This window comes from Carassius auratus, chromosome 29 (genome assembly GCF_003368295.1).
Source record: "Carassius auratus strain Wakin chromosome 29, ASM336829v1, whole genome shotgun sequence".
Lineage (NCBI taxonomy): Eukaryota > Metazoa > Chordata > Actinopteri > Cypriniformes > Cyprinidae > Carassius > Carassius auratus.
The window spans coordinates 22,520,062-22,592,150 of NC_039271.1; the positions used below are offsets into that span (position 1 = coordinate 22,520,062).

The 72,089-nt window shown below is 38.4% G+C and overlaps 4 protein-coding genes across 4 annotated transcripts in view; 2 read left to right on the plus strand and 2 right to left on the minus strand.

The window, feature by feature from the left end:
- Nucleotides 1-3,063: 3,063 nt before the first annotated feature.
- Nucleotides 3,064-14,448, plus strand: LOC113048412 (gastrula zinc finger protein XlCGF8.2DB-like). Its single transcript, XM_026210207.1, has 3 exons — nt 3,064-3,113; nt 4,631-4,872; nt 13,121-14,448. The coding sequence occupies exons 2-3, from the start codon at nt 4,701-4,703 to the stop codon at nt 14,062-14,064; spliced, it is 1,116 nt and encodes a 371-aa protein (XP_026065992.1). The 5' UTR covers nt 3,064-3,113; nt 4,631-4,700; the 3' UTR covers nt 14,065-14,448.
- Nucleotides 14,449-26,893: 12,445 nt separating this feature from the next.
- Nucleotides 26,894-37,428, plus strand: LOC113048410 (gastrula zinc finger protein XlCGF8.2DB-like). The gene is made up of 3 exons (XM_026210203.1): nt 26,894-26,928; nt 32,775-33,016; nt 36,209-37,428. The coding sequence occupies exons 2-3, from the start codon at nt 32,845-32,847 to the stop codon at nt 37,180-37,182; spliced, it is 1,146 nt and encodes a 381-aa protein (XP_026065988.1). The 5' UTR covers nt 26,894-26,928; nt 32,775-32,844; the 3' UTR covers nt 37,183-37,428.
- An 11,281-nt stretch (nt 37,429-48,709) lies between these two features.
- LOC113048445 (ICOS ligand-like) lies at nt 48,710-52,099 on the minus strand (the record flags this gene model as incomplete). Its single annotated transcript, XM_026210240.1, has 5 exons — nt 48,710-49,331; nt 49,507-49,698; nt 49,833-50,159; nt 50,233-50,273; nt 52,005-52,099. Coding segments are annotated over 4 exons (633 nt in total), but the record flags the coding sequence as incomplete, so codon positions are not given.
- Nucleotides 52,100-65,038: 12,939 nt separating this feature from the next.
- The window catches only part of LOC113048404 (gastrula zinc finger protein XlCGF57.1-like), a 12,304-nt gene continuing 5,253 nt past the window's right edge, over nt 65,039-72,089 (minus strand). The window contains exons 2-3 of the mRNA XM_026210195.1: nt 69,828-70,240; nt 65,039-66,561 (exon numbers count right to left, since the gene is read on the minus strand). Of these exons, the coding sequence (XP_026065980.1) occupies nt 65,549-66,561; nt 69,828-70,173 (1,359 nt within the window). The 5' untranslated portion in view covers nt 70,174-70,240 and the 3' untranslated portion in view covers nt 65,039-65,548. The remainder of the gene's footprint in view (nt 66,562-69,827; nt 70,241-72,089) is intronic.

Consider the following 72,089-nt stretch of genomic DNA (forward strand, 5'->3'; position numbering starts at 1 on the left):
CCCCGATTGTGCCGGTGTTAAAAGCTGATAATTCGGTGCGCATTTGTGGAGACTACAAACTCACTGTCAACCAGGTGTCGAAGCTCGAACAGTATCCAATACCGAGATTGGAGGACTTGTTTGAGAAGATGTCAGGCGGTGAAAAATTCAGTAAACTGGATCTGAGCCATGCGTATCAGCAAGTACTACTGGATGAGACATTCAAGCCATATGTCACCATTAATACGCATCAGAAGTGAAGTGAAGTGACATTCAGCCAAGTATGGTGACCCATACTCAGAATTTGTGCTCTGCATTTAACCCATCCGAAATGCACACACACAGAGCAGTGAACACACACACACACACACACACTGTGAGCACACACCCAGAGCAGTGGGCAGCCATTTATGCTGCGGCGCCCGGGGAGCAGTTGGGGGTTCGATGCCTTGCTCAAGGGCACCTAAGTCGTGGTATTGAAGGTGGAGAGAGAACTGTACATGCACTCCCCCCACCCACCATTCCTGCCGGCCCGGGACTAGAACCCACAACCCTTCGATTGGGAGTCCAACCCTCTAACCCAGTGGTTTTCAACCTGTGGTCCGCGGTGGTATTGCAGGTGGGCCGCCAATTATTTTCTGTTCATTTCCAGTCCATTCTAGGGCTGTGCGATTAAAGAAAACGTCCTAAAATCACGATTTGAGTGTGCGCATATGCCTAACTCCAGGTTCACACACTGTCTGTGATGCGCCTTTTTTCTGAGCCAATGTTGACGGATCAGAGCGTTCTCACTGCGGTTCAAATAATTAATGTCTAACACATGAGCATAGAGTGAATTTGTTAGTGAACAGGATGCAGTTTAAGTGAGAGGAGACACGTTTTAAGTGTGCACACTCTCTCCTCGCAAAGCAGCGTGTATCTGAGCAAGCACGACCGGTTTTGTGACAGAGCAAAGGAAATCTGCTGCGAACAGAGAGATTCGCACTCGTGCATTATTTTAATGTGCTGTCGCGTTATATTTATGCGCTCTCACTGCTGAGCGCATACACATACTGTATACACACTGCAAACACCTGAGGCACCGCTACAATTAATGAGCTCTATGAACAATGCATGGCAAAAAAGAAAAAAAAAGTCCCTGTATACAGGTTTTTTTTTTTTTTTATTTTTTTTGCCACAAGTCTATAAATTTTTTTTTTTTACATCTTCACTATAGTGATAATTTTGACTTATGTCTGTTCTAGAGATGTTACAACTTTTTGATAAAGCTCTGATTGGTTTTCTTTTGGAAATATGTTTCAAATTAATCCTGAATGCATTTATGACTGTAAAAGCACAATTGCAAAATTGATCAAAAAAATCGCGATAGTTTTTTTTTTTTTTTGTCCATATCGCACAGCCCTAGTTTATTCAATAAATATAGTTTAAAATCTAGCTTCTGAGTACTAAGTTATTAACCCAACAATAGCGGGGTCAGTTAATTTTTTTGAAGTGGGCCGCGCAAACATATGTGTTTGGTTGTGTGGGCCACGAGTTGAAAAAGGTTGGGAACCACTGCTCTAACCATTAGGCCACGACTTCCCCATCAGGGTTTGTTCCAGGTGAACCGGTTGCCATTTGGGGTTTCCTCCAGTCCAGCCATATTCCAACGATTGATGGAGAGTCTGGTGGGCGGCATCCCGAACGTGGCTGTCTATTTAGACGACATTTTGCTGACGGCCCAGAGTGACCAATGTCACTTTACAACACTGAACCAGGTGTTAATGGATGCTTCTGGACTTCATCCTTTGCCACATAAGGTCCGGGCTATACAAGAAGCACCAGCACCCACCAATGTCACAGAACTGAGAGCGTACTTGGGTCTGCTGAACTATTACAACAGGTTCCTGCCCCACCTGTCAACCTTGTTGGCACCTTTACATGAACTGTTAAGGAAGGGAACCACTTGGAAATGGGAGGCAGAGAAAGAGAACGCTTTTGAGGAGTCTAAGCGACTCATGCAGTCATCGGATGTGTTAGTGCATTATGACAGTCAAAAAGATCTGATCCTGTCCTGTGATGCGTCTCCTTATGGAGTGGGCGTGGTGTTGTCGCATCGCATGCCCAATGGCCAGGAGAGACCGATCAGTTTAATGTCGAGGACACTAACGTCAGCTGAAGCAAATTACTCCCAACTGGACAAAGAAGGTCTGGCGGTTATATTTGGCATTCAACGTTTTCATAAATATTTATATGGACGAAGGTTTGTTATTTGCACTGATCATAAACCGTTACTGTCTCTCTTCAATGAGATGAAGGCTGTGCCTCAAATGGCTTCCCCTCGTATACAGAGGTGGGCAGTAACCTTGAGAGCATATGAGTATGAGATTGTTTACAAACCGGGGAAACATCATAGCAATGCGGATGCGTTGAGTCGACTCCTTTTACCTCAACAGGCTGTCAAGAGAGGACAGGAGGAACGAGTGTTGATGATGGAGAATACAACACACTCTGGAGGTGGTGTGATGTGTACGTGCGGTCAATAAACCCACAGATTATAAAGCAGTGCTCTTTGCCAGTTCATTTATAACACACGAGTCAACATCTACCTATTGAGCTACAGGAACACCAAGAAATAGATACAAGTGGAAATAAATTATGTAAATAAATGGCCACAGAAATATTTGAGTAAATAAATAAATGTGGAAATAAATAAACATGGAAAAAAAAATGAATGTATAAATTAATTCAGTTAGAAAAATATATATTACATTAAAAAACGAAAAGTATGAAAACGTATTTATTTATTTAATTTCTTTTTGTTTAGTCAGCTTCCATATCAAAGATTCCTGTTTCCAGACACAATCTCGCATATTAAATGCTATGCACATTCTTCCGTTGGTAGTTATTACCAGAACACCATTAGACATCATATATTAATATATGTAGTTCACTAAGACTAAAACTCTGAAAACCTCTGTCATATGTTTTATTATTCGTATGTTTTCTTTATGTAAATACCATAGACTGTATGGTAAATATGCACTTTAGTGACTGTAGACGTACAAACGTGAACAGGACTTTTATTCTGATCTAGTAGTGTGACGTCATAAGGCTGCGCCGCGCTCCCGCATCTGAGTCTCAGCTGAAGAAAGGTTTGTGTTTTTAATCATCTAAAGCGTTTAAATCGGTAAATCCATTCAGTACTTTTTCAATACGTTTTTTTTACAAGCGATGTAAAGATAATTAACCATTAATGAATGTTACGTTTTAATTTATTTTCGAACATATATAATGAATGTTACTTTGTGTAAATATATAATACCGCATTTATACTTTAGTAACAGAAACGGTGCGTCCCATTTCGCTCCCTATGTAGGGAAATCAGTTCATCCTAAACACGAATTAATTCACTGTTAAGTGTTGATGGAGAAACGGAGCTGTTTCGAATCTTCGAGTCAATTGAATCAAATGCTTCACAAAAGATTCACTGTTTTCAATCGCTGTACGAGACCTGTTGCTCAAAACAACAAACACAAATATAAGTAATGACGGCTTTTACAAACTATATAGTTAAAAAAATGTAATACTAATCATTAAATATCTAATAATCTGTAAATACCTAAATAGTAAATGTTTTATTCATGTGTATTATCATAATGTAGTTTTGAGTGTTTTTAGCTAACTTAACTGGTTCAACCAACTCTGAGTTAAAACTTGAACTCTGAGTTGACTTACAGCTGAATTGTGTAAGAGTTTAGTGCTGCACCATGAATATGAAAATCCATGATCAATGAAGCTCCGAAATTATGATTCCCCAACAAACAGCAGCAACTAAAAGATGTCTGCATACATTGAGTCAAAACATAAGTTTAATTTTTAGTCACTGCTATAATAGCAGAAGTGAAAACTGTCAGTAAGTTATTAAACTAATATTAATTTTCATGGTATCCTAAGAAAGAAAGACGTGACAGCAGCTAAAAATGAAGTGTTAAACACAATTAAATCAGATAAATCTTTAAGCATAAAATGTTCATAGGTGTAGGGTACAAACAAGACTTTACAAACATTTGACATTAAATACATTTCATTCAGTGTATTTCAACGTGCCGCAGCTTTCCACGTAGTCTAATCTTTTCACATAATTAAGGATTCTCTAGTCCAACCTGTTACATTTCTAAAGTAAATAAACATTTGACTTCTACTCTGTCAACAGTAAAGAAAATAAAACCAAACTACTCAGTAATATATATATATATATATATATATATATATATTGCAGAATGAATGAATGAATGAATATGGTATTTAAACATAGCTTAGACTTTAAAAACGGGGAGTAGACTGAAAGAAACTGGGATTACCAGAGAAAACTGGTTAGGTTCAGAGTAAATTACCATGGTACAAGTTACCTCTCTTTCAGAAACAGTCTTGACGTACCCTGCTTTCTCGGGTTTGACAAACCTACCGTTCTGATACAGAAAACCCAGTTTCCCTTATTTCAGGGTCTACACAAGTTTCACTTAACCTCCTTTCTGAAACGGGCCCCAGGTCATTTATGTACATTAACTCTCACCCTGACTGACTACTGAACTAGGATCTGATTGAGACACTCCCAGAGATTAAGTTTGCATTTATCTTTCTTACTGTTAATTATTCTGATCTTAAACAGGACAAAGTGCCCAAACACACAGAAAAACTCCAGCTGAAGCGACTGAGATCCAAGTGACACTATTATAAAGATGGAGTTTATTAAAGAGGAGAGTAAAGACGTGAAGATTGAAGAAACATTCAGAGTCAAACAAGAAGACACTGAGGAACAAACAAATAAGATGTTTATTAAAGAGGAGAGTAAAGATATGAAGACTGAAGAAACATTCAGAGTCAAACAAGAAGACACTGAGGAACAAACAGGTTGGTTTTCATTCTCAAAGCTGAACTATTTTGTTCTTTACATATGCTTTAGATATTTATTTGCCATATGTTTTTGTACACTTGTCTGTAGGACTGTCACGATAACAAATTTTGCTGATAAATTGTCCAAGAAATTATCACGATAAACGGTAATATTGTCGTTCTAAGACCAGTTTCAACTAATATAATGATAATGGCATAATAACGCAGGTACACCTTTTCAAAGATCAATAAACTTTTATTGTATTTTGTGGCAGAATCAGAGCAAGAAATACCAACATGTTGACTTTGTGTGGCTTAAAATTAATTAATTTTGAATGTTATGTTATGTTTATATGCCAGTTAGGAGCCGTTCACATATCGCGTTTTTTTGGCGCTCAAGTTATTTAAAATGCGGTATATTGTCTGTGAACTCACTGGGTGCATTGACACGCAACCACACGCCTAAGACATATTTAGCTGAGCAAGCCAAATGAAGCGAGCTAAATGTAGGCCCATTTCCAGAGAGAGTATTGCCGGCCCGAGACTCGAACCCACAACTCTAGGGTTAGGAGTCAAACTCTCTGTCCCCTTGGCCAGGCATTGAATCGATTGTAAAATCGATTTTGCATGTCTAAATGCATTTTATAAAGGAAATAATACCAAATATAGGTAAATCCACGGACAACAGGCAGGACGAATGTAAAGATTAAATATATTGGTAAATACCAATATTTCGGATGATTTATTGGCGTGAAGTTACGTGCACAATGACAAACAGGAGTGCAACATTCTCGAAAAACAATAAGCAGAGTGGACTGTGTGTCCGAAGCTGCAGCTGCTGTGTGACGCGTTCTCCAAAAAAAGAAAAAAAACCTGGACGTGCTCCAAGAGAAGGTCGTTAAAATCAATTTCCTTTTTTCGTTTTCGAAAGTTGTGTTGGTTGGTCCAATCGATTTGTTCAATAGATTCTCGAACATAAAGTGACAGTCGACAGGGAAACGGTTTTAGACTAGACGAGAGAAGGGATAGGAAAAGATCTGTTAAATCGGTGTCGAGCTGTTTTAACCGAACCCGTATGACTTTGAACAGTGACCGCAAACATTTTGTTTACTGCAACCGCAGCCATCATTACCAAAACGCGAACCGTTGACTCTTACAGTGAATGAGACGAAGCAAATGCACAGGCCATAGTGTGACATCTGTGTAGACATAGATGACACAGTGTTTTTTTTTTTTTGTTTTGTTTTTTAAAAGAAAGAATGTAGTCTTCGTTTGTATGTAGGCCTAGGCAATTTATATATTTACAGTACTTACTAAAATAGAATTAATACTATTTTATTGCTTTTGTATTAGTTGTTTGAAGAGTATATATAAAAAAAAATTGGTCTGTCTTAATGCAAATGTACAACTGGCAAGTCGGGCGGACTAAAAGCAAAAAATAATTTTTTTTTTAATTAAATAAAGTCATTCCTAAATTGACAGGGTCAGTCGGGTTTATTATTTTTAAGGATGGCCTGAGAGTATAGTTCCCAGCCATATCAGTCTTAGTACACTATGTAACTACAGAAGAGTCACGTTTTAAATAGAAAATTTCATTTTTGAGGCAGATGCTAATAGTCTAATCAGATTCAATGATCTATGCTAAGCTAAAAGTGCTTTTGGCCAGACCGGAGATCGGCTGAATGGATAATACTCTGTTTATCTCTAGGGGAGTTGGAAAATGAGCCTATTTTCAAAAATAGTTTAGTGTTCCTTTAAATGTGCATTTCAGATGTGCTAAATCTAGACTCAAAACTCATCTGATGTGCATGTATTGAATGTCCAAACTGATTGCACTATATTCTCAATTTTTAATAATTGAATATAATAATACTATTTTTTTTAATAATTGTAATTAAATAGTTTTTTTTTTTAACTTTATTTTATGTTAAGCACTTTGAATTACCATTGTGTATGAAATGTGCTATATAAATACCTGCATTGTCACTGTACTGCAGAGATGGTGAGGCAGCATCTTTGTCTTCAACTTTGTGACCGACACTGACTCAGAAAACACAATTTTTATAATAAATAATTAAAAAACTTTTCTCTTTTTACAACACATTCATTATTTTTTCCATTGTTTTCACTAACAAGCTTTGTGTGTGCTTGAGTGCAGAATAGAATATACATTAAAGGTCCCCCAAATATGTAAGTAAATGTATTAATATAAACATGCAATTAGTGGACTAATTGCTTAAAGGCACAATATGTAATACTTCGCCGCTGGAGGGCATGTATGCAAAATAAAGAGTGTAGAATTATGGGAGTTGTGGTTTTCATCCCCACAGCTGACGCAATCCAATGGGACTCGGGCAAAAATTATGTTCATGGATGAGCTAATGATTTATTAACGTAGTAGAGTGAAGCCAGGTTGAAAGCTGTCGCAGTGAAATGAGGCCACTGAACGAGTGACACACGGCTTGAAAGCAACAGAGCTTTTATTGTGCCACAATTGACCAATTTTGCTCCTTCCGGTCGTGTATGTGGGGAAAAAGCAGTGCTGTTTCATTCTAGATTCATTTTAAAGTTCAGTTACAATCAGGGATGTCCAGATCCGATCACGTGATCGGAAATCGGGCCCGATCACGTTGTTTCAGACCTGATCGGAATCAGACGTAACCTCCCAATCAGGACTTGGATATACATATATCATGATTTTTTTAACACCTCCACACAGAAACAGCAACCATGCGGCATGACATCATTTGACTGCCTCATTTAGTTCAGCAATCGCACTTCGGTGCGGACCAAACAAGCGTACTGAGACCTGCTTGAAGAGGTGGTCTCAGTACGCTTTCATACAAACTGGAGAGATTCGTTTGTGGTAAGAACGTGATCCGACCTTGAAAAGTATTGATAATTTTTGGACTAAACCAGCTGCTGTTGTCAGCTGTGCTGTGCATTATGGGATGAGGAAGTGTTTGTTGACAGTTTGCACTTTAGCATGGCAGCTCGCGGACAAACTTGGAGTAGGAGAATTTGGTCTGATGACCATGAGCATGTCAGAGTTAGGAAGAATTAATGCATGCCTCCGCTTAAAGTTACGAGCGATGCCTCCTCGCCGTTTGCAGTGAATTAGAATGTTGTTTTCAAGCCGCATCCGCGCTTCATTATAGAAATGAATTGTTTGCATATTGTGGTGTATACAATGTAAAAGATTATGAGGCTTTTTCTCTTATGTTGGAATTTTCTCACACATAAATTCTGACCAATCGAAAAGCAGTTTAGGAAATACGTCATGGCCAATGAGTGATGTGGATGTTGTCATGTGACTGCATTTTGGTTAGTTTCAACTGGTTCGGACCAAAGCAATCAGTGTGGTGTGAAAAGGAACCAAAAAAGCTGAAAAATGCTACAATGTATAATTGTTTGCCGTTGGTTGGGACCAAATGAACCGAACTAGAGATGTCTGTCTGCTTTGTAACAAACAACATCATTATACATTAAAGAAACCTAAATGGTGTTACCTATGTTGATATTTGTATCATTGCTTTCCTCTCTTGCTTCTGACGTTTGAACCACCATGATAGGTAATTTCAAAGTTATAACAAACATCCACTGCTTCCTCCCTAGCTAAATGAATTTGTTAACTTAAGGTCTAAAGGTGCGGTCACACTATCTTTTGAACGTGCAAAATTTTTTCGGACACCGCTGCGAATATGGGCGGGAGCAAGATATAACGGTTTCCCCTCAGTTATCACAACATGGATTAATCTGTGCTCGTACTGTCTTTTGTGACGGCGTCGAACGCGTCTTATTATATTGTACTCTCTGTCTCTATCTCTATATAAATATATACGCACTAAACAATAAAAAATTATAGAACATGTCCTCATTCAAATGTATAATCTGTTCCTGTTTCCATTGACACTGCGAACCACGCGGCTTCTTTTTATTATCTTTTAAATATGTATTAACGTTATATAAAATAGGATGCTGCGCTACGACTAAAATTAGCACTTCCTTCATTTTTTAATTTCTGTACAGAGAGGTCACGCAGTATCGATCATCGACTGGTCTCACGACTTCACGTGATGCGAATTCGCAGGTCAGAGTTCACCAAACTTGAACTTTCAAACGCAGCAAAATGCGAAATTTTTCACATGAGCCTGCGTTTCTGGTAGGGCTGTATTACTCGTGTCCGGTCTTGGACTCAAGTCCGGACTCGAGAGATTTTTCTGTCGTCTCGGACTTGTCTCAGACTCTTTGCATTTGCACTCGGACTTGGCCATTGGACTCGCCAAGTCTTCTAGTTGGTCTCGACCGAGTCCAGCAAAAAAAAAAAAAAAAATTCTCCTTCAAAACAAAACCACATTTGCATGATGTTGCGACTGAAAATGTGTGGAAAACGCTAGGCGTGCCGCTCTCCTTATTTCCAAAGCACTCTGTAATCTGCGCTTGCGCTCCAGTGGCGTCTGCTGTTGCTGGGCAACCATCCCTTGTAGTAGCTCTGCTAATAAGATTAATTAAAAAAAATGGCTATCCTTGTACAGCTATGATCATTTGTTTCTCCATCTTAGCTTTCAGTATTGTTCCGGGAACGGATGTGCATGACCAGCGGTGCACTTACTGCGACCTGAAAAGTTTACATGTTTCTAATTAAATTTTCTACCTGTTAGATTGTGTTTAATTTACGTCTACACCTAGATAGCATTAAAAGTACCCTTTACAATAATGAAATACTAATTATTGTTGTACAGTAAAGGGGTTGCAAGACTACTGATTTCCAATAGTCGATTTTTTTAAATAAAATATGCTTGAGTTAGGCTACTCGACTACTCGTGGTTCATGCTGTTGTAAATGAAAACACATTAAATGTTTGTTTTTTTTATCAATAAATGCGTATTAATGTTTAGCCTTATGCAACAATTACATATGTAAGTTTTAAAAACTTTATAATTATGACATTACATATTTACATTTTCATGTAACAGCCAGTATTTGTATCTGTAACAATCACACATTTTTTTGTATCTGCATTCGGATGCAACATCGTACAGTTACTTGATAAGACCGCTATGACTTTTTATATATTTTTTCGAAGTTATCAATGAAAAAGTATGTCGTGTTAAACTAAAATAATTATTAATTTCTAAAATAATATTTATCATGCAAGCAGAGAGATGTCATGACAAACGTTTAGTGATCATTTGAACACGGCAGAATCCATTCAATGCGCACATTTTCATTATTTTCATTTCATTACGAGTCTTAATGTTAATGAACTTCACTAAACAGATGTTTGTGTGCCGCGCAAACCAGCAAAAGGTAAAGATGCAAACATGTAGGACAAGTAAACACTGTATCCGTATCTAAGCTGATTATTAGCCTACTCTTGAGAGAGAACTGATTTGGTTTTAGAGACTGAGACGCGCAGCGCGGCTGTCTGATTGGCGAGCGCGCTGTGCTTATTCCATTCATTCATATCATATCGTAGCCTAAGCTTTAAATATTTGCATTTTAAATATATACAAATAATATAACGTGTATGATGTATTATTGTAGGTAAAATTACTCTTGCAATGCTCTGATTTCTGATTTCTCTTTTCACTCATAAAGTTTACATTAATTCACTTCTGGCGCTGATCCCTTGGCTCAGCTGTTATGTGTCAGCTTCAGCCGAGTATTCAGCCAGAAGTATTCCTTGTCCGTTATTAGTTTTTTAAGCCATTATCCGTGCCATTCCGAATAAGGTATTCGGCTTCAGGCACAACCCTAATTATTAAATTACATATTTTATTTTTACATGCAACTTAGATAAGGTCATATAGTAACAGCTCCACGCAATATTGTAATTCTAAAATTCACGTCGTACTTGCAAACACTTTGTATGCATTATGGTTAATGCATGCTGGAGTAGTCGATTGTTTCCTACAGCGCTCGACTAGTCTATGCAAGCACTAGTACAGTATGACAAAAATTTCGCTGTATTTATGTGCGAGCCAAAGGTATCCCTTCTAGCCTTGCTGCGCGCATTTGTCATACCCTGAGCTTTGCATGTGTCTGTGCGCTGTGACCACAGACATAATTTTAGCAAAAGCAGCATTATTAAGTAAATAAAATGAAAAAAAGTACATACAAATTATTTGACCTTACAGTTCCAAACTCTGTTCTAGAGGGCCAGTGTCCTTTATAGTTTAGCTCCCAGGGTCAGACTGGGGGTAAAACCAGTACTCATTACCAGGGCCCCAAAGGAAGAGAGGGCCCTTGAAAAGTATGAATCTGAAATATATTTTATTTTACCTGGATATTTTCATGGGTGGGAGCATGGGGGCTCATCAGGACTGCCTATGCATAGGGCCCAGGATCTTGTCTAACGCTCCTGTTAGCTTTAACCCTAATTATACACACTTGAACCAGCTAATCAAGCTCTTACTAGACACACTAATCTTCCAGGTGTGTTAAGGCCAGTTGGAGCTAAGCTTTTCAGGACGTTGGCCATCCAGGATGTAGTTTGGAGACCCCTGTCCTACAGAGTTGTTACTTTGCACATGCTTTTTGATCATTACAAATAATAATGTAAAATTATATTCTTAGAATAGGAGATATGCTGTCTCTCGCATCACAAACATTATCAGTAGTTAAGTATGTGGTCTTGAAGAGGACCCTTTTTTTCTCTCATTTGGACTCGGTCTTGACTTGGACTCGAAATTTATGGACTTGGACTTGACTTGGACTCGGTCTCGACTAGTCCTGGACTTGGACTTCACTTGGACTCGACAAAGCTGGACTTGACTACACCTCTAGTTTCTGGTCTGATGCATTCGCATGTGTATGAATGGAAGTCAGTGGAACGAAAAGTGCAGTGTGACCGCCCCTTAATACCTTACCTTTCAATCTGGTTTTAAATCGCTGCACAGTACGGAAACCGCACTGTTGAAAGTCAGTAATGATCTGCTGCAACTTTTAGATTCTGGCTCATGTGTGATACTAGTCCTATTGGACTTAAGTGCTGCATTTGATACAATCGACCATAGCATTTTGTTACACAGGTTGGAAAAGGTGGTGGGTATACAGGGGGTTGCGTTGTAGTGATTGTCCTCTTATTTTGAAGGATAGAACCTTTTCAGTGAGCATTGGAAGTATCTCTTCTCGGCCAGTTCCCTTGTCTTGTGGTATTCACCAGGGGTCCATTTTAGGCCCTTTACTAATCTCGCTGTATATGCCGCCCCTGGGTTCCATCTTTAAGAAATATAAGATCTCGTACCACTGCTATGCGGATGATACACCGTTTTATTTTCCAGCTAAGATCGAAAATAGTGATTCATGGGACACGTTTTCTTACTGTTTTGAAGAGAAAATGTTGGATGGCTAGTAATTTTTTGCAATTAAATAAGGGCAAAAGTGAAATTATGATTTTAGGTCAGCCTAGTCCAGTAGCCATCTCTCATTTGGGTCCTCTTTATGCTTGTGTTCAAGCTGATGTAAGAAATCTTGGAGTTGTATTTGATTAATTTTTAAACTTTGAGAAACAAATTGGCAACGTAGTTTTTATCACTTGAGAATGATTGCAAAAATAAAACTTTTCTTGTTTTATATAGATTTGGAAACCGTAATCCATGCCTTTATAATTTCGAGCTTGGACTATTGCAACTCTTTTTATAGCGGCTTGCCTAAAGCCGCGATCTCCTGTTTACAAATTATGCAAAACGCTGCACCGAGGCTTTTCACCGGTACTAAAAAGAGGGATCACATCACTCCTATTTTAGCATCCCTTCACTGGCTTCCAGTACAGCTCAGAATAGATTTTAAAATTGTTGTTCTTGTATACAAGGCTTTGTCTGGCTTAGCACCAAAATACATCTGCAATCTGTTGATTCCATACTCTCCTCAAAGGGCTCTGAGATCAGTTAGTCAGTTTCTTTTAGCCGTGCCTCGTTGTTGCTACAAAACAAGATGGGCAGACATTCGCTGCCACAGCTCTAACACTCTGGAATAGCCTGCTTATTAATGTGAGGCTTGCTCCTTTGCTGACAAGTTTTAAATCTGCTTTTCTTAAGAGTTGTTGTCTTGTAGTAACTGTGTTATCTGCCTTGTTTTAAATTTATAGCATTTTGGTGCAATGCCGTTGCTGTTAAATGTGCTTTAAAAATAAAAATGACTTGACTCCCTTACAAAAACGGTTATTATTATTTATTTTCCTTATCATCACATGGGATTACTATTTGAAGAATATTTTGTTTGATTGTAGAGTTACAAATTTGTATTTGTCTTTTTGCCTTAGATCTGATGGTGCTGAAAGAGGACAGTCAAGAACTGAATGATATGGAAGAGAAAGATCATTATTTCATAAGTGGAGAAAAGTCTTCCTCAAGAAAAAAGGCAAAAAATACAAGAAGACACTTCTGCCAACAGTGTGGAAAGCGTTTCGTTCAAAAAGCAAGTATTAAAAAACACATGAGAGTTCACACAGGAGAGAAGCCTTATGGCTGCCAACAGTGTGGAAAACATTTCAGTCAAAAAGATTATCTTAAAATACATGTTAGAATTCACACTGGAGAGAAGCCTTACACATGTCCTCATTGTGGAAAGAGTTTTACTCAACTTGGAAACTTTAGACTCCACATGAGTGTTCACACCAGAAAGAAGCCTTACAAATGCCAACACTGTGGAAGACGTTTCAGTCAGAAAAGAAACCTTAATTACCACATGACAATTCACACTGAAGAGAGTCTTTTCACCTGCCAACAGTGTGGAACAACTTTCACTCACAAAGGAAGCTTTAACAGACACCTTAGTATTCACAATGTAGTGCAGCGTTACACCTGCCAACAGTGTGGAAAGAGTTTTGATCAAGATCAAGACCTTAAAGTCCATATGAAATCTCATAAAGAGAAAACCTACACATGTTCTGAGTGTGGAAAGAGTCTCAGTCAAAAACGGACCTATAGAGACCACATGAGAATTCATTCTGGAGAGCATCCCTACAGATGCACTTCGTGTGGAAAGGGTTTCAATAACAAACATAACCTTGAAGAGCACATAAGAATTCACACTGGAGAGAAGCCTTTCACCTGCCAGCAATGTGGAAGAAGTTTTACCCGAAAGGGAACCCTTAACAAGCACATGAGAACTCATACAGCAGAAAATCCGTTTACATGTGGTCACTGTGGAAAGGGTTTCAAAAATAAAGCAGCACTTATGTACCACATGAATTTTCACATATGAAAGAACTGTAATTTATGTCATCAATGTGTAATTGTGGAAAGGTTCACAGTCTGGAAACATCTCAAGAATCATTGCAGAAACAAGGCAATCTTGTTCAAAATACCTGATTGTTGGATTTAGGCCTTGCTTATCACCTACAATCACCTAAAGGATTATTAGGAATACCATACTAATACTGTGTTTGACAGTTCCTTCAGAACTGCCTTAATTTACGTGGCATTGGTTCAACAAGGTGCTGCAAGCATTCTTTTGAAATGTTGGCCTATATTGATAGGATCGCATCTTGCAGTTGATGGAGATTTGTGGGATGCACATCCAGGGCATGAAGCTCCTGTTCCACCACATCCCAAAGATGCTCTATTGGGTTGAGATCTGGTGACTGTGGGGGCCGTTTTAGTACAGTGAACTCATTGTCATGTTCAAGAAACCAATCTGAAATGATTCGAGCTTTGTGACATGGTGCATTATCCTGCTGGAAGTAACCATCAGAGGATGGGTACATGGTGGTCATAAAGGGATGGACGTGGTCAGAAACAATGCTCAGGTAGGCCATGGCATTTAAACGATGCCCAATTGGCACTAAGGGGTTCTAAAGTGTGCCAAGAAAACATCCCCCACACCATTAAACCACCACCAGCAGCCTGCACAGTGGTAACAAGGCATGATGGATCCATGTTCTCATTCTGTTTACGCCAAATTCTGACTCTACCATCTGAATATCTCAACAGAAATCGAGACTCATCAGACGAGGCAACATTTTTTCCAGTCTTCAACTGTCCAATTTTGGTGACCTCTTTTTCCTATTTGTAGTGGAGATGAGTGGTACCCGGTGGGGTCTTCTGCTGTTGTAGCCCATCCGCCTCAAGGTTGTGCGTGTTGTGGCTTCACAAATGCTTTGCTGCATACCTCGGTTGTAACGAGTGGTTATTTCAGTCAAAGTTGCTTTTCTATCAGCTTGAATCAGTTGATCCATTCTCCTCTGACATCTAGCATCAACAAGGCCTTTTCGCCCACAGGACTGCCGCATACTAGATGTTTTTTCCTTTTCACGCCATTCTTTGTAAACCCTAGAAATGGTTGTGCATGAAAATCCCAATAACTGAGCAGATTGTGAAATACTCAGACCGGCCCGTCTGGCACCAACAACCATGCCACACTCAAAATTGCTTAAATCACCTTTCTTTCCCATTCTGACATTCAGATTGGAGTTCAGGCGATTGTCTTCACCAGAAAAAACAAAAAAAAACAATGACAAGATAGCGTAGTTGTACAAGCCTATGACCATGAAGCCCTACAGAACGGGCAGGACCATCTAGTTATATATATTTATATATATATATCAATGATGATGCAGTGAATAGTGACAATTCTCTCTGGCCAATCAGCAGTCTGCCGTGTTTTCACATCACATTTCAGTATCGCCTCAGCTCGCTCAGAACCTAGTCGGAGGTGATACGAAGGAGGCTGATTTAAGGCCCGATGTTCTGTCGATTTGTCCTACCCTGTCAGAATTTCCTACTTCCCACAAAAACAGCTTTCAAAAGGTGCATGACTTTTGACTTTTTTGACACGCAGTACCACTTCAGTCTAATCATTCACCTTGTGCGTGCGCTCATCAAAACTGAAACCAAGCCGTTCACACAGAACGTTTCACGCATTTTCTAAAGGCACATCTTCTATCACTGTTGGACTAAGAGCACAAGAGAGCTTTTCTTCACCTTAAATATGAATAAAATTCACGTTTTGATAATATAAGTACAAAATGTTCAGCCATTTTGACACCCCTATTCTCCATCATTGCATACTCATTGATGAGATATGCAGATAGTGATGATAATTGGTTTATTAAAAAAAGCAACAAAAAAAAAAAAAAAATGCAGGAAGTCAACAGCACATAAATGTCAGAATGTAAAATAAGTTATTATGCATTTAAAGGGAAATTAAATAAATTTAGATTAGTTGATTTAAGTTCTTAAATTTTCAACGCTATTGATGTGTCCCACAGCTTAATCCTTAAATATATATTTTTTTATTATTGTTATGAAAACCCTGTATTTTTTAATCTCTTTAATTATGTACAAAATGTTTCATGATTAAACATCTGTTCACACTATTTCAATTGGCAGTGGATCGAGGGTACTATATCAACCAAGATATGCTTGTTGAAAACCTTAAAGGTCCCATAGAATGCAAAAATCATAAGGTGTTTGAACACAGTTGTGTGGCCGCAGTGTGAAAACAACTAGCCTATAATGGTAAAGATCCACACACTCATTGATTTATCATTAAATGAGTCAGTGAAAGTCCCGCCCATTTGTGATGCTCCCTGTCCTATTAGCATATACATAACCCTGAGTGAGACGCTGCAGGCTGCCATTACTGTTCTCTTGCTGTAGCTGCTGGAGGTACAATGTCAGAGCCAAAGAGCCATTAAAAGTGTTGTGTGTTGGGATGCACTAATTCAACTGCCGGAACACCGCTGACTTTGCAAAACTGGAAGAGAGGCAGGAGCACCAGCTTATTTTCATTTAAAGGGGACATAGGCATAAACAGAGTGTTTAACTCGTACCCTAAAAGTGGCAATTTCAAGAAGCCATAAGAAATTATCCATGGGGTATTTTGAGATAAAACTTTACATACACACTCTGGGGACGTCAGAGAACAATTTAAAATATTGTTTCAATGCATTCTATGACACCTTTAAATAGCGCTGTCTGGTAATACTGCACATGCTCCAGGATGCACTGGCTGAACACTCACTGGATGAGGTCCTGCTAAGAGGTCTCATAACTACACTGTAAAGGATGAAGAGGAAAAGTACACACGGCCAATGAAAGGAAAAGACTTGCACCAAGAAATTGCGAAAAAGAAAGCATGACTTCACCTTACTGTCAAATGCCTATTGAAAAAGTGTTTGGGAGAAAAGAGAGGAGCTAGCAGCTCTACAACAGTCTCTCCTGAGGTCTTTATAAGAAGATTATACTACTGAGTCTGTGATCCATGTCTTTTATTCCCATCGTAATGAAATTTGAATTGTCCTGAAAAATTAACTCTGAAATAGACTGGGAACCCTGACATATAAATTCAATCATTATTTACTTACCTTCACGCTGTTCAGGCCTTGTGTGTGCGTGTTTTTTTTTAAATGAACACAAAAGGTGATGTTGGTAAATTTTGTCCTGCTGGTTTCTATTCATACAATATTAGTCAAAATGCCATTATTTGATGAGGCTCTTGAAGCTTCTGAATGTTGGGCTACATTGTAACAATTTTAAGAGCACAATATTATTTGATTTCTGTATTAGAAGTAACAAAATCATATATATATATATATATATATATCTAGATATAGATATATATATCTATATATATATATATAGATATAGATATATATAATCTTTTTTTTATTTGATCTTTTTTTTCACAAACGTCACCTTTACTTGCGGGTCCTGCTCTACCACAAAAGATCTGCAGCAAATGTACAGGAATCAAAAATCAGAAAAGTGCTGTGATAAATCTGTTTGAAATTACAATAATTAAAATAAACTACAGCTTAAGATTCAAAATATGTTTTATTCATTTCTGTGGTGTACTCAAAGTCTTTGATGACAGTATTCCTTCATCAGTCACTCTGCACCAGATAAACATGTCTCTTCTGTCCCTGTAACATCCAGACAAGAGTCAAGTTTCCTCTGTGATTTATCTGCTCAATACAGCATTTAAATGTTGTTAACTCACTTTTTATCCAACACAAAGGCTCATCAGTTTATCAGCAGTACTAATGGACAAATAAAAAGGATTAACATTATGTAAATTTGTTTATTTACATTACATGCATTCATGCATAAAGTAAGCAATGTTGAGAAAAGTGAGTATTCTACATGACAGCACACATACATCATTCACTCCAGTGTAGTTTCATGTTGTTATGGGCTCATCTGCAATACTTATCAAAGCTTTTCCTTTCAGTTATCAAATAGACATTTAGTAATTGGTCTTTAAGATGTTTATGGTTTATGTAAATCCACTTTGAAGATGTACGCCGTCCCACAAGCTTCACTGGGTCACTCTGACCATGTCATGGTCCATCTGATTCCTGCACACAGGCAGAAATTAAAGTTTCCAGAACTGTATTAGGGATTTCAAAGCAGTGGAGGAGAGAAGCTGTGGGGAATCTTTAAAGGGGGGGTGAAATGCTCGTTTTCACTCAATATCCTGTTAATCATGAGTACCTATAGAGTAGTACTGCATCCTTCATAACTCCAAAAAGTCTTTAGTTTTATCATATTCATAAGAGAAAGATAGTCTGTACCGATTTTTCCCGGAAAAACATTACTGGCTGGAGGTGTGACGTGTGGGCGGAGCTAAAGAATCACGAGCGCGAGTAGGCTTTTTGTGACATTACCGTGAGGAAAAAACCATCATCCAAAACAAACAGTCAGATTCAGCCGTTTATTTATGATCCAGAATCAGATCCAGAGGCTGAAACTGAACGAGAGCAGCAGCAGCAACGACTCGCTCCGAGCGGGGCTCAAACCCGGGTCTCCGATGGGAGGGGACGCACTAACAAGGAGGCAGAGATACTTTTACTCACCGCCTGCGGTTCCAACACACGATCGTGACCCTTTTTTGTTGGGACTGCATTATCCTTAAGAAATAAACGATTTGCAAATCCGTCGTCAAACTGGGCCTTGTTTGTAAAACAAGCATCTTCGAAATGCAGGGAACAAACACAAACACTTGCACAACTCCGTTGATGCTCTGTAAAAATAAACTCCATCCACTGGTGCCTTAATGCTGTTTCTCTTTTGGTAATCTGTGCAGGGTTGTCTTGCCCTGGCAACCAAAAACACACTTCTTTTGTGACATTTCGTGACGCTCTCGCTCTGATCAGTGAAGTCTGTTGTGCTCTCAGTGCTCTGCTATACGGGAGCGCGCGCTCTTCCGCTCTTAGGACCCATATAAGGAAATTCTGCTCCATCTAACGTCACACAGACCCATACTCGAAAAAAACTTTCTGAAACTTGTGACAAACCGCAAGGAGTATTTTGGGAACAAAAATACTCCTTCAAACGTACAACTTAATTTTTGAAACTTTGTTCATGTTTAGCATGGGAATCCAACTCTTTAACAGTGTAAAAAAACTCCGCATGCATGAAATAGCATTTCACCCCCCCCCTTTAAAACTACAAAGTAATTCAATCAAGAGCAGTGAGTGATTTACTTTCATTTTCATACATTAAAGACACTGACAGTAGAGCTAGTAAATTAGGCGCGGTCACTTTAAGAGACAACGCATCCAGTATAATGATACAACACATACGATTTCTTTCTCAGCTCTTTACTTTCACTTAAGACATGTATTTGTTGTCGGCACAAAAGCAAGAAGACTTTGAGATGCGTCTCTGCTTGCGCCCTGAACATCAGAACACTGTGGTGCTGAATTGAGCTCTTTCGCTTTTTGATCTTTTTTTTTCTGTTTGTTTAAACTGCGATTTGTAGCCTATTTGTTCGTTCAGGTGCAGGAGGACGCAAACGTCCTGAAGGAGAGCTCGGTTCAGTGTTGCTGTTCGTGAGATGCGGCACTCTCTCTCGTGCACACCGAACACAGCGCGCGAGTATCCAGCTACTCAGTTCAGCTTTCCCGCATTTTGTGTTTGAATGCTTTAAACTCTTTTGAATGTTTAAACTGGCAAGCCAACTTTACGTATTGAATGCTCGGAGCACGTTATAAAACGTATTCTTAAAATACACATTTCTGTTTTAATAAATAATCATATTAAATCATAGCATAAAACATAAGTAGGTACAAAAACAATCAGTGATACATTTGCGACCCCATAAAAATTATGGTCGCAATGGCACTTCAAAAGATCGCATATGCGACCATTTTGGTCGCAGTGTAGTTCCCTGACAAGCCTCCCGGTTTTCATCCAAAATATATTAAATTGTGTTCCAAAGATGAACAAAGGTTTTACGGGTTTATAATATGAATAAGAAATGATTGACACTAACAATTCTGTAATAATAGTAAGTATTAAATAAATAATTGCGAATGTAAATAAATGTGGAAATGAATATTGTCAAAAAAATTAATAAATAAATATCAAATTAAATAAGTGTAGAAATAAATACAAGTGGAAATAAATAATTCTGTAAATAAATGGTGACAGAAATATTTGAGTAAATAAATAAATGTGAAAAAAAATTGTGTATAAATTATTTCAGGTAAAAAAAATATATATTACATTAAAAAACGAAAAGTATGAAAACTTATTTATTTATTTTCTTTTTTGTTTAGTCAGCTTCCATATCAAAGACTACTGTTTCCAGACAGAACCTCTCATATTAAATGCTCTACACATTCTTCCGTTGGTAGTTATTTATATAAAAATAAATAATACTGGTCTTTTATTTAGACCAGTTTCCCTTCTTCCTTTCATTGCAAAAACACTTGAACAATCTGTGTTCAAACAAGTCTCTATATTTCTCACACACAACAATCTCCTTGACCGCAACCAATATGGCTTCTTCAGACGTGGACATTCAATTACTACAAGATTACAATTACTACTAGATTACTAGATAACAAACAAGAAGAAAAAGATTATTTTTAAATAAATAAATAATAATAATAAAAAAATATATATATATATATATATATATATATATATATATATATTAGGGGTGTAACGGTTCACAAAATTCACGGTTCGGTTCGATACGATACACTGATGTCACGGTTCGGTTCGGTTCGGTTCGATACGTTTTAGATACAGCAAAATGTAAAAACATCTCAACTTTTCAGAATGCCGCAAGCGCACCGCGGGTCATGTGACAAGAACCAACCAATCAGCTTCATCCTTTCCCGTAACAAGGTTGAGAGCTCAGCCAAGATGAAGGAACAGCTGATCATAGTTGTATATGGATTGCAATTTTGAAATAAATTTAGTAGCAGAGCTACTGCAAGCGATTTTTAGAGCTGCAAATCCATTTATCCTTCGCTGAAATTTCCGCGTCTCATGGAGAGAGCACGTCATTGTTGCTTAGCAAAGACAGACGCCTCATGAGCGCTTCTGCCCGAGCGCTTTGGAAAGGAGGAGAAAGACGTGCTTAGCGTGTTCCACGCGTTTTTAGGAGCGATATGTGAACGGCCCCTAAGGCGCTCGCTCACTCAGCACGCGCTGAAGGCTCGTTGCAAAATGTCTAATGCATTTAACAGACCAGAAATATAAGATCCTAAAATAACCAACAGGTCTGGTGTTTGGGTTGGATTCCCTGTAAGCTATAGTGTCTAAATGCTGCAGGGATAGTTTGCTGCGTGCATGTTTCTCCTTTTTTTCGTCTTTTCCCAGATAGTACTGACGCATATATCCCAGATATTCCCGCTGGTGTTTTTTTTTTTTTTTTTTTTTTTGTATTCCCGCTGGTGTACCCTGTCATGTTGCAGATGCGACATACCGTTGTTTTTTTATCCACCACTCTCTTGCCATCACCATTATAGCTTAAAGGGAATCCAAAGTGCACCCAAACACCAGACCTGTTGGTTATTGGAGGATCTTCTCATTTCTAGTCTGTTAAACGCATTGGCTATTTTGCAACGAGCCTTCAGCGCGTACTGAGTGAGCGAGCGCCTGCTGAGTAGCCTAACATAAACATATAAGATGGTGTTTTTTTCTTCTTCGGGAGTGTCAGGGGCGTTGCCTGTTACGTTGTTTGGGTTATTGGGCTACCTTGTTGAACGCATATCATTATATTTCTATCTCTCTCTTTTTTTTTTTTTTTTTCCAAATATAATTAATTACTCCAACGAACCGTTCGGTATACATAATGCGTACCGCGTACCAAACCGAAAGCGTCGTACCGAACGGTTCAATACGAATACGCGTATCGTTACACCCCTAATATATATATATATATATATATATATATATATATATATATATATATATATATATATATATATATATATATATAATAAAACAAAATAAAACAAATTAAAAATAACAAGTAGCATTGTTGTTAGTTACACTGTATGTCCAAAGGACATAAACATTTCACTCATCAGGAATGATATTTAGAGAATCTATGATGGAAAGCAACGGGTTCCGAGTTTTGTCAAATCTCCTCAAGGAGCCTCTAAGGGAGAACCTTAACCTCTCAAGTTTTAAGTTATGTAAAACTTCCTTAATCCATCTATCATATGATGGAGGTATGGCTTGCTTCCAGTTAAGTAAGATCAATCGCCTAGCAAGCAGAGTACAGAAGGCCAAAGAATGTTGTGCTTCAGCTGTTAGAGTGCTGCCAAGTGAAATACCAAAAAGGCCAGACAAAGGATTTGGGTTTGATATACAATGGTAGGCTGTGTGAAGAGTGTTGAAAATGTTAAACCAAAAGTCTGTTAGATTTGAACATGACCAAAACATGTGAATGAAATCTGCAGGAGATTGGTTGCACCTATTACAGACATCTATAACATTGGGGTAGAACTTAGACAATATATGGTTAGTGTAGTAAGTCCTATGTATTAGTTTACATTGAATCAGTCCGTGCCGTGCACAGATGGAAGAGTTATGGACTAGCTCTAGAATCTGGTCCCATTGGTCTTCCTCAATATGCCCCAAGTCCTGTTACCATAGATCTCTGGGGGTTTTTTTCTTTGTCCAAAATCCCTAATTTGAAAGAAGTGAAAAAGGTGAGAGGCAGGGAGTTGAAATTTGTCTGATAGGTCGGCGAAAGGCATGAAGATACCATTGTCATAGAGGACTTTGATAGCTGTGATACCTCTGTCGCTCCAGAGTTGAAAGGCAGAGTCCATAATAGAAGGTTTGAAACTGTGATTGTGAGTTACAGGGGCAAGGATAGAGGGATGCTTCAGGCCAAAATGCTTTCTAAATTGCATCCATATTTTAAGCGATTGAGTGACTACAGGATTAGCACTAATGTCAGTAGTTGACATTGGGAGTTGGGAGTATAATCATGATTGTAATGGGGTTTTAGAGGAAGAAAGTTCTACTTGGACCCAGGCTGGCTGAATGGCTGCGGGGTCGACTGTCCAGTATAGGAGTTTTTGAATGTTAGCAGCCCAGTAATAATGTAGAAAATTGGGGAGGGCCAGCCCCCCGGACCTTTTAGGGAGCTGCAATATGTTTTTCCGCATGCGCACTGGTTTATTACCCCAAAGAAAATAAGAGACTGATTTATCTACTTTGCCAAAAAACTTCTTTGAGATGAGTACGGGGATATGTTGGAATAGATAAAGAAACTTTGGGAGGATGGTCATTTTGATTAGGTTGACCCCTGCCAGCTAAAGAGAGGGGCAGAGTAGACCATCTGCTGAAATCTTCATCGACTTTTTTAAGCAAAGGGTTGAAATTACTATTAAAAGTGCTTGCCAAGGATCCGGTGATGAAAATACCCAAATATTTGAAGCCTTGGTCCACCCACCTAAAAGGGGCTACATGGTTTGGCAATTTACCTACAAGGTTGTTGATTGCGAATGCCTCACTCTTCCCAAAATGTAGTTTATATCCTGACAGTTGGCCAAATTGTTTTAAAATTTCTAAAATTACAGGAAGAGAAGAAGACGGGTTGGATACATACAAGAGCAAGTCATCCGCGTACAGTGACAGCTTATGTACCGTACCTTGACATGTAATGCCCTCAAATTTTTCTTCAGATCTAAGCCAGATAGCCAAAGGCTCGATGGCTATGGCAAACAGTAAAGGGGACAGGGGACACCCTTGTCTCGTGCCACGGTGAAGTCGGAAAGAGGGTGAGAGCACATTGTTTGTTTGTACAGATGCTACTGGGGATGAGTTTTACCCATGATATGAAACCTGAACCCAAACCAAATCTATCAATCATTTCAAAAAGAAACCTCCACTCTACTCTATCAAAAGCTTTGTCAGCATCCAGCGACACCAATTTCAATGTTTAGGAGTCTTCTGGTGTTGTGAAATGAGTGCCTCCCCAGCATGAAGCCTGTTTGATCTGCTGAAATGATCCCTGGCAAAACCTTCTGAAGGCGGAGGGCTAGGATCTTAGCTAGAATTTTGTAATCCACGTTTAGTAATGATATGGGTCTGAAGCTACTGCAAAGTAAGGGATCTTTGTCCTTTTGTAGGAGAAGAGTAATTGTGGCATTGGTCAAGGTTGGAGGAAGTCTGCCAAGTCACAGGGCTTCATTATACATATCACTTAGAACTGTAGAGAGAAGTGGGGCAAATTTCTTGTTAAATTCTACTGTGAATCCATCTGGACAGAGCTATTTCCACTCTGCAACGTAGTTATCGCTCCCATGATCTCCGCTGTAGAGATTGGCATAGCTAAATTCTCTGCTAGTCCCTGATCTATTTTATGGAACTCTATAGAACTTAAACCACTTGTTAAACTGGTATTAGGGTGATCAGAGGCATATAGTTCAGAGTAGAATTTAGAAAACGTTTCATTAATAAGCTTTGGGTCAGTGGTAGTGGCGCCTGATGAAGATATAATACTAGGAATGAACCTAGATGCTGCTGCAGCTCTAGCTAGCTGGGCAAGAAGTTTACCAGCCTTATCTCCTGACTCAAAAATTATTTGTCTCGACTTAAGCAGTTGAGTTAAATCTCCATGGTTTAAAAAAACAGTTGTGATTGGGGAAGTTTATGTCTAGTGACGTTGAGATCACAATGCTATGGTAATCGCATGATAGAACATGCAACAACAGTCTGTTATCTATAAGAAAAAAATCTATTCGAGAGTAGGTGCGGTGGACATGTGAGAAGAAAGAAAATGATTTTTTTCCAGGGAATTTAAACCTTCATGGATCAGACATGCCTAGCTCTTCTTCTGCAAAGGACGCTAGTAGCTTGGCGGATTTAGTAAGGGAATGCGGTCTAAGAGACGATCTGTCCAAATCGGCATCTTGCACAAAGTTAAAGTCTCCCCCAATGATAATATGATGTGTTTCAATATTAGGTATAGAAGTAAAGATTTTTGAAACAAATTGCTCATCATCCCAATTTGGTGCGTAGATGCTGGCCAGGACAACTTTAGTGTAACAGAGTGTCCCTGATACAATAACAAACCAGCCATTTAAGTCTGTAATAACATCATCTGCTTCAAATGGAATATTATTTTGGATCAAAATGGCAGCACCCCTGGCTCTTGCACTGAATTTGGAATGATATACCTCGCTAAACCTACTCCTTTTTAAGCGCATAATCTGACCTGTAGGTAAGTGGGTCTCCTGCATAAATACAATATCTCCTTTCAAATCTTGAAGGTGGGAGATAATCTTATTTATTTTGGTAGGTTGGTTTGCCCCTTTGACATTCCATGATATGAAGCGAATGTTATTCATTGTTTGTCTATTTCCCATTGAGACAAAAGTAGATTAAAATTATAGTGTAAAATACGATATGCTTGACCAAAAAAAAAAAAAAAAAGGTATTATTTAAAATCCCATGCTACGTGTACTATGTTAACCTAACTGAGACTTGTCATAGCACTTATATATCATTGCTCTTTTTGTTGTTTTTGATAGCTTCCACTGTCTTAATCTGTACGTCGCTTTGGATAAAAGTGTCTGCTAAATGAATAAATGTAAATGTAAAATGTAAATGTAGTTATAACCAGCACACCATTAGACATTGTATATTAATAGATGTAGTTCACAGACTAAAAATCTGAAAACCTCTGACATATGTTTTATTATTAGTATGTTTTCTTTATGTAAATACCTATGCACTTTAGTGATTGTAGACGCACAAACGTGAACAGGGGCCTGTTCTTCGTACGTCGCTTATTACATCCAAGATCAAATGACACATCCAAGATGATATCATCGTGCTAATCCTGATCCGGCTAATTGGGTTCTTCGAACACACCTGTTGTGTATGATTAGTATCGCTGGATTGAGTTATCGGAGATAATTGCACGTTCATGTGTTGTCTTAAAAGGGGATATGTATCGATACTCGAAACCATGATCAGCAGTGCAGCGATTGGCTGGTGGCAAGACGGCAATGTAATGACGTCATATAATTTAAAACGACACCTGACGAAAATCTTGACAAATTTCTGTACTTTTATAAGGAAACAGCCAAGCAAACAAAACTACATAAATGTTATAATAGATACATGAAACAGATAACAGATACATGTTTTTATTTTATTAGAATATTTTTCATGATTCCCAATTATTTAGATTCGCAATTTATAATAGTTGTGCAGTCTTTACATTTTTATTTCAGTGTAGAAATTATCTATTCATTTCATTTTATATTTGGACAGATTTGTAACGTGACAGCATTAATGAAAGTTTCTTAAGGGTCAATATCATGTTATCTGCATCTCCTGCGCTCCATCAAGACACTCTTATAATAGCAGTCATCACTCAAAATAATGCATGACTCTATTATCTGTTTAGCATGTGTGTAAGTCATAAATATTTCAGTGAGTAAACCTAGCTGTGTCTATGCTGTTATCGACTACACAGCATTTTTATATTATTTTTAATTAATTTTTTTAATGATTATTATTTTAAATTATTGTCCCTGGATCAGTACGATACTCTTGTAATAAGTAGCGGTTGTAGCAGACATATTTTGAGTATCAGTTCTGGTTGAAAAGAATAAGCGATCTAATCCTGTTTACATGAAATAAGCTGCTCGCGAGCAAGTTCAAGCTGACGGACCTGTTGCTATGACAGCAGCTCCGGGATGAGCCTCGAAGAAGATCATGCCAAATCGTCAACATTCAAATCCAGTTAACTGAGTTAGCGACGTACGAAGAACAGGCCCCAGGACTTTTATTTTGATCTAGTGTGTGACGTCATAAGTGCGCCGCGCTCCCGCATCCGAGTTTCAGTTGGAGAAAGGTTTGTGTTTTAATAATCTTAAAAGCGTTTAAATCCACATTCAATACTTTTTCAATACGTTTTTTTTACAAGCGATGTAAGGTTAATTAACCATTATTGAATGTTACGTTGTAATTTATTTTCGAACATTTATAATGAATGTTGTTTTGTGTAAATAGACCGCATTTACACATTAGTAATAGAAACAGTGCGTCCCATTTCGCTCCCTATGTAGGGAAATCAGTTCATCCTAAACACGAATTAATTCACTGTTAAGTGCTGATGGAGAAACGGAGCTGTTTCGAATCTTCGAGTCAATTGAATCAAATGCTTCACAAAAGACTCACTGTTTTCAATCGCTGAACGAGACCTGTTGCTCAAAACATTTCAACGTGCCGCAGCTTTTCACGTAGTCTAATCTTTTCACATAATTAAGGATTCTCTAGTCCAACCTGTTACATTTCTAAAGTAAATAAACATTTGACTTATACTCAGTCAACAGTAAAGAAAATAAAACCAAACATTTGACTTATACTCAGTCAACAGTAAAGAAAATAAAACCAAACTACTCAGTAATATATATATATATATATATATATATATATATATATATATATATATATATATATATATATGAGTCATTCCACGAAACCGGTACGATTTGGACTTATACATTTTTAGATTTTTTATCTAAATATATTACTTTTCTGAACACACCACAACATTAATAACATATTCAACTTCCAGAAAAACATATTTTCCCACCTCAGGCATCAAATCCCTATTTATTATTGGTTACTATTTTAAGGTAAGGGCACTATTAATCTTCAACCCCGTTATGGACACTATGGGAGCTCTCTGAATATGATTATAAAATGTATTTGTAATGAAATCAACATTTTCCTCTTATTCAAATGTCCCTCACACTTAATTCAATAATTGCAAGTATAAAAGTTACATAAAATCTCACTTTTGCTATACTAAAGCCTGAAATGGTCACTTTTTGTGACCGCAACCTCATTTTTTACCAAAGTTGTGGTTTAACTTCAAAATTTGAACTAAAATCAGTATTCTTATTATTGCTCTGATCATTTCAAACTGAGTTCAACAAACATTAAATTACTTTTTCATAAACTTAAAAAAATAATTAATAAAAACTTAAGTGTAACAGGGTTGAGACTAGGGTAACGGGGTTGAAGATGGTAACGGGGTTGAAGAGACAAATACAGTATAACTTATAAATAGTTGTTTTTTACTCAAATTCACTGTAAGATTTTCTATAAACACTGCATTTCAATGTTACCAAGAAAGACAACAAATATAAATTACAATTGAACTGAGTTTTATTAACCCGACTGCAGGAAAAACAACAATAACAGCTACATTAGAACAGTATAAACTGACAAATCGGACTGATCTGGTTCTCAACTCAATCCGGTTACAACAGTAACAGCTCACCGGTGGAATGTATTAAATCATTCATGAGTTTTGAGTTTTACATTGAGTGAGTGAGAGAGAGGGAGAGAGAGAGAGAGAGAGTGTGTGAGTGTGAGTGTGTGTGTGAAAACAACAATAACAGTATACATTAGAACATTATAATCTGACTGAATAGGTCCTCAAAATAAATCATAACTTGCAACGTGTGTGTGTGTGCGCGCGCGCGCGTGTGTGTGTGTGTGTGTGTGAGTGAGTGAGTGTCCATGTACACATGGCATTCAAAGTCTGGCCCACACCTCTTTCAAGATCTCCACATGGCGCTTTGTCACAGGCTTTGGTGGTGGAATGATTTCAAGGATGTCATCAAACATATACCAGAGAATATCATCCCGAGCCGGCCAGAACAATCGGTTTGGCCCAACACGATGCACACATTTCACTTGGACATGTGTTTCATCTGTGCTAAGGATGATGCCTGGATACAGCTCTTGATCATATCTGAGTATGCACCACTGCCCAAGCAGCTCTGGACATTCCCCACTGGATTTCCTTTTCTTCCCGTGTCTGTGGATTCCCTTCACTGGCTGGCTGCGGGACAGGCACAGCAGTTGGTATCTCCTGGCCAAAACTGAAACACTGTGTGTTGAAGCACTTGCAGTTAAACTGCTTGCGTGTTGTGCACATGCAGCTGACATCACGGTGTATCAGTTCTCCTGGAGCCAGAGTAATCACCTGGTGGATTCTCATGGTTCCCGGGACTGCGGGTATTTGCTTTGGCATTTTCTCCATTGCACTCTCAACATCCTCATTCTTTACAAAGAACAGTTTCACTGTTGTGTTTGTCTCAGTCAAGGCCTTGAACAGCTCGTGTGCATTCGGGATATCACGCCCCTTTGCCACCATCATGTCAGCTGTTCTTTTTAAGGCTCCCCCTACACCATCTGGGGCTCCTTTGCCATGACTAGCCTCAAAAAAATTCCAAGAGGCAGCCTTGAATCCTCTTCTGTTTAATTCTGTGCTAAAAAGGAAGAAGTTTCCTGGTTGTTTGTACTGAGTACAGGGGCCATCGCTAAAAAAGTGCAGCACAGACACTTGTGTATGTGTGGCCTGGAGGTAATCCAGCACTGGATTGAGGTGTTGCCATATTGCTGGAGGGCCTTTATGTCTGCAGGGGGAGATGGTGCTGAAGCACACAGGCTCTGGTTTTCCACCAACATACAACACCCCTGTATGCAGAGTGGCCTGCTGGTGTGTAGCCCCAAAGTGGACTGCTTGGACCTGGGAGCTGTATTTGCAGCTGTAATTTTCAGAAAAGTCAATATGTATCAAGGCCTCTTCCCCTGACATGTTCCTCTTCAGCTCACGGGAGAAGGCATACTGCTGCTTAATGTTAAAGTGATGCTGTTTGAACCGCTGTATGTAGGTGTGGAACAGCTCAGTGGGGTTCTCCTGTGTGCCCTCCACAGATTTTTTGATGGTGACCTTGACAGTTGACCTCTCTTCTCCCTCTTTCTTTTTATCCATCTCTTTATCTTCTGTTACCCACTGGGTGAAAGATACTTTGGTCATACTGCTATATGTACTAGAAATTGGGACACTCTTGTCCTTGCAGTGTACACACTCTCCATACATACAGCTCTTGTTGGATGAGTTGCAGCACACCTTCTCGACCAAGTTTTCAAGATTGTTAGTCTCAATAAGTTTCAGCTGATTGAGCTTCTCAGCCACAAAGCTAAGATTTTCATGCAACTTACACATGCATGTGTCTCATTCTGAGATTGTTGGATTAACAACCCAAAATGGTCTAAGGTGGCAAAACAGTGAATATGAGATCTTTTCATCAGAGTTCTCTGATAAAAATCTTCTGTGATGATTTTTTAGTGTATCCACCAGGAACCTCTTCTGCATCTTGACTTTATTCCTTGTGAGTGTTTGTTTGGTCACTGTTGTGATCCTACTGACATCATCTCTTACATAGAACATCTTAACTCTGTTCTTGAATTCATCAGTGAACCTGTTGGTCGTCTTCCTTTCAAAGCTAAGGCTCTCCTTATGCTGCCAACGCTTACTCGAAAAGCCAAGGGAATCCTCAGCATATCTCTGTAACCTGTATTTTTTGACAATTCTCCCTGTTGTCACTTTTGCAATTAGCTGTCTATCCCTTTCTTTGTTGGTCTGCTGATATTTGTTACTGATGTCTTTAATTAGTGATTGGTGATACAGCAACATCTTCCTGATTCTGGGGTTTACAGGGCAATTTGCTGTTAGCTCATTCACCTTTGACCGTGGTGAATCAGAATTCTTCTTTAAACGTTGGCACCTTTTTTGTATTTTTCTTTCTGTTTTCTTTCTTTTTCCAGGCTTTCCTGAAGTTCTTCTATTTTCTTCTTCATGTTTCTTTCTTTTCTTATTTTTTTGTTCCCATCAACATGTTGCCTACAAACACAATCAATATATTGGTCAATAATGATGAGAAATGGATATGATAGGATAATTAGGGAAATAACACAGGGAAAAGGATGAAAGAAATCAGGGCTCAGTTGAAGGGTAAAAAGTCTTGACAAATCTTTATCCGTTTGAAGGCTGCCAAAACAGCAAACAGCCATAAATCTGATGTTTTTTTTCAGTTTATCACATGCAAACTAAATTGACTACACTTTTTTCTGAAGTGTTCAAATTTTCCAACACTTTCTAACACTCAGCCTAGTCATTTCTTAAACTCATAACTGCTCACTGTTGCTCTACCTTGAAGACCCTTGCTGTGGATACTGCTCTGGGGGATGATCTGGGCTTTGTGGAGGAGTAGTTACATTTCTCAGTGCTTCTCTCTTCTCCTTGCTTCTTTTGTAAGCTGCTCTCCACTTTCTATGCTTCAGCTGCTGTTGTCTTCCACTTAGATCATTTATACCTTTCTTTTTTCCTGACTCTACATTTTTTCTCCATCTCTGGCGTTCATTTTGCAAGTATTTCTCCCTTTTTTCAGGATCAGCTTTTAGGCGTGCACGATACTGCCTCTGCCTTTCCGCCGCTGTTGTCGGTGCCATCACAGACTCATAGATGTCTGTAGATGTTTAAATTGATATCATTAAATAAAAAAATATTTCAGAGCAATTTACTTAACACTGAGGTGTGAAAATCTAGGCAGTAATATATTAATTCATTTAAATTACTGGATAACGTCAGAACCAAAGAGTTAAAAACACAACCCCATCACAATCTCACAACCCCGTTATGATCAAATAAGTAACGGGGTTGAGTGTGACGGGGTTGTGATTTTTTGCTCAAAATGGCCACTGCTCTACATGTAGTGAATGACAGGGGAGCACATGGAATGCATGATTTGAAGAAATTGTGTATATTGTTGAAATAACAAAGATAATTTTCACAAGTAATAGTTTTCTAACTTTATTTGATGTAACAGGGTTGAGTCGTTAAGCTTGACAACAACAATATCACAATATAAATAAGTTATAATTATAAAAGATGGTGGTAACTTGCCTGTGTTTGCTCACAATGTTGGTCAGAAGACTTCAATGATGTCACTTCCTGTTATTGATGCCACATAAGGATCAGTTAATTATTTTTATGGGGGGAGAATGATGTGCGTAACGGGGTTTAGCGGTTACTGAGGGACAGTACTAAATAATGTAATTTTAATGAATAATCATGAACTTACTTAGAAAAAAATAATTAACAGCAAATAAGCACAGATAGATATTTATGGGAAAGGCAAAATGTATGGACTTTTATTTTATTTTATTGTTCATATTCCAAGTACACTTTCATTGAAGGCCACGAGGGACATGACAAAATAGGTGGTGTCAACTGAAAAAAACAAGATAATTTCTAATAAAAAAATAAAATGTATATCATGTTTTCAAACTTAATTAAATGAGACATTTCAATTGATACAAAAAACTTTTAAAAATAGATTTTGGTGACCCAATAGATAAAATACACTTGAAAAGGTCAGAGGGACTCAAATTGTACCGGTTTCGTGGAATGACTCATATATATATATATATATATATATATATATATATATATATATATATATATTGCAGAATGAATGAATGAATGAATGAATACGGTATTTAAACGGTAATTCGAAACTGGGATTACCGGAGAAAACTGGTTAGGTTCAGAGTAAATTACCATGGTACAAGTTACCTCTCTTTCAGAAACAGTCTTGACGTACCCTGCTTTCTCGGGTTTGACAAACCTACCGTTCTGATACAGAAAACCCAGTTTCCCTTATTTCAGGGTCTACACAAGTTTCACTTAACCTCCTTTCTGAAACGGCCCCCAGGTCATTTAAGTACATTAACTCTCACCCTGACTGACTACTGAACTAGGATCTGATTGAGACACTCCCAGAGATTAAGTTTGCATTTATCTTTCTTACTGTTAATTATTCTGATCTTAAACAGGACAAAGTGCCCAAACACACAGAAAAACTCCAGCTGAAGCGACTGAGATCCAAGTGACACTATTATAAAGATGGAGTTTATTAAAGAGGAGAGTAAAGACGTGAAGATTGAAGAAACATTCAGAGTCAAACAAGAAGACACTGAGGAACAAACAAAGATTATGCTTATTAAAGAGGAGAGTAAAGATATGAAGACTGAAGAAACATTCAGAGTCAAACAAGAAGACACTGAGGAACAAACAGGTTGGTTTTCATTCTCAAAGCTGAACTATTTTGTTCTTTACATATGCTTTAGATATTTATTTGCCATATGTTTTTGTACACTTGTCTGTAGGACTGTCACGATAACAAATTTTGCTGGACGATAAATTGTCCAAGAAATTATCACGATAAACGGTAATATTGTCGTTCTAAGACCAGTTTCAACTAATATAATGATAATGGCATAATAACGCAGGTACACCTTTTCAAAGATCAGTAAACTTTTATTGTATTTTATGGCAGAATCAGAGCAAGAAATACCAACATGTTGACTTTGTGTGGCTTAAAATGTATTAATTTTGTATGTTATGTTTATATGCCAGTTAGGAGTCGTTCACATATCACGTTTTTTTGGCGCTCAAGTTATTTAAAATGCGGTATATTCGTGCTCATAATGGAAGCGACGCGCTCGCAACGCGCTCGTTTTTTCGAGTTAAAAGCAACAGCGTTTCAGAATGACGCAAGCGCACCAGTTCATGTGAAAAGAACCAACTCAATCAGCTTCCTTCGGGGTGAAACACTGCAGAGTTTTTTTATTTTTCTTCGAAAATAAATCTTGTTAGCAGAGTTACAACAAGGGCTTTTCGGTGGTGGAAATCCATTGCTGAAATGTCCTTGTTGTAACGGATATCACAGCTGATGGATGCTTCGCAACGACAGACGCCTCAAAGCGCAACTGCACGAGTAAAAAAAGAAAGAAGGAGAAAACACGTGTGTGTGAACTCACTGGGTGCATTGACACGCAACCACACGCCTAAAGACATATTTAGCTGAGCAAGCCAAATGAAGCGAGCAAAATGTAGGCCCATTTCCAGAGATAGTATTGCCGGCCCGAGACTCGAACCTACAACCCTAGGGTTAGGAGTCAAACTCTCTAACCACTAGGCCAGGCATTGAATCGATTGTAAAATACCAAATATTGGTAAATCCATGGACAACAGGCAGGACGAATGTAAAGATTCAATATATTGGTAAATACCAATATTTCGGATGATTTATTGGCGTGAAGTTACGTGCACAATGACAAACAGGAGTGCAACATTCTCGAAAAACAATAAGCAGAGTGGACTGTGTGTCCGAAGCTGCAGCTGCTGTGTGACGCGTTCTCCAAAAAAAGAAAAAAAACCTGGACGCGCTCCAAGAGAAGGTCGTTAAAATCAATTTCCTTTTTTCGTTTTCGAAAGTTGTGTTGGTTGGTCCAATCGATTCGTGCAATAGATTCTCGAACATAAAGTGACAGTCAACAGGGACACGGTTTTAGACTAGACGAGAGAAGGTATAGGAAAAGATCTGGGCACAGTTTTTCCAGAACTTCGTGCCAAGTTAAATCGGTGTAGAGCTGTTTTAATTAATTTTTTAGATTTATTATGGTGCCCGAACCCGTATGACTTTGAACGGTGACCGCAAACATTTTGTTTACTGCAACCGCAGCCATCATTACCAAACGTGAACCGTTGACTCTTACAGTGAATGAGACGAAGCAAATGCACAGGCCATAGTGTGACATCTGTGTAGACATAGATGACACAGTGTTTTTTGTTTTGTTTTTTTTTTTAAAAGAAAGAATGTAGTCTTCGTTTGTATGTAGGCCTAGGCAATTTATATATTTACAGTACTTACTAAAATAGAATTAATACTATTTTATTGCTTTTGTATTAGTTGTTTAAAGAGTTTATAAAAAAAAAAATTGGTCTGTCTTAATGCAAATGTACAACTGGCAAGTCGGCCGGACTAAAAGCAAAAAAAAAAAAATTAAAAAAAATTAAATAAAGTCATTCCTAAATTGACAGGGTCAGTCGGGTTTATTATTTTTAAGGATGGCCTGAGAGTATAGTTCCCAGCCATATCAGTCTTAGTACACGATGTAACTACAGAAGAGTCAAGTTTTAAATAGAAAATTTCCTTTTTGAGGGAGATGCTAATAGTCTAATCAGATTCAATGATCTATGCTAAGCTAAAAGTGCTTTTGGCCAGACCAGAGATCGGCTGAATGGATAATACTCTGTTTATCTCTAGGGGAATTGGAAAATGAGCTCTGACTCAGAAAACACAATTTTTATAATAAATAATTAAAATGTCTTTTCTGGTTTTACAACACATTCATTATTTTTTTTCCATTGTTTTCACTAACAAGCTTGGTGTGTGCTTGAGTGCAGAATAGAATATAGATTAAAGGTCCCCCAAATATGTAAGTAAATGTATTAATATAAACATGCAATTAGTGGACTAATTGCTTAAAGGCACAATATGTAATACTTCGCCGCTGGAGGGCCTGTATGCAAAATAAACAAAGAGTGTAGAATTATGGGAGTTGTGGTTTTCATCCCCACAGCTGACGCAATCCAATGGGACTCGGGCAGAAATTATGTTCATGGATGAGCTAATGATTTATTAACGTAGTAGAGTGAAGCCAGGTTGAAAGCTGTCGCAGTGAAACGAGGCCACTGAACGAGTGACACACGGCTTGAAAGCAACAGAGCTTTTATTGTGCCACAATTGACCAATTTTGCTCCTTCCGGTCATGTGTATTTGGGGAAAAAGCAGTGCTGTTTCATTCTAGATTCATTTTAAAGTTCAGTTACAATCAGGGATGTCCAGATCCGATCACGTGATCGGAAATCGGGCCCGATCACGTTGTTTCAGACCTGATCGGAATCAGACGTAACCTCCCAATCAGGACTTGGATATACATATATCATGATTTTTTTAACACCTCCACACAGAAACAGCAACCATGCGGCATGACATCATTTGACTGCCTCATTTAGTTCAGTTGAATCGTACCAGAGTTAGTTTCCCCCTTTAGTGCGGTTCATTTGGGCAGATGAGTAAGCAGCAATCGCACTTCGGTGTGGACCAAACAAGCGTACCGAGACCTGCTTGAAGAGGTGGTCTCAGTACGCTTTCAAACAAACTCTGGAGAGATTCGTTTGTGGTAAGAACGTGATCTGACCTCGAAAAGTTGTTGTCTTGTAGTAACTGTGTTATCTGCCTTGTTTTAAATTTATAACACTTTGGTGCAATGCCGTTGCTGTTAAATGTGCTTTAAAAATAAAAATGACTTGACTCCCTTACAAAAACAGTTTTTTTTTTAATTATTACATGGGATTACTATTTGAAGAATTTTTAGTTTGATTGTAGAGTTACAAATTTGTATTTGTCTTTTTGCCTTAGATCTGATGGTGCTGAAAGAGGACAGTCAAGAACTGAATGATATGGAAGAGAAAGATCATTATTTCATAAGTGGAGAAAAAAAATTTGGCTGCTCACAGACTGACAAGTCTTCCTCAAGAAAAAAGGCACAAAATACAAGAAGACGACACTTCTGCCAACAGTGTGGAAAGAGTTTCAGTCAAAAAGCAAAGATCAAAACACACATGAGAGTTCACACAGGAGAGAAGCCTTATGGCTGCCAACAGTGTGGAAAACATTTCAGTAAAAAAGATTATCTTAAAATACATGTTAGAATTCACACTGGAGAGAAGCCTTACACATGTCCTCAGTGTGGAAAGAGTTTTACTCAACTTGGAAACTTTAGACTCCACATGAGTGTTCACACCAGAAAGAAGCCTTACAAATGCCAACACTGTGGAAGACATTTCAGTCAGAAAAGAAACCTTAATTACCACATGACAATTCACACTGAAGAGAGTCTTTTCACCTGCCAACAGTGTGGAACAACTTTCACTCACAAAGGAAGCTTTAACAGACACCTTAGTATTCACAATGTAGTGCAGCGTTACACCTGCCAACAGTGTGGAAAGAGTTTTGATCAAGATCAAAACCTTAAAGTCCATATGAAATCTCATAAAGAGAAAACCTACACATGTTCTGAGTGTGGAAAGAGTCTCAGTCAAAAACGGACCTATATAGACCACATGAGAATTCACTCTGGAGATCAACCCTACAGATGCACTTCGTGTGGAAAGGGATTCAATTACAAACATCACCTTGAAGAGCACATAAGAATTCACACTGGAGAGAAGCCTTTCACCTGCCAGCAATGTGGAAGAAGTTTTACCCGAAAAGGAAACCTTAACAAGCACATGAGAACTCATACAGCAGAAAAGCCGTTTACATGTGGTCACTGTGGACAGGGTTTCAAAAATAAAGCAGCACTTATGAACCACATGAATTTTCACATATGAAAGAACTGTAATTTATGTCATCAATGTGGAAAGGTTCACAGTCTGGAAACATCTCAAGAATCATTGCAAAAACAATGTTCAAAATACCTGATTGTTGGATTTAGGCCTTGCTTATTACCTACAATCACCTAAAGGATTATTAGGAATACCATAATAATACTGTGTTTGACCCCCTTTCTCCTTCAGAACTGCCTTAATTTACGTGGCATTGATTCAACAAGCTGCTGAAAGCATTCTTTAGAAATGTTGGCCCATATTGATAGGATCGCATCTTGCAGTTGATGGAGATTTGTGGGATGCACATCCAGGGCATGAAGCTCCTTTTCCACTACATCCCAAAGATGCTCTATTGGGTTGAGATCTGGTGACTGTGGGGGCCGTTTTAGTACAGTGAACTCATTGTCATGTTCAAGAAACCAATCTGAAATGATTCGAGCTTTGTGACATGGTGCATTATCCTGCTGGAAGTAGCCATCAGAGGATGGGTACATGGTGGTCATAAAGGGATGGACGTGGTCAGAAACAATGCTCAGGTAGGCCATGGCATTTAAACGATGCCCAATTGGCACTAAGGGGCCTAAAGTGTCCCAAGAAAACATGCCCCACACCATGCCGCCACCACCAGCAGCCTGCACAGTGGTAACAAGGCATGATGGATCCATGTTCTCATTCTGTTTACGCCAATTTCTGACTCTACCATCTGAATATCTCAACAGAAATCGAGAGGCAACATTTTTTCCAGTCTTCAACTGTCCAAATTTGGGGAGCTCGTGCAAATTGTAGCCTCTTTTTCCTATTTGTAGTGGAGATGAGTGGTACCCGGTGGGGTCTTCTGCTTTTGTAGCCCATCCGCCTCAAGGTTGTGCGTGTTGTGGCTTCACAAATGCTTTGCTGCATAGCTCTGTTTTAACGAGTGGTTATTTCAGTCAAAGTTGTTCTTCTATCAGCTTGAATCAGTCGGCCCATTCTCCTCTGACCTCTAGCATCAACAAGGCATTTTCGCCCACAGGACTGCCACATATTGGATGTTTTTCCCTTTTCACGCCATTCTTTGTAAACCCTAGAAATGGTTGTGCATGAAAATCCCAGTAACTGAGCAGATTGTGAAATACTGACATATATTTTGAACGCTATTGATGTGTCGCACAGTTTAATCGTTAACGATTTTTTATTATTATTGATGTGAAAACCCTGTATTTTTTAATCTCTTGAATTATGTACAAAATGTTTCATGATTAAACATCTGTTCACACTATTTCAATTGGCAGTGGATCGAGGGTACTATATCAACCAAGATAGGCTTGTTGAAAACCTTAAAGGTCCCATAGAATGCAAAAATCATAAGGTGTTTGAACACAGTTGTGTGGCCGCAGTGTGTGAAAACAACCAGCCTATAATGGTAAAGATCCACACACTCATTGATTTATCATTAAATGAGTCAGTGAAAGTCCCACCCATTTGTGATGCTCCCTGTCCTATTAGCAATGTTGAGAAAAGTGAGTATTCTACATGACAGCACACATACATTATTCACTCCAGTGTAGTTTCATGTTGTTATGGGCTCATCTGCAATACTTATCAGAGCTTTTCCTTTCAGATATCAAATAGACATTTAGTAATTGGTCTTTAAGATGTTTATGGTGTATGTAAATCCACTTTGAAGATGTGCGCCGTCCCACAAGCTTCAATGGGTCACTCTGACCATGTCATGGTCCATCTGATTCCTGCATACAGGCAGAAATTAAAGCTTTCCAGAACAGTATTGGGGATTTCAAAGCAGTGGAAGAGAGAAGCTGTGGGGAATCTTCAAGTATGGTTGGATTGTACTGACAGGGATGTATTCAGGAATGACACCAACAACCTGGATGAGGATACAGAGGTTGTGACATAGATTAGCTTCATCACGGTGAGTTACAACAATGACAAACCCTGGTTCACAGCTACATTCAGACAGCTAAGGCTAGAGAAGGAGGCTGCATTTAAAAGTGGGGATAAAATCAGGTTTAAAGAGTCAAAGTTCAAGTTTAGCAAGGCAGTGACCGCAGATTCTGAGAAACTACAACAGCATCCTTGGAAAGCAGCCGGACCAGACTCTGTTTTTCCATCCACCCTGAAGTAATGTGCTGACCAGCTGTCTCCAGAGTTTACAGACATTTTTAACACCTCTTTGGAGATATGCCATGTGTCAGCCTGCTCCACGACCACCCCCATCAAACCCTGTGCCCATAAAATCCAGGCTCACAAGTCTAAATGACTACAGACCTGTCGCCCTGACATCAGTACTGCCCTACAGAGAAACAACACCTTAACTCGCAAGAATGTGAAACTGAGAAAAACAACTTTAAAGTTTTTTTTACTTGTCCAGCCAAATTAATTATAGGTAGGACACTGGAAATGTAACAATTAGATGTTTTGGTAATGAAACTTATCTACATTACAAAATTGTTTTTTACCCCTATTTTGAAGTTAATGTGTTCTGTCTTTGCATTGTCTGCAAAACATGAGAAGTCATACCAAGACAAAAGGCATTAACTTCCACATTATCAATATTTGGTTGTAGATCATTATTTACAAAATCGTTATAGTAACACCTGTATAAAATCTAGTGATCATGGACTATCTCATATAGGATATTGCATATAGTAATGTGACTGTATTAAGGTGACTCAATTAGTAATTGGCTTATTAAACTAAAAGAACAACTTGTGGATAGAAGTGAATGCCAGCAAGTGTGAATAATGCCCAGAATGCTTGTGGACTAAACATTTCCGATGACGTTCATCGACATGAATTGATTTTATTGGGTTACAAGAAAAGGTAGGACATGGGTTTAATCGCGAACTGTTATAGGCTACTGATTTTATGGTTGATCATGCTAGCTACTGTATACACCTTATAACTCCAAAACTGGCAGCATAACCTCATTTCACGAGTTCACACTTACATATAATTAGCTGAAGTATTATAGTGCATATTTGGCGTGCTGTCCGGGGCAGGGGCTCCGAGCTCGGGAATGGCCCGAACCTAGAGTACCCCCCCGTATATGTAAAAGTGTAAAATGAACTCTAGTGGAGGAGATGGGGATGGAGGGGGGATGCTGACAAACCATCAATGGAGACAGGTAGGCTAATTCAGCTGTATTTATACCCTAAGGTTGATTATATTAAGTGGCGCCACCTGTGTTAATTAGGCTAAGTATCTGACGTGCTCCTCCCGAACCTTGTTATGAAACTGCATTTCACGAGTTCACACTTACATATAATTAGCTGAAGTATTATAGTGCATATTTGGCGTGCTGTTCGGGGCAGGGGCTCCGAGCTCGGGAATGGCCCGAACCTAGAGTACCCCCCAAAAAGCAATAGCGGAAAGGACAGCCGCCAGACTAAGGACCCCCCACAATAGCTTTGACATCTGGCGGGGACTGATATTTAAAAAGCAGGTTGGAAGGGCCTATATGTACTCCAGTGATTGCAACTTTACCTATTGGAGAAATGGGCCCCACCGGCTGCTTGTGTCGGACTATGTGATTTAGGGCGCCCGGTCGGGGGGGTTCAAGCCGTTGCACAACCGGAGCACCTCACTGCATTGGAACGGATGAGCCCCACCGGCCGATAGCGGAGGAGCGACGTGATTGGATTGCCCGACCAGGAGGGCCCGAGTTGTCTCGACCGGAATAGGTAACGGTGTTGGCGTACGGGCCCTACTGGCTGATGAGCCCCTGCTAGTCAGTGGGCAACCAGGGCAGATACCTAACCGAGAGGACCCATGAAGCCTCCGACTGGAGATCAAGACTCAGGACGACGGACGTGTAAGTCCTCTCGGTTTGAGCAGATAAACAGCTTTGGGCTGCCGACAAAGAGGACTCTTGCAACACCCAACGGGAGATCAATACTCACGGCATCGGATGGATAAGACCTGTTTGTGGGCAACAAGAAAAGAAAACCCAACCGGGAGCACTCTCGCCTACATCTGACACGAGCACAATACTCAACGGCGTCAGACGGGTAAGCCTCGCCGGCCGGGGAGCGGGAGAAGGAAAACCCGACTGCGCGGGCTCTCACAGCATCCGATGGGAGATCAGGACTCAGAACATCGAACGGGTAAGCCTCACCAGACGGGGGGGAAAAGATTTGGACAGAGTTTGGCGGGAAGTGGAGACTCTTGTCGTCGTATGCGAGCACCGCCACCCGTCAAACAGGAACGAAAGTTTAGGTGACCGTGAGACTCTCGCCGATGTCCGATGGGAGCTCAGTACTCAAGGCATCGAACGGGTAAGCCTCCCCGACCGTAGCATGGAAAAGTAAAGTTTAAGTGGCTGGGAGACTCTCGCCGACGTCCGATGAAAGCTCAATACTCAAGGCACCGAATGGATAAGTCTCGCCAACTGTAGAAAGGAAAAGGTAAGGTTGTCTAGCTGGGAGGCTCTCGCCGACGTCCGATGGGAGCTCAATACTCAAGGCATCGAACGGATAAGCCTCGCTGACTGTAGGAGGAAAAGGTAAGGGTGTGTGGCCTGGAGGCTCGCGCCAGCATCCCGAGGGAGCTTAATACTGACGGCGTTGGATGGGTAAGCCTTTTAGACCAAAGGATGAAAAAAGTTGTCTGGCCGGGAGACTTCGCAACCATCTGACGGGAGCTCAATACTCACGGTGTCGAATGGGTAAGCCTCGCCGACCGTAGAAAGGAAAAGTAATGTGGTCTAGGCGGGAGGCTCTCACCGACGTCTGATGGGAGGTAATTACTCGCAGCATCAGACGGGAAAGCCTCTCCGAACGTAAGACAGAAAGGTAAAGTTGTATGGCCAGTATTGGGCCAGACAGTGAAGGAGGGTTTTTTTTTCACTTTTTTTTTTTTTTAAACATGGAAAAGGCAAAGTTTGGATCATGCCGGAAGCACTCTTGCAGTGCCTGACAGGGTTCAATACTAAGAACAATTTGGTTGTCTAAAGGGTAGATGCTATGACGATTACTGCATAATTGTTTAACGAATCCAATGAGCTGCTTCCGATATAAAGTCAGAAAATCTTGGTGCAGTCAATGTATTTGAAAATTTAAGTGTACAAAAAATAAATAGAATTTCCTGTGCCAGTGTACCTCGGATGAGTGCCATTAATCAGCGATATGGCCATTGTCAATCGTCATTTTGTCAGTGCGTGAGATTGACGATACGTATACGTATGTAATCATGCTTGGGTAGAGGAAGACAGAGACTCTGTTCCTGTCATGGCTTGACTTTTTGCTGTTTTAAACCATGCGGGTGAAAGAAAGAGAGCCTATGGAGTCACCGATAGTCTAAAAGAATATACTTTCAGATGCACTGATAAACTGATGTTAAATATGAATTCATTATATTTAAAACAGCTAGTTCATGTAATCGGGTACTACGATCATCTCGCTTGTCTTGTGAAAAATTTGCCGCATCTGCACACGGAAGTTATCCATCTAAATGATCTGGAAATCGGTCAATGGTAAAACAATAGAGGATTTCATTTAAAGTTCAACAATTAAACCCTAATATGGACGTAAACGAACATGTTAAATATAGTATTCAAAACCGGTAAATATATTTGGAGTAAGGTTTAGTTGAAACTGATGCATTGGTCGTACGTGGTCCGGACCATGCGCCTCATGATGAGACCGACACAACGCCACGGAAACAAAAGAATGAGATGCATTCTAACATAACGGAGGCATTAAACTTAGTTAGTGAGGCTTGTGTAAAATATTGCGCATACCAGATTACTTGTTACGGTGCAATGAAATGCCTTGTATCTGCAGACGATGTACGTCTGTTTGCGGATTGAGACTTCTTCATCGCCTACAGGCTCGAATCATCCTTGCAAGCACGGGCAAGCGTGAAATGAAATAACGGAGCAGTTTGGTAGCTGAATTGTAGTGGCCGCCTAATAATGATAATAAAATACAATAATAGGAGAATGAGTCTAATATCGTCTTGACTATAATTGGTACGTAATACTATCACGACCACCTAGGATGAATAGGCATAACTTGGAAGCGGAGGTGATGTCGACTTTTGCCAGAAGAGAACCAACGACCCATTGAATGATGAAAAAGGATTTGAGGAGATACAGAAAAGGCTCCTGCGGGAGCAGACACTGCTGCGGCAGATACAGAAAAGGCTACTGCGGGAGCAGACACTGCTGTGGCAGATACAGAAAAGGCTACTGCGGGAGCAGACACTGCTGTGGCAGTGGGGAGATACAGAAAAGGCTCCTGCAGGAGCAGACACTGCTGCGGCAGTGGGGAGATAAAGAAAAGGCTCCTGCGGGAGCAGACACTGCTGCGGCAGTGGGGAGATACGGAAAACAGATAAGTAAAGGGGAGCATGAGAAGAAGAGGAGAGATACACGCCATGAACACACCCCCGGAGCAGTGGGCAACCATTTATGCTGCAGCGCCCGGGGAGCAGTTGGGGGTTCGGTGCCTTGCTCAAGGACACCACGGTCATGGTATTGCCAGCCCGAGATTCGAACCCACAACCCTAGGGTTAGGGGTCAAACTCTCTAACCACTAGGCCCATCTTCCCCCTCCTTGGCTGTGTGAAGAGTAGACAGGTTAGTAACATTTGATGGGGCAACCTAAAAAATTAATGCATAGTCTACTGTGTTGCCAGCTTAGTGATTGGTTGCCTAATTTGACAATTCCTTAAGCCTTTGTCCACATTAGTACGTTCCTGTTGGAAAAGCATCATTCCTCTTGTTTTGGCCTTCCAGCCTTTTTAAGCAGCCTCCAAAACTGGTAAATTTGAAACACTGGTTTCACATGGCAGTATAGACTTTAGAAACAGAGGCTTCTGAAAACAATGTACATCATTTAGTCTTGTAAAACATACAAAGAGATTTGATTATGGCAATGACATAAATTGCAGTTATGTGCTATTTACTTCCAAGCAGTTTCTAAAGATATTTACTTGCATGCTTTTCAATATTATAGACCTAGAAAGACAACAGAATTTTTTTTACTCACACTTGCTGTCCTGCGGCAAAACGAGGGTAGTGGTGTATTAGATAAATTCTAAGCGATCACGCCAATAAATGGTGAAATATAACCCTAAATAAATTGATCCTGCCAGACTAATTGCATGAAACTTATGTCTGTGTGAGGTTTAAACATGCACGGTAAGGCAGATAATATCTTTGGACATTTCAGTGTGGATGACGACTATGGGAAAAAAGCCTTGGCTTCGTGGTAAAAATTGGCATCGTCATCCAACAGAACTATGTCATAACCTCATTTAAACAAACTTTAAGCCACCTTCCATGGCACACGACATTTGGACACGATTGTCATATTTCTCCCTCTAGGCAGTCATGCAGAACTTTCAAACTGGTCGTGCAGCAACTGTTACCTTGGCATGTTCACCATGGTAAAATTAATGATTTTAATGAATATAATGTATGAATACATCGTCACAAATCAGATGACCCCCAAGTAAAACCGTAGGTTTTATGGGGCTAATCAAATAAATAATGGTTTAATAATTATTTCTTCCATAATTATTATAAACCACCATTTTACATAAATTGTGTTTGATGAATAATGTTAAAGTTAACGAAATATTGGTAATTCTGACCTCGCAGTGCTGCAACAACGTGCGTCACACGGTTTGTTTACATCTCGCTTAACGGCATACTGAGAATGAAGAAAGTTGCAGTCTTTCACGAAAACAGAGACCACTGTATGGGAATACTTTAAAAAGAGGACAAATAAAATGGCCCTTTGTTCACCTTGCAAAACCGATATGGTGTACCACGGCAGCACAACTGCGATGCGCGAGCACCTCAGAGGAAAACATCTTGGCGCTCTCCGGTTACGATTTAACTGGTTACCGTGTGATCTGGTGACCAACTTCCTGGTTCAGGTCTGATATTCTTGCCTGGAAAAAAGAGTGAGTCGCGACGCGCATCGCGCCGCTTCCATTATGAGCGCGCTTATCGCGCGCCTACATTGGAAATGACGTGATAAGTGAACGGCCCCTTAAAAGACGGCGCGATGCGAGACAACAGTCACAAACCACCGAGCTACCCCTAATCAGCTGCAGATCTCTGGAAACCGAGCTAAACCATAGCAGAACCCGGACTACATTTTATGGTTTGTGATGCTAAAGAACATTTCATGACTACTGTCAATTTATGGCTACTGTGGTTTAATAAAAATTCATATTTACCATAGTAAAATCATTTTCTTTGCCTCTTTATTATTTTATACTGTAAAAACTTAAAGGTTGAAATATTATATTAGAAGTTGTATATATTTTGTAAAGTTCTCCAAAGGATTCAATGACTAATTAAAAAAAGAACATTAGATTAATAATTTATTGTAATAAAAATAATTGTTAGATTAGTTGACAGAAAAAATACTCGTTATTTGCAGTTCTACCTTGCACCGATAGATTTGATTAGAAAACATCACATCCGGTTGGGCGTTCGCATACGGTCTAGTCGCAGAGATCAAATATTTGAACGCATCCGAGGCTCAAATCGGATCTGAAATGTCCGTATACGTATGTGATCAGAACTCCACGCAGCTGCCGCACTACTTTCTAGCTGCGAATCTGTATTTAGCGTCTTCACCTGAAAATGTATTGATTACGCCGCTAGAGGAGGCAGCCTCAAACTACGTCTCGGTCGGAAAAGCCGCTGCGACAGGCTGAGCCGCGGTGGGTAAGAACTGAAGTGTGATTCCAGCACTCGAGGAGAGTCCGGTCTTGATCGGATCAATCATGGTGTTAAGCGAGGCAAGCTCGAGCTTTGCATGGTCTATTGGCCAAGACGTGTGGCTTGGCAAAAAAAGCAGCTGTCGCGACAACGTTTGATGGTGCTCAGCGGCCGTGTTTAATGATCATGGGTATCAGCAAAAGTAGCAAATCTGAAAAATCCCCGGTACGGATCTCCTTGGTGGAAGAAAAATTGGGTCTGTGATAAGATGGCAGACAGAGCGAACCGGGATGCTGACAAACCATCAATGGAGACAGGTAGGCTAATTCAGCTGTATTTATACCCTAAGGTTGATTATATTAAGTGGCTCCACCTGTGTTAATTAGGCTAAGTATCTGACGTGCTCCTCCCGAACCTTGTTATGAAACTGCATATTGACACATGGCTAAACAAATTCAGAACACAGTAACTCAATTTGAGCGTTCAAAACAAAGTAAAAGAGTGGTAACTGGTGTTATACGGTGTTCTGCCTTGGTTTCTCCAGGGCTTTTTGAAGTTACGGTTGAGATGTCCCATTATTTATATAAAATCAAAGTTACGGTCGTTTGCCTTTGCACAGCAGTGTAGTAATGAAGTTATTCGAGCACCTTCTCCTGGACCCCCTGCAGTTTGCCTAGTTTGCCCAGGTCTGAAGATGACACAGTAAACATGGCCCTCCACTCTATCCTTCAGCACCTGGACTCCTCAGGAACCTACACCAGGATCTTGTTTGTGGACTTCAGCTCGGCGTTCAATAAAATCATACCAGCACTGCAACAGTTCCGATTAGAGTAGGCCTATGCGTTTTTCTTTTTTTTATTAATTTAATGTGCGTCAACTCATGATAACATCAAGACAATATATGTCTTTGAATGTTAAAAATGTATTTTCAAACGGTGTACTTGTTCCCTACCTGTTAAATGAGACAGATATAATTAACAAATATAAAGCCAAATAAATTATTAAATTAAATATTTTAAATAACTGTTAATGTTTTTTTTTTTTTTTTTTTTTTGTATTTTAGTCTAAGTCAGAAAAGCTTTTTTATTAAATGCATTTTTATTAAATTAAAAAATTCTTTTTTTTTTAAACTTCGTCTCATAACCCAAGGAAATTGGCACTTTATTTGCGGGGAGGGTCATAAAAAAAAAAAAAATTAAATATTTGGAATATATATTTTGATATTTTATTAGGTTCTTTGATAAGGTTACAATACGAAGGTCTACGCAGCAACAAAACTTGCCTGATGTCCCCGATGCATGGGTCATCTCATAACCCGCGGACCCCGCAAGTCAGGGTGGGTAAATAAATGTTACTTTATTTGTGGGGCGGGCCAAATATTTTCATAAAAGCAGGACCCGCGGGTTGGAAAAAAATCTGACCCACGTATCACTAACGTGTAATGCCATGTTCGGTTAATTTTGTTGAACTTGGTGTTCCCTGAATAGTATGTTCCTGCACAATCGGAGACTGCAGTTTTATGACCCTAGCTATGGGCCCCCCGTTTAAAGGACCCTAGATTTTTGTTATAGTGCCACCTAAAGAACCGGATGATATAGCAACGGTTTCATATTCAGGACTGTTACAGGACCAAGGTGGTATAGTTTGTACATACATAGTTAGAAAGACATTTAAACTCAGGAGTATTTTTATTATATTTTATAAAATGTGTGTGTATATATATAATGTGTGCAAGAACAAAAGCACCAAAAATTCCCTTTTTTCCATCAGCTGCTAAACAGACAGTCTGGCTTTAAGAGAATTAAATAAGAAACATTTGTTTAACATGTTCAACTGTTCCCCTGCTCTAGTCTGCTAAAAATGCTTGCATCAGACTGGCTGATGTAACGTACATTAACGTAAGCTAACTTAAGAAAGGCGTTAATAGAATTTGGTATCAAAGTCACTGCTGAGGAGACAAAAAAAATGTAAAGTCACTGCTGAGGAGACAAAAAAAATTTAAAGTCACTGCTGAGGAGACAAAAAAAAATTAAAGTATGAAGTTACATTATTTAAAAGTTTTCAGTGTTTTCTTGAGGATTTTTTTTGGTGATATAAATTATCTTTTTTTATCCACCTCTCATACTTTGTTGCTTAAATAATGATAACTAAGGCCACCACGGAATATATTTGCAAAATTAACATTTGCACAATTATTAGTGATTGACGTTTTACATTTAGAGGCAAATTTTCCCGTCTTTGCAAGTATGACAACACTTTGTAATGAGCTGCAGGAGAGTTGCCCAGCGCACTCCTTATCACACAGCCATTTTGTGTAGATACGGCAAGTGAATAATTAAGTAAAAGGACAGCATCCAAGCTAATATTTATTTGTTACAAAGATGAGAGTAACTTAAGATGTTTGTAAGCGGGGGAAGTGTCTCTCTCACTTTTAAACTGTAAATTGGTCTCCTGCAGTTTCTTTTCCCCCCAGTAAAGTTAGGTGTGTTCGCTGAGAGATTTAGTTTTTCTGCAGTTTTTTTTATTCATATCCAAAATGAGGGAGTGTGAACATTATGGATGAAGAACTGAACACTCTAATGCATTGTGTTTCTATTAATACTTCATATATAGAATATCAATTATTGTTTTTTTATACAGCAGTGTACTTTACTTATTATCCAATTAATTGGAAAAGCTTCAAAAACACTGGTTTAGTACAAGCTTCAGTTTGATGGGTAATTAAAATGATACTTTTGCTCTTTTTTATATTAATGACAATGACGTGGAAGGAGAGTCTGTTCACATCAGACTGAGTCAATGATTTAATTCCTCTTTGAGGGATCATTTAAAAAAACAAGATAAATTTAATTGATTTGTTCAGCAGATGAAGGAGACCGTGACATTAACTCTTGAACCTGTCCCTGTAGAAAGCAAGACAGTCAAGAGCTGGAGCAAGTTAATTGCTGTTTAATAATATTTCATTTGTTTCAGAGAGCTATTCTAAAAGCAAATCTTAAAAGTATCTAGGTTATTTCCCATGCATGCTTCGCTACATTTTGCTTTACTGTACGTATACTAAGGCATAGTTTATAATTTTATTTGCATCTGTGACATAATTTGTTAGAGTTGCTTGTTAGAGTATCAACAGAAAATACTACTTGAGCAGATAAGATAACAGAAGCTTTGACAGAGAGAGTGTACGGTCTCTAATTATTTACTTATGTGGCAAGTAGCCGTGTAATAAGCGGGATAATGTACATCCAGCCAGTGTTCTCTCATAATAAACCCTGACAGGGTGATCAAGACCATGACCTGAAGCGGATGTACATTATCCCTTCCATAAACATCTGAGGAAATTAAGACTGCCTTTTCATAACTACAGAATGGTGTCTTATTTTTCTGTAAAACAAAAACATAAAACACTGGTCAGTAGCTTTGTTTTTATTGTTCAGTAAACAATCTGTCCAGTTCAGAAGAAAACGGCCCAATCCTGGAAATGTGTTGAGAAAAAGATTAGTGATTAGAGCTTTAGTGACCAAATATTGAAGCTTTAATTATCCTGATAAACTCAACATGAAGCAAGAACACTGAAAAAAGAAGGCTGTACAAATTCAGCTTAATGTAGCATTCGACTTACAATATAGTCAGAATGAGAGAAAGTGTACCTTCATTTTGCCTTTGTTACTTCTATACGGCCGCCTGAAATCCTCTCCTGCGATACATGAAATGGATCATTGCAGATATTAAAATTAATACAATTACTATCACAACAACACAGATTATTAAACCAGTGTTTGTCTGGGCTGATCCATGGTTTGCTTGTTCAACAGATTTGTTTCCTTTTCCTGCTGTTAATTCTGCAACAAAACAAGTTCAGAGAAATCAACATTACTGCACTGTAATACACGTATACTCTATACTCACTTATACTCTGTACATGAGCATTCAGGCGATTTCTTTTTTTTTTAATGAAAAAATTAATTTCACAAACCCTCGATGTTCAGTTGTATAGTTTCCTGTTCATCTGAGGGTGTGATGAGGCAGCTGAACTTCCCTCCATCAGTGTGTTGAAGATTGTTGAGTTTGATGGAGAAGTTTCCTCTCAGATACTCGTCAGAGAAAGTTTTAGCTCTGTTCTTATACCTCGTGTTTTGTACCAAAACTACATCTGCACCCTTGACTATATCATACACGATCTCAGTGTCATTGTGTCTCCAATGAACACAGATGTCTTGAAGTTTAAGATCCTGTTGAGTTGAGGAACACGGCAGGACAACAGAACCGCCGATAACACCCTCTACTGTGACCTGCAGACGCACTGAAATTACAGAAACTTTGATTGGAAACAGTTCGTTTGATGAATTTATCTTTCAGTTTGTTCAGACGCTCACCTTTGTGTATCAGCACGGCAAACACACAGAAAAAGCAGCCACTGGAGAAACAGAAAAGAAAACATGTTCCGTTAACTTATTTAATATGACCAGAAAAAAATAAAATAATAGTAATTAAGCTGGAACTTATTTTCTTGTTAGTCTAAAATCAAGGCAAAACATTAAAAGAGCTGAATGCAAAAGCTTTTCTAACACTTTCTATCAGTAATACAAAACTGATTATAATGTGAAAAGGAGTGTCTCACGACACAGAAATTTAACTCCAATAGACTCACATATATTCTCTAAATCTCAACACAATAATCAAAATTACTCCTTATTAATCTTGAATTTATATAGACAGCATGATGCTGCTGGTGTTTTATTGTTTACTTTAATAGAATTTAATTTTAAATTTAATTTAATAGTTAAATCTGAATGAATAATCCATTGTCATTATCTTCCTTTCAATTAGAAATAATATAAAAATAACTGGATTTCATTTCAAATTGTCAAAATGCATAAATTAACACATTTTTCCATTAATTCCCCTTCATAATATATTAGATATTGTATAATTATCTTGCAGATGCTAAACTCTGAATTTAGCAGTACATTTTGTTTTTAAGGAAGCACCCATTTACCCTACTGGAAAAACATTTTCATCTTTAATGCTCTGTAAGACTCTGCCAATCAAATTACTAGCAAATAAAAATAGAAGCCAAACAATTTAAATAAAAATGCAATATACATGCTAAAGCTAAACCATGCTAATATACGAGCTGATGCTAAACCAAAATAATTGTTTCAGCTTTTTCTCTGTGTATAAACCTGTTACTTGTTAATTATTCAAACAATGATTCATGCATTAATGATGTTTAAAGCGTTTGTTTGTTAATGCTACTTTAAGTGAGGACCTAAACAAACAAGGCCAAATATGAGCGCAAATATGAAACGTTTATTATGCATGAAGTATAATGCATTTCGTGAAAACAAAACTTCTTTAAGAAATCATAAACCTACCTGAAGATCATTATTCTCCAATATAACTGAAAATAACTCTAAAATACTACAAATCGTGACTCTGAACCTTTTCAAGGTTACTTATTCTGTAATGGACGTCGTTGTAAAACCACAGGGTCAAAAGAACTCTTCCGCTGAATGACATTAGACGTCAACAGTTACCAGGTAAACTGATCAGAAATCCATACCAGAAATTTGTACGATTTATAAGACTTCAGATTGTCAAGTTGACTTTAAAAGTTTGACAAAAGCTGTTTTATTTTTCACCTTCATTGGTCAGACCATAAAATATTGTAGTAGTTTCACTGAACAATTGTGAGTTAAATTTGATATATAATAATAAAAATTTATTATTTTCGATTATCTGCACATCAGTATTATAATACATTATAAAAAAGTATGACATAACTTGCTGAGTGTACATTTTGAATTTTATTTCAAATTATTAAATGGATGCCACCTATCCTAACCCTACCCAATACTTTTTCGAGAAAGGAGAAAAATGTTAGCCAAAAAGCGGATTTTAATCTGGGTTGATCACGTCAAAATGAGTACGACAGAAGTTTTACCATCTACATCACTGAAGCTGCTGACAGTTTACTGTCTTTTATAATGTTGACTATCTGAATCCCACATTGGAGTTAGTGTAAATAGACTCTGCCAACAATGCAGGAAGCTGTAGTCGTCCTCATGACTTAAGTGACGTTTGATACTGTAAGTGAAATAAACAGCAGCAAATTAAATAAATGAGTAAATGTACTCAGACTTACATGAACACGAGATTAAAGCTTCCTTTCGTAAACTCCTCTAGGAAAATGTTGTATTCTGGATCCTTTTCCTCAAGTGAAACATTTCTCTGAATTATGTTTTATATATTCCTGATGTTTATAATATAATCTCATGTCTTGAATACAGTTTAGCACTGTAAAAGCAGCAGAGGATTGCAGAGCTTCCAATAACATTTTTTTAAATCCGTTAACTCACAAACAGCAGACATGACGAAATTACCTTTTTTCAGATCTGGTCTCAATCCAAGAAAAACAGCCACATAGTTCCTCTCGCTTGTTTTGATCGTGACAGATGGATCAGTATTATGAAACTCAAAAGAGTAATATAGATCTGATGGGAGGAGGGACTTATATATGAGCAAACAAATGGCAAGTACAGTGGTTTGTGGTTTTGTTTATTTTACATCTCTTTTCGTTTCTCTTTATAAAATGAGGAAGCAGAAAAACTCACAGCTGTGTTCAGACTTTGCTTGTCTATAGGCATCAGCATGTAGATTTGGTTTTAATTTAATCAAACTTTTTGTGTTCATTGACACATACATTTGTTCTATTGAAAATTCAAGTGGCTTTATTGGCATGGTAGTAAAAAAGGCTGTACATTGCCAAAGCATTGGTAACATTAAATTCCAGACAAATATTTACACAGAATATTTTTTTTAAAAGTTTGATTGAACAGTAACAATGCAAAGAAAAGTGATGACACACAATGATTTGTTTTGTTCTTTAAAGGTTATTTTATGGTTGTCATGACAGGACCTCACCAAACCAGACAATCAGGTTTACATTTCTCACATATTCTTTAGTATTGTGTATATAGACAATTATAGCATTTTGTATTGTGTGTTTGTAGTATATGGACAACATGCTTTCGATGCTCATCATACTGTTTCTGAGATATACTGAAGCATTCTGCTTTGGGGCGTCAGTTGTGTGTGGCGTCTACCTGGTCAGTTCAATGACAAATGATATATTTTTAAAGCAGGATTAACAGAATTATATTACTACATGTATCATATAATTTGTAATCGCTAAATAAAAGAGAATAGTAATAAAGGGATCCTGTTGTTATATCGATATAACGTAAGTCCAACAGCGCTGCAAGATGAATTTGCAACGTTGAGTAAGGTATTTACTTTATGTGAGATCATGGAGATTAAAATAAACAACACAGCTGAAAATATGGGGAAATTATGTAACATGGTTTGGTTTAGAAATTTCCATAAGAAAATGTACCTGTTGAAAGAGTAGCGTATGCTAATCTCAGCAGCACTGTACCGTTGAGGTGCAATACAGTGGAAAACTAGATTAACCTGTTTCCAGGATTTATGTTTTTCGATAGCTGTAGTGGTGCTCGTGCACTTTGGGCTTGCGTATGTGGTTTGAGACAAGTAAAATAAAATGTTCTACAAACCTTTTCTTAAAGTGATCTCTTGTTGCCCTCTCATTTCGTGTAATTACGGGGTGTATGTATCAAACATAAAAACAAACTAGATTCTCTGAACTGTATTGTAAACACTGTTAGCTTTTTCCAAAACAGACATACACTTATTCATTTAAGTTAAACATTATTGCTTTGCGTTTGTATTTTCTTTCTCTATCGTTTCCTTTTCTTTTTTTTCCAGTGAACACTCGGATGTAGATGAAGACCGATGTGGATGTGGACAGCTACATGTTTGTGACACAATCAGCATATTTCAACAACTTCCTCCTCCTTTATAATGGGACAAATCATTTTTATATACACATTTTTAAAACACGAGAACGGACGTAACATTCTTTTACTTCTGGTTCTTATGTAAATAGGTTGCTGTAGTGTTACAATATAAACCAAAGCCTTGTTGAGCCTACTCTCACATCAAAGGAATTTCACACTGTTGACAGAGTTTGCCACTGGTATTTGTGTCAGTGCCTGACTCCTTCCACATTTCATTATTTTAAAGCCTCCTGCCTCTCTCAGCAAAGGATAAGCACTTAACAGGTGTTCACAAAATTCATTGTACAGAGAGCTGTTATTGTTGGGAAAAGTGATTTTACATTTTCCCAGCCCAGCATTTTGTGACAAACTGTGCTTCTCTGGTAAAGGGGCCACATTTTTTACGCAGAAAACATGCAGTTGTTAAAGTGAACCAGTGTACCGACAAGAAGATAATAAATTATAAAAATCTAAAGATATAGCCTTCACTAAGATAAACTAAATTAACATAATTGTTTGATGATATTTTTTTTATAAATATAGTAAGCTAATTGATACTTTTGACTCAGAATAACATTACCCTAAATAAGATATAAAGTTTTTGAAAATAATTTATAATAATGTTGACATGTATAGCAATAATACTATCTCATGTTCAAAAACAGATAATTTAAAAACAAATGCAATTCCATATTAAATCTACTCATTTAATCAAGTTATTAAAATTATTATTAGAACTGTCAATTTAATGTGTTACTTCAATTAAAATGTTAGGAAATAAAAAAAACTAATGCACCTGACCCCAGAGCATACAAACATGAAAAAACATATTGACAGAAGGAAACAAATAATTTGTGTGGGAAAAGCATAAAATTGGATGTGGAATAATTAATAAGGTAACTTTAATTATGTAAATTATGTAAAACCTTCTATTCTTTGAGCAGTTAGATAAACCTATGCCGTGTTTCCACTGAAATTAACCGGAAAATTTGTACCAGGAACTATTTTCCCCCAGACCTGTTGCTTTCTGCGTTTCCACCGCGGTGTAAAGTACCGGGAAATTAGGCAAATAGACTGGTGAAGTAGGTCTGCGCACATTTCTCAATACAAAGTGTGCTGATTTTGGACGTGCATCCTCGGTAGTTCAGACTTTGTGCATTCATCTCGGGAGTGTGATGTCCGCGACGACGCAAATCCGGTAAATCTGCAAACAGCAGTGTACTTGATAACTTCAGTTAGCTCGCCTTGGCTACTGCAATTTTCCTCACTATACATTTACAATAAAACAAATTATGACATCAAATACTACAGCCTCCTTTCATTTTCAGTTAAACAAAATACCAGCTGCAGAAATGTACTTAGTTCAGGGATATGTGTATATATACAGCCAATGAAACAAAATATTATTTATTTTCACTTTAACATATAGATAAATTGAATACAGACCAAAGATAACCTGTTAGATTTACCCATAACGTATTACAATTTATGTTTAACCACTAAAGAGACATCAGAGCCAGCGGCACATATCAGAAGGTCTAGCCGAGTTGACGTCTCTGAGATCGGCGAAACACATTTTTAAATAGGCGCTGTCTTTATAAATACACCACATATTTGAGTTTTAAATAACTACATTCTCGCCTGAAATACATTTAAAATTACATTTCATGACACAATAACAGTAATATTTTGAAAATGATCCAAATAAATGGTGGTTGAACTCAACCAATGCTGCGTGAACTCAACCAATCAGGATGTTTAGCGCCCAAGTCCCGCCCCGAAAGTTCCGGAACTTTGAAAAAGTACCACCTCGCCAGCAGGGACTTTATGAGGGGCATTTTTTTTTACCCGGAACTTAATTTAGTTCCTGGTTCCTGCGGTGGAAACACACTGAGTACCAGGCCAAAGTCCCTAGTTCCTGGGTAAAATTCCTGCGGTGGAAACGCGGCTCTAGTAAGATGAGAAGATGGGAGCCACATTTCATCAAAAGGTTTATTAGGTATATCTGAGTATACACTCGATGATTTCTTAATTTTACTTCAGGGAAGATCATATTACGAATCACATAAACCTGTGGCTAACATTGGATCTGCAAGGGGCACTTTGCAACTTTCATGAAAACTAATTTAACCATCGACAAGTTCAATATTACATTTCAATTTTAAACATTGAATAAAATATATCACTCTCAACCTATCCATCTATAAAAGCCTATAAAAATCAGTCATGTGTTTCTTAACACTGCATGTTATTCTTATTAAGCAAGGGTACATTTTTAGGATTCTTTACCTATCCTAAGTTCCTGAGAACCTGAAACCTTCTGGAGACTCCAGATAGGTTGTAATCTTAGAACATGGTGGAACTGGAGACAAAGCAATATTGGAAAATTATTTTATTTTTTTAATTACATTTCTCTGAATCTGAATCATCCTATAGACTTTCAAACATCAATATGTAATAAATGAATATATATTTGTGTACAAAATTACATATAAACATATTTTCCTACTTTATGTTGCCTGGAAACGCTTCCAACATGCTTGCGTGTCACGTGAAAAATAGGCATCGGTTCTATTTCTAGCATGCACGCGTTTTCCACCTGACACACGTGTCTCACACAGGCAGTCTGCAAGCTCTAACCTGTTGACATGGGAGCCAAATAAAAAATGGACACACCATGCAGCTGAGACGCTTGCGCCACGCATCCATTGTGTCGCCGGCCTAAGGCCCAATCCCAATTCTATTTTATACCCCTCCCCCTTCATCTACCCCTTCCCCTTGTCCCTTGAAACCGGGTGTCAAGGGGTAGGGGTGAAAATAGTCCCCTAAGGATTTGGACACCACTACTATGCTGTCACATGTCATCATTCATCATCTAACTCTCACAATACACACATATACTGGTGTGCTGCTGGTATGCATTAGAGCCTTTAATTATCGTTCTGTATTAATGAGCTGCTTACTGACACACACAGGTATCTGAAAACGCGCAGCTCACACATCCAGGAGAAAATAAACTTGTCAACGCTGCCCTACGACTTTTATTAAATACAGTTTAAATACTGAATCGCTACATATTTTTTTTCCAGTGACGAGAGGATACAATCGCTGTTTTTAAGTAAACTCACTCTAAAAAGATAAACGCACAGAAGCGAATACAAGCAACCTCCATTTCTCTCTCTCTCTCTCTAATAGGCAATATTTGAGAAAATGGTTTAGCAATTTCTAATTATTGGGGGGATTAACCCCCATCAATGTCTACAGCAGTTATTGCGCTGATCAGACATATGCTATGGTAGAGGTCTTCACAGTGCACCCGAGACCCGTCGACCCCGGACCCGACCCGGGACCCGTACAGGTTCGGGTCTATATTTTAAATCATCAGCCCGGGTCGGGTCCGAATCTATTACCTCGGGTCCCGGGTCTGTTTAACATTGTGTGTAATACCCGTGCGATCGGAGTCATCTGACTCGGAGAACATCCGGCCGTGATCAAAGACTGCTTGTGTTTTTTGTAACTGAGTGAGCCAAAAAAAGTGATCTCTCTCGCTCGCAGACTCAGAGTTAATACAAGTGCACGCACGGTATTAATGCTTGCAGACTTGACACACTCATGTTTAATATATTTCAAATCAGCAACACAATCTGAGGTGAACTGTCACATGAATGTTTTCTATGACGCTCAAATTGCATTAAAGCATTTTAGGTTGATACAGCTAGCACGCATGTGCAGTCTCGAGTGCATTTCATGTTTCTATGGCAAGCAGTGAGGGACACTTCGACCGCCAAACCGCGTTTTACATTTTCTCCCATTTTTATAATATTATAAATGAACCGTTTAATCTTAAAGTTTTAGTGGTTCAGATTCAGACTCGATGCAGAGCAGAGAGCACAGAGATCAGATGATAGTAAATAAATAACGTCAGCGGCCATGGCATTGCACGAGCGATCGTTATTATAGTTCAAAAGGGCAAACAGTGTAAGTTATTATGCGAATAAAACTCTAGTCAGAATGTACATGTGCACAGTAGCATTTGTCATCCGTCACCGTGACATCAAGTGGACATTTGAAGCTGAAAAAATAATGAATGGATTCAGCTTGGACTTGGAATAACGAGAGGAATAACATGAATAACTTTCTTGTCGGAGGATTGTAATGTATCACAAGCAGTCGGGTACAAGGAAGAGAGACTACGGCTCTTTAAATTAGGTAAGACAAAAAGCTGTATTCTTCGCAACATGTTTATTGACTTGTAATAGCAATTTAAGGTGGAATATGTGAACGTCGGGTCCAGTCGGGTCTGTGTCTTCCCGGTGGGTTCGGGTCCAGATTTCAAATAATAGACGGGTCCGGGTCGGTTCGGTGTAGTACATTACGGGTCTCTGTCGGGTTCGGGCACGAATTTTTGGACCCGTGAAGACCTCTATGCTATGGCACTATCATGCAGTCTGTAATGACCGTTAATATGAACTCACAATTGATTGTAACATAAAACAATTTTTGTGATTACTTTTTGTTAAAATCTTTATTTATTCCAAAATAGCTTACATTTATGTGTCTTTTTCAGTGTTTGGAATAACGGCGTTTAAAAGAACGGCATTAGGTAACGACGTTATTTTTTCAGTAACGGGGTAATCTAATTAATTACTTTTGCCATCGCTACAACGCCGTTAACGTAACTGAATGTTAAATGCGGTGCGTTACCATGCATTGATTTAATAAACTATGTAATCCTAACACACCCCTGGCTCACACAGCGAGTGAGCAGTTGGGTTAATAACGAGATAAGCGATTATTATGCTAACGCAGAGTCATGTGTTTCATGGTAGCCAATCAGAGCCATTGTTTTTACAGACATGCCAGCACACGCAGCCGCGGCGCCAAACACGTACGCACAACAGCTAAACAGAGATTCGCAGCAGCAGCAGAAATGGCGAGTCAGGAGCAATCCGATGAAAAGTTGGCATTTTCAAGGTGGAGATATAAGTACTAATTCAAATTCATTGTGGTCAAAGGCAAGAACGTGCATGTAATGTGTACATGTAATGTGTGACACGCATCTACAAAGCTAGTGGCCAAAAACACTTTTCTTACAAAGATAATACTTGAAGTGCAGGATAAAACTCTTGCTGTTGTCGTGCAATAAATATCAAAAGTTATGTACGAACATCTGTTTGTTCTACTCATTTCAACTGACTTGTGAAAACTGCAAAAAAAAAAAAAAATCTCTAACATATAGCATTTTTTTTTTTTTTTACAGTAACGCAAATAGTTACTTTCCCTGGTAACGAGTTACTTTTATTATAGAGTAATTCAGTTACTAACTCAGTTACTTTTTGGAACAAGTAATGAGTAACTATAACTAATTACTTTTTTAAAGTAAAGTTCCCAACAGTGGTCTTTTTGTTCGCTGTAGCAGCCATGTTGCCAAGATAATTCATACCCCTCCGTTTGAAGTGTGGTCCCAAAAAATCTCCGTTTGAAGGGCTATCTGGCCCTTACCCCTCCAACCAAAAGAGAATCGAGACACCCCTACCCCTTCACGTGAACACGCAAAACAGAGAGGGGAAGAGCTAAGGGGTAGAATTGGGATTGGGCCTAAATAGTTCCTGATGGTTTCACACATTTACCTTTATTCCTCTGCAGTTAGCATGTCTCTTTTCTTCTACACCTGTTTTTTTCTGACCCAATGCTGACCCAATGAGCATTTTACTATCCAGTAGTCACATCTTAACTTTGCCATTTCTAATTTTGCATTAGTATTGTATCCTTTTCAAGGTGAATATTCTCACTCCATAGGATTGGTCCTGCCATGGTCACAGAACATAGGAGGTATACAGAAAAATGTCTATAGGCATATGTGGTTGCAGGCATCCACATGTGCCCTTGAGTTATGTATAGCATTATTTTTCTTGCACCATGCAGTAAACTTAAAAAACATTTTTGAAACCATTTAACTGATATTATTAATCTGACAAAATGATTACATGTGTTTGATGATAAAACGGTCAATATGAGCATTTCTTATTCATGTGGAAGAAAATATTGTGGCTCCAGGACAGGCTACTATGAAGAGGGGCCCTTGGGTTTGCTATCGCCAAGGGACCTATATGTTCTTAATCCAGGCCCTATTTACAAGTACACAGTTTCTATTTCTATTTTTATGTATAGTTAAATTCATTACAGTACAAAACATTTTCTTCATACCATACTTTTTTTTTTAATGCAATGTTAATCTTGTAGACAATACAAAACAAATAAAGCCTAATGATATACCATAGATGAAACCAAGATATGTATAATTAAAATATAAAGTAATTGTGAGTCTTTTTATTAGTATTATTTTCTAAATTAAGTTACATGTAATATAAAAGTACATATATAATGATGTGTCTGCAATAACTCCAGCTCCGGCTCTCTGACGTACCGTCTATACATCAGTCCAAATTTGTTCACTTAATTACGTTCTAGGTTACAAATATATTTAAGCAAAAATCTTTTTTTAGAAGGGCCATTGATTAATTTTGCCTGGGGCCCCCACTTAATTTAGTTTTGCCTCTTTGAAAATCATTTAGTTCAAAAGTAAATCATGTACATTGCCATATTCAGTCACATGCTGAAACAATTCAGAGAGTTATATATATTAACATATATATTAAAGAGGGGGTGAAATGCTCGTTTTCACTCAATATCCTGTTAATCTTGAGTACATATAGAGTAGTACTGAATCCTTCATAAATCCAAAAAGTCTTTAGTTTTATAATATTCATAAGAGAAAGATAGTCTGTTCCAATTTTCCCGGAAAAACACGACCGGCTGGAGGCGTGACGTGTGGGCGGAGCTAAAGAATCACGAGCGCGAATAGGCTTTTGCGTTGAGAGCATGTGGAAGCTGTGACATTAACGTGAGGGAAAACCCATCATCCAAAACAAACCATGGCTTACAGTCAGATTTAGCCGTTTATTTATGATCCAGAATCAGATCCAGAGGCTGAAACTGAACGAGAGCAGCAGCAGCAACGACTCGCTCCGAGCGGGGCTCGAACCCGGGTCTCAGGCATGGGAGGGGACGCACTAACAAGGAGGCAGAGATATTTGAAGCAGTTTTACTCACCGCCTGCGGTTCCAACACACGATCGTGACCCTTTTTCCTTGGGATTGCATCATCCTTAAGAAATAAACGATACGCAAATCCGTCGTCAAACTGGGCCTTGTGAACAAGCATCTTCGAAATGCAGGGAACAAACAAAAATACTTGCACAACTCCGTTGATGCTCTGTAAAAATAAACTCCATCCACTGGTCCCTTAATGCTGTTTTTTTTTGTAATCTGTGCAGGGTTGTCTTGCCCTGGCAACCAAAAACACACTTCTTTTGTGACTTTTCGCGACGCTCTCGCTCTGATCAGTGAATGTCTGTGCATTCCTTACCCATATAAGGAAATTCCGCTCCATCTAACGTCACACAGAGCCATACTCGAAAAAAACTTTCTGGAACTTGTGACAAACCGGAAGGAGTATTTTGGGAACAAAAATACTCCTTCAAACGTACAACTTAATTTTTTAAACTTTGTCCATGTTTAGCATGGGAATCCAACTCTTTAACAGTGTAAAAAACTCAGTATGCATGAAATAGCATTTCACCCCCCATTTAACCAACAAATGTCAACCTTTTTTTGTTCAATGGCAGGTTATACACCAATGTAAAAGGCACATGCATACATAATACCAGTTTTTATGAAGCAAGTCCATATGAAACAAATTCTGGCTAATCTTTTTATGGTCATCTTTTTACAAGAGAGAATTATAGTTTTATTAAACACAAAAGCAATGAGCAAAACAAGGAGGGGTTGCAGTGATTTACACCAGTTTGGTTTAATTTAAAAGTAAAGCATGTTACCAAGTTAAGGACAACACCATCAGTGTGTTTATAAGTAGATGACACCATCAGTGCTAATTTGCTAATTTATTAATTTATAATGTTAAAATAATTCACTATCTCCGTGCCACCAAGCAAACTGCTGCCATTTGGCACTAAATTGTGGTATTGGTTACTACTGAGAGACATTTGTGAATCAATCTAACGGCCAGCAGGAAGAAAAGGAAGGACTTTCTTCTTGAAGTCCCGCTTTCTCCAGCTGGGCTTTTTGGCACTTCCGTTGAGGCGGTTGTGGATAAGTTCAGGGAGACGAAAGTGCATTCAGCTGCCTTCAGTGCATTCACCCAGTGCTCAAGCTTTTTGAAGGCAGCATAGATGTATCCTTCGCTGCCTTTAATATCCCACAATATTGTGCAGTCCATTCGGTGACAGTCTGAAGTCAGAAGTCTGAAAGTTTTTGATCAACGTTTTGAGAACCTTAGGATATTCTAGCTCAACAGCTACTCCCCTTACTTGGGCTTTAAATGTCCCCTTCTTCGTGATCCCATGTTTTAAACTTTAGTTAGTGTGTAATGTTGTTGTTAGAGTATAAATAATATATGTAAAATTCTAAAGCTCAAAGTTCAATGCCAAGCGAGAAGAAGGAAGAGCTGTGTTTGTGTTTGTCGCCATGTCGTTTGAAACGCTGTTATTTTCATCTCTGAGTCCAATCATCTTTGTTTGGGCTTCCCAGGGACGCTGTACTTGGAGATTAACCCCTTTACGTGCAAACATCGCTGACGGCCCCAGTTTATTATTGTTTCACTTTCACAGCACATTAAACATCACTGTCTTACTTCATCTGGACAAACTATGCATCAATTGAAAGTTTAAACACTCTAGCTTCGATATTTGACCATGTTTTTGATAAAACATTGTTGCAGTGACAGATATTTAGTGATTTATGTCAGGAGTGCAAAATAATAAATCCGTATTATGCCACATTTTGAATAGAAATTCACCACTCACTTATATTCAGTCACGTCAAAAGCAGTTTATTTGTGTTCACATAGACTCACTGAACAGCGTCAATAAGGATTTATAGACCAAAGATGCATATCTGCGGAGATATATGGATATATTTACTGATGTTTACTTCATATTTCTTCAGACAGAATCGTCATTTCTATTCATTTTCCACGGATTTACGCGATCAGATGATAAACAGCCTCTCCCAGCGATCTGTGTATGTGTTTGCTGTGCCGGCAGCTCGTGCGGTGTGTGGCTCAGACTCTGATTGGGCCTTCCCAAAAGTCAATCTGAGAGTGTAATATCTGACCCCATCGTGTCACATGCTTCCTGCACACTTCCTGGTAGTTATCTGGCCAAAACAACACTGAAACACCTCTGTACACACAAAATATCCGAACAATAAACCCGCGATTACGATAGTAAAGCTTGGTATGAGAATTTCTTGAGATCTGGGGCGTTTTTATAAAAAAAATCGAAAATGTACATCGGAAATGCTAACTTGTGCAGCGATGAAAAAGGCTACAAATAACATATTTTTACAACAGTAAACGACCAAATTCCACCCCTGATCGCTAAAGGAAGTTATTTTAAACACTCGATCGGGGTTTAAAGTGAGTTTTTAGTAAAAGTGTACTAATAATTTCATAAATTGTCAGATGTAGCTTGATGCTAACGTTAGCACCAATGCTACTAATAGCAGGTGCTTTTCTTCTTCATAATGCATTTTTGTCTCAATAATTCACGTAAGGTCGTAAGAAAATGTTTTGTTGTATTTTTATAGTAAGACTTTTGATAAATAAGGGCTAAATGCAAACAGAGACTGAAGTGAGATTGCTGCTTTGTGTCTTTGTAAAGCCTGAAAAACCACAATCAAGGCTAAAGGTGGAATAAAAACAAAAGAATAATGATAAAAGAATAATGCGGATAATGTGTCATACCTGGCGGAGGTGTGAAAGACTTGTTTGGTGAGAACAATAGAATAATAAATCGGGCAGCTCTCAACAGTGAAACATACACAAAGAGCACAGGAAAGTTTACATGTGAGATATTACAGAGATGACAAGGGCCATAAATCAATCTGATTAGCCTTCTCTAAAAACACACATGACATGGCCTTAGAAAATATTTCATAAAATTCACCGTTTTACAGATTCGATTATGAATTTTTTTATGAAGTTTTGGAAGACTTGTGGTTTTAGCTACACTGTGTTTTCAAACTCATTTCCTACATCAACATTTTTTTAAATACATTTAAAACATATGTTTTTTATATTTTTATTTTTGTTTTTATGTTTGAGCTTATATATCTCTATTATCATAACAGTCTGAGTGATTCTGATTCCTGAACAGTAAACTTTAAAGTGTCAGCTTTGTGAACAAAGGTTGATTATGTATCTAGTCAGAAAGAATCATGAGCAGAAACCTTTTTATTTTGGGTATGTAATTTCGGTCTCCATGCCAAAAAAGGGGGGTTACTAGTAAGGGGTTAATGGTTACAATTTATGTTTAAATCGGTTCCGGAAAAATTATAATCCACATGTAAAACTATGTGCAGCACATTTTGCTGAGGACAGCTTGCTGAGGACAACTTCCTCAATCTCAATCAGTTTAATGCCGGATTCGCACAAAGATTATTCTTGAAAGATGGAGCAGTTCCCTCTTTGTCTGGAGAAGGCGTTGTTTATGGACCACAACCGGTAAGTGTGTTTTATTTTTTAAATTGTTGCGTTTAACAGTTTCTGTAACTTATTACACAAAGGGCAATGCTGTTTAGCTTTGTTAACTAGATGTTAGGGCTGTGCAAAAAAACGAATGCGCATCTCGTCAGATAAAAACACTCCTGTGATTATAAGTAAATCTCCAGCACGTGCGTTCTAGTCCAGTCGCATTTGCAGGAGGTCAGCCTGCTCTAAGCTGGTGTCGAATCACAACACAGGAACCGCTGGCCCAATCAGAACTCGTTACGTATTTCTGAAGGAAGGACTTTATAGAATAAGGAAGTCATCAGCCCGTTTTTATGACAGTGAAAACAGCGGTATACAGATAGGTGAATTGTGTGAAAAATACTGTTTTTTTTTTTTACACACGAAACATGAACACGTTATATTGCACACTGTAAACACAATCAAAGCTTCAAAAAAGTGCGTAAAACGGGACCTTTAAATAGCATTCTCTTTGAGCTCTCATCTAGAGTTTTTTTTTTGTTTTTTGTTCAGTGGTCTTAATTAGCCTCTTCAGTGGTCTTGTGTATTCAGAATAGTTTTGCTCACATTGCATAGCTATCTGAGGATGATTTGGGGTTGGGCCTAAATAATTCGCCGTGCCTCACAGTCGCTGCTTAGAAGTGCAACATTGTAAAGGGTCAGTCTGAAACAGTGTCGCGCAACATAACGTTCGTTCGTAAATACATCGGTATGCTGGTATATAAAAAATTTAAATCGTAACAAAAATATACACCGGGTTTCGGTATGAACCGGTATACCGCCCAGCACTACTGTATATATACACAGATCCCTGAACGAAGTTCATTTCTGCAGCTGTTATTATGTTTAAATGAAAACTAAAGGAGGCAGTGGTATTTGATATCCTATTTAGTTTTATTGTAAATATACAGTGAGGAAAATTGCAGTAGCCAAGGCGAGCTGACTGATGTTATCAAGCACGCTGCTGTTTGCAGGTTTGCATGGTCACCGACACTACACTCCCGAGTCAAATGCACAGTCTGAACTACCGAGGATGAACGTACTGCTCTGTACTGATTGAATTATTTCAGGTCCTCTTTCATCATATCGACATTTCATTTACATCAAGCTCAATTGACTGATTGAGGTGTTTACATGACAGCTTTTCAGATTATTATTGGATTATTTGGGAAAACATGGGTAATGATGGCACACTCCTCTCCAGATATTTCATGATTGTTAAGGTTTTTCCTGTCTGAGAAAATCATTCCATACTGACACCATCTAAAACACTTCTCTTAAAGTGAATCTTCATATGTTCATTAAGGGTTACTTTTCGTCCGAAACTCTTTCCACACTGATCACAAGTGAACGGCTTCTCTCCAGTGTGAATGAACATGTGATTCTTAAGAGATCCTTTTCGTGTAAAGCTCTTCCCACACAATTTGCAGGTGTGAGGGTTTTCTCCAGTATGAATTATCATGTGGGAATCAAAGGATGCTTTATGTCTGAAACACTTTCCACACTGAGAGCATGTGTAAGGCTTCTCTCCAGTGTGAATTCTCATGTGTTTTATGATGTTCCACTTTTTAGTGAAACATTTTCCACACTGTTTGCAGATGTAAGGCTTCTCTCCAGAGTGAATTCTCATGTGGCTCATAAGGTTCGCTTTTTGACTGAAACACTTTCCACACTGTTGGCATATGTAGGGTTGCTCTCCAGTGTGAGTTCTCATGTGGTCCTTAAGGATTTTTTTCCCATTGAAACCCTTTCCACACTGTTGGCATGTGTAAGGTTTCTCTCCAGTGTGAATTCTCACATGGTCGTTAAGGATTTTTTTCCCACTGAAACCCTTTCCACACTGTTGGCATGTGTAAGGTTTCTCTCTAGTGTGAATTCTCATGTGGCTTGTAAGGTTTCCAGTGTGACTGAAACTCCTTCCACACTGAGGACAGGTGTAAGGCTTCTCTCCAGTGTGAATTCTCATGTGAATTTTAAGGTTACCTGAGAGACTGAAACTCTTACCACACTGAGGGCAGGTGAAAGGCTTTTCTCCAGTGTGAACCCTCATGTGGTCATTAAGGTTTTTTTTCTCTCTGAAACTCTTTCCACACTGATGGCAGGTTTTAGATTTGGTCTTCTGGGCTCTTTTTTGTGAGGACATTTTTACAGTCTTTCCAGATTTTTTTGCAGTTATGAAATCAGAAAGTTCCTCATTCTGATCCTTCTCTTTGCTTTCATTCAGTTCTTTTCTCTCCTCTTTTGGTGCCATTTTGTCTACAGTGGAAAAAAAGGAAATACATGTTAACCTAGTAGGAGACAGTAACATACTGTTTTTCATGAAAATTGTACAGTACTGTAAAAAAACAAAAACAATATATTCTGGGAATTGTTTGCCCTAGAGTCCTGCAAGGGTTTGGGTACCCGCGGGTGACCTGCAAATTTGGCTGAAACGGGTGAAAAATATACAACTGTGTCGGATACGGGTGCGGGTCGTGTCGGGTCTAAACATGGGTTCAAAACAGTCATGTGCAAACGTAAAAATAAGCCTACTTTCCACTTTAAAAATATCACAACCATGTGAACAGCTGTGAGTCATTAGTTAACAGATGTAAAAGACCAGCCAGCTATATATATATATATATATATATATATATATATATATATATATATATATATATATATATATATATATACAGAATCTGAAATAAAATGTGTTTGATTTAAGCCTATTTCAAAATTTGTGTCATAAAATTATATAAAGGTGTTTAAACAATACACTTCCACTTGCATGTATTTGACAATCGGAGTATCAGATATTTAATTCCATAGCTAACACATTTGTGAATATGGGCCTAATATAGGCTATCCAGGGGTGTTTTTTTTTTTTTTATTGCATCTGAAAATGACTTTGTGCAGCTCATTCACATGTGCGGTCTAGCACAGATCCGCCTCTCGCGATGCTCAGCTGTGAAAGATTTAAAAATGGGTGCGTTCGACACAAAAAAATATTTAACTTTTAGGTAGCAAAATATTTTTTTGTAATTCTGTCAATTACACTGTCTGCTATATATTTGCTTCTTATTTATTAAATACGGGCAACTGATTGATAAAACATGGATCAAAATTAAGATAAAATGTATAAAAAACAAATATCTTTTAAAAAGAGTTTTCCATAAATAACTTCTGTATGACCTGGCAAAAAAAATCGAAAAAAGTGTGTCTAATGTGATTGGCTTAACAGATTTGTTTTCGGGTGCGGGTCGGGTGTCGGTTCTATTTTAAGCGGGTCGGGTGCGGATTTTAATTAGTGCTGCTGTCGGAAAACAGGTCGGATGTGGTTTTAAGCACTGAGGGTTAGTACTGAAAAAGGTACTGAAGAATTAGGTTAATTAAGTAATTTAGGTACTGAAAAATTACTTTGTTGAAAGTGATTAGGAAACTTTAGCTAAAGGGGAATTACTAATTATATTTACAGTGAATATTGACACAAACAATGTCTTATACTGTGTTCACACCAAACGCGAATAGAGCGTCAAATTCAGGTCTACCGCATCTAGTTTGCCGCTTGAACATTTTGAGATCATTCGCGCGTGAAAGTAGCTTCTCAACAGACGCGAATTCGCGTCATGGGGGGGCTTCTGCCAGCTGAGTTCACGGAGCATTTTCAACCGCCATTTTTATTCGGATAATTTTCAAAATATTATTGTTATCGTGTCATGAAATGTAGTTTTAAAAGTATTTCAGGCGAGAATGTAGTTGTTTTAAACTCAAATATGCAGTCTATTTATAAAGACAGAATCTTTTTTTAAAAATGTGCTCATGTATCCGCCGAGAGCAGCCTCACCTCGGCTAGACCTTCTGACATTTGCTGCTGGCTCTGATGTCTCTTTAGTTGTTCGGGGTAAAACTAAATATTTCTTACCTTTGGCCTTTATTCAATTAATCTATTAGTATGTTTTATATAGAGGTCCTTTTTATTCCTGTCTCTATAGAAATATGAACTTTTGTCAAAGCTCCGGTTGACTGCTCACTGACAACATCAGCCGTTCCTCCATGTTGAATGAGTGGCTCCTAGCAGGCTCCTGGTTGGTTAATGCGGCGCGAATTGACGCCAAAGTTCACATTTTTCAACTCGGGCAGCAGACACGAATTCGCGTCCAACGCTAAATGCACAAAAACACGAAACTCTCAATTTGCGTCTCCCACACCGCGCTAAACGCCTCATTCACGCCGCGAGGCCTCCAGATGTGCGTAAACGTGCCTTTGCATTGACTTAACATTGAAATCATTTGCGCCAGATGCTCTATTCACGTTTGGTGTGAACACAGCATTATGACTGAAAAAGCTAAAAGGCAAAAAGCTAAATTTGTTTTTATCATGAGTTTTTACATCCTTACTGGTGTCCTGACCAATTAGACATTATTTTAGCTGGGGGTGAGACTATGGCTGCATTTACATTCTTGATGCCCAAATCTGATTTTCTGACTATATACGATTTTTTTTGACTACCTGCTTAAATCATTTTGTAAAAGTGTCCCGTATCCGATTTTTGCATTTACACTATTCACTGCTGAAACTACCAAACGTAGAGGTTCTGACCCAGGAGAGGAAGTAAAAAAGCACAAAATACAATGGATGTAGATGCAAATAAAATTATACATTGATTTGCTTTCCACAATATTTTGAAAAGTCGACCAAAAAAGTCAGCAAAACATTGGTCTCTTACAGCAAAAAAAAAAAAAAAAGAGGAGCCTTGTTACAGCCTGGGTGAAATTTGCTATAATAAGTCATGTGATCTCAGTTTGGTGGTGTCCACCTGAGTTGATGTCAATTTTTTAATAACGAACCACTCGCATTTACTGGGGAATATAAATTTTTTCTGCTTACATGGCACACGCAAATGCACGTATCCGATTTATATCCGATTTATTACCACATATGAATGAGGCCTGAATCAGATCTGAGAACATTGGAATCCATGCAGTTTTTTCCTGCTTACACGTTCACCGGTCATATCCGATCTGTGCCACATGAGAGGAAAAAATTGGAATTGGGTCACTTGAACCATGCAGTGTAAATGGGGCTTAAGTTTCTGTTCTCAATACGTGAATCACATGTTAGCTTATTAGTCACATGATCTGAATTTTACCGCTCTTGCAGAGTATGATTTAGACATGATTTCTATAATCAAGTAGAACATACTAGGTTTATTATACAAATTAATTATTTGATTTAGACAAATTCTGTATTACTTTTCATAATTTAACATGCGTCATGTCATAATAACAAATGCCCAACTTCTAAGTAAAATCTTTTCAGCTGCACTTGAAGGCAGAGTTGTAGTATTTTTCTGGTCATGTGATCTCATGTCATGTGACATGCCTGTTCATATGATGTGACTCAATCCATGGAAAATAAAAATTAATTAGGACACTCCTATATTATTCTTTAAAAAACAGAATTCAATCATGTAGAACTGGACAAGCTAAAAATATTTTAATGATAAAATGAGTGAGTTCAGCTTTGAGAAAAAAACTAACCTGTTTGATCCTCTGTATCTTCATGTTTGACTCTGAAAGTTTCTTCATTACTCATGTCTTCACTCTCCCTTTTTATAAGCACCATCTCTGTTTGTGCCTCAGTATCTTCATGTTTGATTCTGAATGTTTCTTCAGTCCTCGTGTCTTGACTCTCCTCTTTAATGAACACCATCACTATTTGTTCCTCAGTATCTTCATGTTTGACTCTGAATGTTTCTCCATTACTCATGTCTTCACTCTCCTCTTTAAGAAGCACCATCTCTGTTTGTTCCTCATTATCTTCATGTTTAACTCTGAATGGTTTTTCAATCCTTATGTCTTCACTCTCCTCTTTAATAAATTCCATCTTTATGGTGCCACATGGATCTCAGCAGCTTCAGCGGGAGTTTTTCTGTGTGTTTTGACACTTTGTCCTGTTTAAGATGAGAATAATTAACAATTTACACCTCGCACTCGCTCCGAGTGGGCCTCGAATCTGGGTCTCCAGCATGGGAGGCAAATGCACTAACAAGGAGGCTAAATGACTGCAGCCACTAGTGTCTCTCACTAGTGCATCTCTTGAGATCGGGGAGTGAGGTTTACCTGCACAGCAGTACTCGCTGGCCTCCGTTACACTAACTCCCCCAAATCTCACTCCCATCCGGGTCACGGCACCAATGTAACCCCTCTCTCCCGGGTCCTCACCGCCACACCTCGCACTCGCTCCGATTGGGCCTCGAACCCGGGTCTCCAGCATGGGAGGCAAATTGTAAGTGCGAGGTGCGGCGGTGAGGACACGGGAGAGAGGGGTTACATTGGTGCCGTCACCTAGATTTGAACCGGTTTGCTGCGGTTTAGGGGGCTGAGTGTAATGGAGGCCAGCAAGTAGTGCTGTGCAGGTAAACCTCACTCACCGATCTCAAGAGACACGTTAGTGGCTGCAGTCATTTAGCCTCCTTGTTAGTGCGTCCGCCTCCCATGCCAGAGACCCGGGTTCGAGGCCCACTTGGACCGAGTACGAGGTGTGGCGGTGAGGACCTGGGAGAGAGGGGTTACATATAGTTATAATTCTTTTGAAATATCGGTTTACTTTATAATTTTTTTGTGTATTGTTTTATTGTATTTAAATGTTCTGTTCTTGTTGATATAAGAAAAAAAGTTATTTCAGTATTGTGATAATACCATGATAAAAAGCTTTAGCAATTATCGTAACATGAAAATTTGATACAGTAACATGCCTATCCAGGAATTTTTTTAAATATATTTTTGATTGTATTTGTCTGAAAAAAGAAAGTCATATAGGATGACTTTGAGGGTGAATAAATCGTGGGGTAAATTAGTGCTACAAATTAATGAAATAAATCAAAGAGACGTCTCTTTAGGAATTTAGTATTGATTTGTAGATTACATTTAATGTATTTAACTTTCATGACAACTTTTACAAATAGCAAATGTTTTAATTATTGTTGTTTGTTTTGTTTTGATCAAGTAGGTGTCATAATCGTGCAATGATGCGAGCGAATCGAATCACTGAATCATCACGCGAAGCAATGGGCTAGTTGCATATCTCCGCCATCTTGGATTTCCGGTCTTGCGAGTGTGTGCAAAGACACTTCCGCATGTGCTAAACATCAGTGCAGAGAACCGGAGAAATCTTAATATTACCTTCTAAATGTTTACAGGATTTATAATATCACTTCAAATGCAAATAAGACATGCACTGCTAATATTACTATACTATAAATGTTAACTGATTTTAAACTTGTGTACATTTGGGTCCGGTGAATGAATTAAATACACTAATGTTCCCTACTGTTCACGAGATGAAAGTTGAACTCATGGTTTGCACACAAAGCTGCATAATGTATTTTTACCAGTTATGTAAATGTACAAATTACTTATTTCTCAAAAATGTTTGTATTACATTGACTTTTTAAATGAAATATTTTCCTTGTGAGTCGTGGGTTGTGATTTATTTTCAAGCATGGAAGTATCCATTTCTCCATTGTGCACATTCATCAGTTTGTTTCATCGTTACTTTCAAAACATATTTTATTATTTTACAGTTAACTAATAAATCACAAATTTTAATATCTGTTTTATCTGATAATTAATGCAAAAGATTAACAATATGCGCTGTTCATAGACAGATGATTTATGCTGCAGATCTTTCACAAAACAAATGAGCATTGATAAAAACACACATACAGTCATGCCCACAAATATTGGCACCCTTGGCAAATATGATCAAATAAGGCTGTGAAAATTCAGCTGTGTTGTTAA

Excerpts from the sequence above, each read along its gene's own strand:
- LOC113048412 (XM_026210207.1), top strand. The coding sequence starts at position 4,701 with ATGGAGTTTATTAAAGAGGAGAGTAAAGACGTGAAGATTGAAGAAACA. Across the intron at positions 4,873-13,120 it reads AGACACTGAGGAACAAACAG|ATCTGATGGTGCTGAAAGAG; the intron begins GTTGGTTTTCAT and ends TTTTTGCCTTAG.
- LOC113048410 (XM_026210203.1), top strand. The coding sequence starts at position 32,845 with ATGGAGTTTATTAAAGAGGAGAGTAAAGACGTGAAGATTGAAGAAACA. Across the intron at positions 33,017-36,208 it reads AGACACTGAGGAACAAACAG|ATCTGATGGTGCTGAAAGAG; the intron begins GTTGGTTTTCAT and ends TTTTTGCCTTAG.